The sequence below is a fragment of the Amblyraja radiata genome, chromosome 10, assembly GCF_010909765.2.
Source record: "Amblyraja radiata isolate CabotCenter1 chromosome 10, sAmbRad1.1.pri, whole genome shotgun sequence".
Taxonomy (NCBI): domain Eukaryota; kingdom Metazoa; phylum Chordata; class Chondrichthyes; order Rajiformes; family Rajidae; genus Amblyraja; species Amblyraja radiata.
The window spans coordinates 63,888,107-63,960,195 of NC_045965.1; positions in this window are offsets into that span (position 1 = coordinate 63,888,107).

A 72,089-nucleotide genomic window follows, 5' to 3' on the forward strand; every position below is an offset into this window, starting at 1 on the left:
TCCACCGCCCTCTGAGTCACAGAATTCCACAGACTCACAACTCTCTATGAGAAAAAGTGTTTCCTCGACTCCGTTCTAAACGGCTTACCCCTTATTCTTAAACTGTGGCCCCTATGATGGACTTTCTGAAAATATCTCTCCCTCCTAATTCTCCTGCCTTCTCCCCATAACATCTGTCACCCATACTAATCAAGAATCTATCTGTCTCTGCCATCCACTGACTTGGCCTCTACAGCCTTATGTGGCTATGAAGGACTCACCACCCTCTGATGAAAGAAATTCCTCCTCATCTCCTTCCTAAAATAACGTCCTTTAGTTCTGAGGCTGTGACCTCTAGTCCTACACTCTCCCACTAGTGGAAACATCCTCTCCACATCCACTCTATCCAGGCCTTTCACTATTCTGTACGTTTCAATGAGGTTCCTTCTAAACTCCAGCGAGTACAGGCCCAGTGCCGACAAACACTCATCATATATGTAAACCCACTCATTCCTGGGATTAAATCCCATAAACCTCCTCTGGACCCTCTCCAGAGCCAGCACATCCCTCCTCAGATAGGGCGCCCAAAATTGCTCACAATACTCCAACTGCGGCCTGACCAGCGCCCTGTGGAGCCTCAGCATTTTACGTCCCCTGGCTTTTTGTACACAAGCCCTCTCGAAATAAATGCCAGTACATCCTGAGTTGTGGACAACCTCGATTTAAGCGCGAGACTGAACGGACTCCAGGGCCTTCTCGACCCCCAACCGTTCTCTTACGTTTCTCAAGCAAACATCAGACAGGACATCCAGGGGGACTTTGCGGGACAGAACGAGAACACAGCCCGGTGTAAACTATCAAATATATTATTACAGCTGCAGAATATTCCTTTGCTGCTCACGATAGCTGCTCGCACCATTAAGGGGCAGATTTCCTGAGAGGACAGGTCAATGTTTCCAACTGGTGGAAAAACTGCCTAATAATTCAGAGATGCATAAAAATGAGAGAAAATGCCTTTGCCATGAGGTGGGGGAAATCTCCTGACAGCCGAGAGCTTGTTTTGTTTTCATACACAGCATTAGAGCCGCGATCCTTTCTGTGGTAGTGGGGGAATGTGCGATTGACTGTAGCCTTCTTTGAACTTTTGGGAATTTATAACGTGAGTGAGTAAACGTCCCCCAACTGTTGCTTCAGGCTAAATAAATATTCCAGTTTGCAAGATCATCAGATAAACACAGAGAGGGAGAAAGGCCTTTCGGGTCAATAACGTCACCGATCCCAAACCCCACTTCAAAATCTCTCTTGGAATGTGAATGGGAGTTTACCCTTTGGATTTTTACTGCGAGTATAACACAGCTACAACCACCACCCACTGAGTCACAGAGTCACGGAGTGGTACAGCGTGGAAACACGCCCTTCGGCCCAACTTGCCCACGTTGTCCCAGCAACACTAGTCCCACCTGCCTGTATTTAGACAATAGACAATAGACAATAGACAATAGGTGCAGGAGTAGGCCATTCGGTCCTTCGAGCCAGCACCGCCATTCAACGTGATCATGGCTGATCATCCCCAATCAGTACCCCGTTCCTGCCCTCTCCCCATATCCCCTGACTCCACTATTTTTAAGAGCCCTATCTAGCTCTCTCTTGAAAGCATCCAGAGATTTGGTCCATATTCCTCCAAACCTGTCCTATCCATGCACCTGTCTAACCTGTTTCCTAAACCTGATCAGTCTGAAGAAGTCTCAACCCGAAACGTCACCTATTCCTTCGCTCCATAGATGCTGCCTGGCCCGTTGAGTTTCTCCAGCATTTTTGTCTACCTTCGATTTTTCCAGCATCTGCAGTTCTTTCTTAGAGTAACTGTTTCCTCAACGTAGATTTACTCCCTGCCTCAACTACCTCCTCCGGCAGCTTGTTCCTCGCACCCACCACCCTCCGTGTGAAAACATTTGACCCCTCAGATTCCCATTAAATCTTTTCCCCTCCACCTTAACCCTATGTCCTCTGGTCCTCGATTCACCTACTCTGGGCAAGAGACTCTGTGCATCTACCAGATCTATTCCTCTCATGATTTTATACACGCCGACAAGATCACCCCTCATCCTCCTGCGCTCAAAGGAAGAGAGTCCCAGCCTGCTCAATCTCTCCCTATAGCTCAGACCCTCTCATTATCCTGGTAAATCTTCTCCGAAAGGGCGTACGCAAAGAAAACCCAGGAAACAAAATGCTGGAAGAACTCATCGGGTCAGGCAGCATCTCAGGACAACATGGATGGGTGACATTTCGGGCTATGACCCTTCTTTAGACTGATGAGTCCAAAGAAGCACCCCGACCTTAAACATCATCTGTCCATTTCCTCCACAGAATAAAGTCCCTTAAAGTCCAATTACAGACAGCCCAGGGTCTCCAATGAGGTAGATAGTAGCTCAGGACTGTTCTCTGGTTGTTCGTAGGATGGTTCAGTTGCCTGGGAAGAAACTGTCCCTGAATCTGGAGGTGTGCGTTTTTACACTTCTGTACCTCTTGCCTGATGGGAGAGGGGAGAAGAGGGAGTGGCCGGGGTGAGACTGGTCCATCATTATGCTGCTGGCCTTGCCTGAGGTGTAAATGGAGTCAATAGGAGGTAGGTTGGTTTGTGTGATGGTCTGGGCTTAGTCCACAACACTCTGCTATATCTGTGTGCGTGTACGTATCTGTGTTTGTGCGTGTCTATGTCTGTGCGAGTATGGTTGTGTGTGTGTGTGTGTGTGTGTGTGTGTGTGTGTGTGTGTGTGTGTGTGTGTGTGTGTGTGCATGCATGTATGTGTATGCTTGTGAGCACATGCCTGACTGCTGTGCCTGTGTACATGTGTATGTGTGTAGGTGTGTACATGTATATGTGTGTCAATATGTGTGTGTCGATGTGTGTGTCTGTGCGCGTGTGTCTATCTGCATGTGTGTGTGTGTGTCTGTGTATGTGCGTGTGTCTGTGTGTGTGTGCATGTTTCTGTGTGTGTGTTTATGTGCATCCGTGTGTGTGTGTGTGTGTGTGTGTGTGTGTGTGTGTGTGTGTGTGTGTGTGTGTGTGTGTGTGTGTGTGTGTGTGTGTGTCTGTGTGCATCTGTGTGTGTGTGTGTGTGTGTGTGTGTGTGTGTGTGTGTGTGTGTGTGTGTGTGTGTGTGTGTATGTCTGTGTGTCTGTGTGCATCCGTGTGTGTGTGTGTGTGTGTGTGTGTGTGTGTGTGTGTGTGTGTGTGTGTGTGTGTGTGTGTGTGTGTGTGTGAGTGTGTGTGTGTGTGTGTGTGTGTGTGGAGGGGGTACGTGATGAGTGTTAGTGCTTGACATAAACTAATGTGACGAAGTCTAGAGAGGCCAGCTGCTCTTTCTCCGATCATTATATCTGCATTGGTATATTTGTTAAGGCGTAGCTATACAGATACATCATGTGACCCAATTTTAACCTCAGACTACCCAAGTCACTTGTGTATTGGGCATAAAACCTAGACAGGAGTAAAACACTTGGCCTATTTTGACTGCTCCACCAGTTGTTAAGATTATGTGTGATCCATCATCTCAGTGCTACTTTTCTACACTAATCCCATATCCCTTCAATCTTAAATAGTTAAAAATCTATCCATCGGTTGTGAACATAGTCAGTGATGAAGCCAGCGTTGATCTCTTCGGTCAAGAATTCCAAAGGTTCGCCACCCATAGAGTGAAGACATTTTTTTCCACCTCAGATCTGAATAAATAAACCCTTATTTTGAGACTGTGAGACATTTTTGAGCACTATATCTGAGGAAGGATGTGCTGGCTCTGGAGAGGATCCAGAGGAGGTTTATTAGAATGTCCCAGGAATTAGTGGGGTTAACCTATGATGAGCGTTTGTCGGCACTGGGCCTGTACTCGCTGGAGTTTAGAAGGATGAGGGGGAGGGGACCTCATTGAAACTTAAAGCCCTGTCCCACGGTACGAGTTCATTCCAAGAGCTCTCCCGAGTTTAAAATAAATCAAACTCGTGGTAAGCACGGAGAATGAACGTAGCGGGTACGTCAAGTTCGGGGACGTCCCTTAGCGGCTCGTAACGCTAACGGCAGGTACTCGGGAAGACTCGCTAACGGCAGGTAAGCACGGGAAGACTCGTGAAGATTTTTCAACATGTTGAAAAATGTCCATGAGAGCCCCGAATACTGACGAGTGGCCATTACCGTAAATCTCCGAGTTCGAATCAGGGCAAACTCGGGAGAACTCTTGGAATGAACTCGTACCGTGGGACAGGGCTATTACCGTACAATGAAAGGCTTGGATAGAGTGGGTGTGGAGAGGATGTTTCGACTAGCGAGAGAGTCTAGGACCAGAGGCCACAGCCTCAGAATTAAAGGACATACCTTTTGGAAGGAGATGAGGAGGAATTTCTTTAGTCAGAGGGCGGTGAATCTGTGGAATTCTTTGCCACAGATGGCTGTGGAGGCCAAGTCAGTGGATATTTTTAAGGCAGAGATAGATAGATTCATGATTAGTGCGGGTGTCAGGGGTTATGGGGAGAAGGCAGGAGAATGGGATTGAGTGGGAAAGATAGGTCAGCCATGGTTGAATGGTGGAGTAGACTTGATGGGCCGAATGGCCTAATTCTGCTCCTATCACTTATGAACCCCTAATACTGTGCACCTCATTCATGGAAAATAACAGTTCCTCATCTATCCTGTCATGTCTCTTAAGAATTGAATTTACAGTTCAATGAGATCGCCTCGTATTCCTTTAATCAAGAGAGAGCGTGGGGCCAAGTCTACTTCATCAGTCATTCTGTGGCAAACCTGACATCTATCTGTTCCACCATTGCTGCACTCCCTCTCTCCCAATCTAGTTTATCTCTCATAGAGTCTTAGAGTCATAGAGTGATACAGCTTGGAAAGGGGCCCTTCAGCCCGATGCCCACACCAGCCAACATGTCCTATCTACACTAGTTCCCACTTGCCAAGCGCTTGGCTTGTATGCTTGGCGTACAGTTTTGGTCTCCAAATCTGAGGAAGGGCATTTTTGCCATAGAGGGAGTACAGAGAAGGTTCACCAGACTGATTCCTGGGATGTCAGGACTTTCATATGAAGAAAGACTGGATAGACTCGGCTTGTACTCGCTAGAATTTAGGAGATTGAGGAGGGATCTTATAGAAACTTACAAAATTCTTAAGGGGTTGGACAGGCTAGATGCAGGAAGATTGTTCCCGATGTTGGGGAAGTCCAGGACAAGGGGTCACAGCTTAAGGATAAGGGGGAAATCCTTTAGGACCGAGATGAGAAAAACATTTTTCACACAGAGAGTGGTGAATCTGTGGAATTCTCTGCCACAGAAGGTAGTTGAGGTCACAGTTCATTGACTATATTTAAGAAGGAGTTAGATGTGGCCCTTGTGGGTAAAGGGATCAGGGGGTATGGAGAGAAGGCAGGTACAGGACACTGAGTTGGTTGATCAGCCATGTTCATATTGAATGGCAGTGCAGGCTCGAAGGGCCGAATGGCCTACTCCTGCACCTATTTTCTATGTTTCTATGTTTCTATGTTTCTATATCCCTCCAAATCTGTCCTATCCATGTACCTTTCTAAATGACTCTTAAACATTGCGATAGTCCCAGCCTCAACCACCTCCTCCGGCAGCTCGTTCCATACACCCACCACCCTTTGTATAAAAAGTCACCCCTCATGTTCCTTTGTTTAAGAAAGAACTGCAGATGCTGGAAAATCGAAGGTAGAGAAAAACGCTGAAGAAACTCAGCGGGTGAGGCAGCATCTACGGAGCGACGGAAATAGGCGACGTTTCGGGTCGAGACACTTCTTCAGACTGATGTGATGGGTGTATGGAACGAGCTGCCGGAGGAGGTAGTTGAGGTTGGGACTATCCCAACGTTTAAGAAACATTTAGGCAGGTACATGGATAGGACAGGTTTGGGCAGAAACAACATTTCATTTGAGCCTCTATGAGGTTCAAGTGACAAATAAATTGTATTGTGTATTGTGTGTGTATTGTGGAGGAGCATGGGCCGAACGCAGGCTGTTGTGACTAGTGTAGCTGGGACATGTTGGCCGGTGTGGGCAAGTTGGGCCGAAGGGCCTGTTTCCACACTGTATCACTCTATGACTCTAGTCTCCAACACCTCTCCTTTGCAATTGTCAGGAGATTAGTTTAGTTTAGTATGGAGATACAGCGCAGAAAACAGGCCCTTCGGCCCACTGAGCCCAGGCCGACCACATTAGCAGTGCTCTGCACACACTAGGGACAATTTACACTGATGCCAAGCCAACCTGCACGTCTTTGTAGTTACTTTCGACCTTACAAAACAGAAAAACATCTCTGTTATTTCCAACAAAAGATTTGTGATGTAGGAGCAGAGAGGGGGTGGTGGAAGTGTTCCTTTCAACCTGACAACTATTAACACTGGCTTCAAACATGCATTGTTGAATAAAAGCCATGACCAACCTTTCAATAGAATCACTGAATCAGTGAAACCTTGAGAATCTGCCTCTTCTAAATCAATTTCGTTAAAGAGCAGATATTACACCTCTTGCAACACACTAAACCGTCCCCAGAAATGGAATATCGGCGAGACCATGCGTAGACTGGGCGATCGTTTCGTTGAACTCCTCCGCTCTGTCTGCCTGGGCCTGCCTGATCTCCCACATTAACTCACCCTCCCGTTCCCGCACTGACCTTTCTGCCCTGGGCCTCCTCCACTCTCAGAGTGAGGGTAAACGCAAATTGGAGGAACAGCACCTCATATTTCGCGTGGGCAGCTTAAAACTCCAGCGGTATGAATATTGATCCCTCTAACTTCAAGTAAACTCTTAAGGGACTATCCCACTTGGGCTTCATTTGCGCGTCATTTACGCGACATCATTTACGCGTCATGACGCACGACGCGCGCATCGTGCCGCGCATGTGATGCACGCATGGTGCGCATTACGTGCATGCTGACGTAGGCAGTGATGCGCGATCACGCGCGGCGCCCCAGGATTTTCTGATGTACAAAATCTTTGCGCGCCATTTACGTGACGCGCAAATGACGCCCACGTGGGACAGGCCCTTTACATTCCCTCTCCCTCCGTCCCTCGCCCACCCTTGTCATCATACTCGCTTCATTCATCCTGTTGAGTTTCACTGTCTGCATAAATTGTTATCCCTTAGCCCACAGCCAACAATGGACCATTGTGGGCTCCATATTTCATTGATCATCATTACCTTTTGCATATCTCTCATTCACTTGTTCTTCTTCTCTCTATACCACTCTCCTTATCTCCCGTTTTCCTTTCCCCTGGCTCTCAGTCCGAAGAAGGGTCTCGGCACAAAACGTCACCCATTCCTTTTCACCAGAGATGCTGCCTGACCCGCTGAGTTGCTCCAGCTTTTTGTGTCTGTCTTCGGTTTAAACCAGTATCCGCAGTTCCTTCCTACACAAAAACCCACAAAACTGCAGGAAGATTGTTCCCGATGTTGGGGAAGTCCAGAACAAGGGGTCACAGTTTAAGGATAAGGGGGAAATCTTTTAGGGCCGAGATGAGAAAAAAAAAATTCACACAGAGAGTGGTGAATCTGTGGAATTCTCTGCCACAGGAGGTAGTTGAGGCCAGTTCATTGGCTATATTTAAGAGGGAGTTAGATGTGGCCCTTGTGGCTAAAGGGATCTGGGGGTATGGAGAGAAGGCAGGTACAGGATACTGAGTTGGATGATCAGCCATGATCTTATTGAATGGCGGTGCAGGCTCAAAGGGCCGAATGGCCTACTCCTGCACCTAATTTCTATGTTTCTATGTTTCTATGGAAGGCGGCCTCTCTCTTGGGGGTCTCGCGCCCTCCGTTGACGGAACGATATTGACCCCCCATAGCCGGCGGCATCTGGGCCCTCCGTGTCGTGGCGATCAAGCTCCTGCATCGGGGGGATGTCAGCTCCCCCGCGCCGGACGATCGGACCCCGGTTTGTGACTGATCGAATCTTCCGCGACGTTGGAGCTCCCAACATCCACGTCCTGTCCCGAGACTGTGAGCTCTCGATGGCACAGTCTGCAGGCCGCGGTTAGAGCAATGCCAGGCAAGGGATGGATTCCAATGTAAGTCCACGCACCACGGTGGGGCCCAAGGTCTGTCCGAGGAGGCCTCAGGCTCCATCGATGATCGCATCTCCGGAAAGGTAAGAAACTGAAAACAAATGATTCCCCCCGACCACTCTTCTGCCCCCACATAAAACAAACGGGAGAACATTTACACAGACTTTTAACACACACAAATTTTTTTTAAAAAGACGAAAAAACAAACAGACTGTTGGAGGGGCTGCCAATCGTACGGCGCTCCTGGTGTATTTCCACGCACCTATCTAAAAATCTCTGAAACGCCACTATCATATCTCCCTCCACCACCACCCTTGGCAGTGCGATCCAGGCACTCACCCCCCTCTGTGTGGAAAACCTTGCCCCGCACATCTCCTCTAAACGTTGCCCCTTTCACTTAAAGCGATGCCCCCTGGTGTTTGCTATTTTTACCCTGGGAAAAAGATTCTGTGAGAATATGGGTGTGGAATGTGAAGGACAGCAGAGGCCAATAAGGGTTACAAACTTGGAAATAATTCAGAGATAGGAATAGATGTGACCAAATTGGGATATAACTAAAATGTATGTATGTATGTAAGTATGTATGTATGTTCCCGAAATACAGCCAAAACGGTACACGTCGGATCAACCATTTTAAGGGCACATTACTCACCATACGCTTGCAGTGTGCAGTATCAAGTTTTGTTATATTTTACAAAATAATTCACTTTATCAACTTTAATTAACTTTATACCGTGAACGGGACAAGTTTCAACGCGGCAGTCATGCCTGTGCAGTCCGCGCCTGTGCAGTTGGGGGAGGGTTGCCGAGCCCTGCGCCATTTTCAGATTGCCATTTTGATCTGGTGCCACAACGGGGACCCAACGGGACCATGGGTCGTCTAGTTTCTTTTTAAATTGAGGCTGGGTGGATTAACATATAACCATATAACCATATAACAATTACAGCACGGAAACAGGCCATCTCGGCCCTACAAGTCCGTGTCGAACAACTTTTTTCCCTTAGTCCCACCTGCCTGCACTCATACCATAACCCTCCATTCCCTTCTCATCCATATGCCTATCCAATTTATTTTTAAATGTTACCAACGAACCTGCCTCCACCACTTCCACTGGAAGCTCATTCCACACCGCTACCACTCTCTGAGTAAAGAAGTTCCCCCTCATGTTACCCCTAAACTTCTGTCCCTTAATTCTGAAGTCATGTCCCCTTGTTTGAATCTTCCCTATTCTCAAAAGGAAAAGCTTGATCACATCAACTCTGTCTATCCCTCTCATCATTTTAAAGACCTCTATCAAGTCCCCCCTTAACCTTCTGCGCTCCAGAGAATAAAGACCTAACTTATTCAACCTATCTCTGTAACTTAGTTGTTGAAACCCAGGCAACATGAGGAAGAAATTAAATTTCAAGTGAAACGAAATGACCCTCACAAGGGAAAATCCTGGCACTAGTATAGTTAGGCTTTTGATTGTAGATAGAGCGCGGAAACAAGCCCTTCGGCCCACCGCGTCCACGCCGACCAGCAATCACTCCATACAGTAGCCCTATCGAGGGTTGCCAACTTTCTCACTCCCAAATAAGGGACAAAAGGTTAAAAAACGGGACAAATTCCCGACGGCAATTCGTTGACCGACTCGGACGTGGCTGGGTGAATGATGAGTTGGCCCGGGTGCTGGACTGTACACAGCGCCCAGCCGGCGGGCCAGCTGAGGAGTTTTGGATGGGGTGCCACCCCATCCAACTCATGAGCCGATGGTCGGCCATGAGAAGGTGGTGGTGTCGGCGGTAAGCGAAGGTTCGAAGGTCGGACAGCTGGCCGGGCTGCCGACCGACGGGGCCATGGGCGAGGCGCTGCTGCTGCACTCCATGGGCTGCACTACATCGGGACGGGTGAGGCGGGGACAGACGCAGCGCTCCGACCCGACAGTCCCGTTGACCCGAATGGTAGCGGTCAAATACGGGACAAGGGCGGTCCCGTATGGGACAAACCAATTTAGCCCAATATACAGGATACCCCGGCTAATACGGGACTGGTGGCAACCCTAGCCCTATCAGACACTCGGCACAGTTTACAATTTACAATTAACCTACAAACCTGCACCTTTTTGGAGTGTGGGAGGAAACCGGAGCACCCGGAGAAAACCCACGCAGGTCACGGGGAGAACGTACAAACTCCGTACCGACAGCACCCGTAGTCAGGATCGAACCCGGGTCTCTGGCGCTGTGAGGCCACAACTCTACCGCTGAGACACCCATTTTCAAAGTGAACTTTGAAATAGATTGTTAAATATCACAACGATAATACAACACAGTGGTCTATCTTTGCTTGCAGCCTGCCAGAGTAAATACTGCAATGATCAGTATACATGAGCATAATTAAAGAAATTTGAGGCAGAAGTTAAACTATGATTAAGTGTGCATTTCACACAAGCATAAAACCTGGACATTTTTTAAAAACCATTCCATAGGTATATGTACAATTGTTGATGCATCTTTAAAACAAACAATACACTGAGCGTGACATAAATATTTATAAGCGGCTGGCACTGAAGAGTAATCTAAACCTGTGATTGATAGTTTGAGGCGCCCAGTTTGAAAGCTTTGAAGATATCAGGTGCTGTCATATCTGAGCGCTAGATGATATGAATAAGATAGGTCTCTCTGTGTGAGAAAGGGCGGCACGGTGGCACAGCGGTAGAGCTGCTGCGTCACAGCGCCAGGGACCCGGGTTCGATCCCGTGACCTGCGTGGGTTTTCTCTGGGAGCTCCGGCTTCCTCCCACGCTCCTCGCCAATAATCTTACCGATCTGTTTACAAGAAGGAATTTCACTGCCACTTGGTACATGTGATGATAAAGCATACTAAAACATAGAACAACACAGAATAGGACCTTTGGCCTAATTTGTCCAAGCCAATCTGATGCGCCATCTAAGATCATCACATTCGCTCAGGTTTGTTCCTAAATTAGTTTAGTTTAGAGATGTAGCGTGGAAACAGGCCCTTCAACCCATTGATTCTGTCCCGACCAGCATCCACCTGTACACTGGCACTATCCTACACAGCAGGGACATTTTTATTTACGGAACCCAAATAACCTACAAACCTGCATGTCTTTGGAATGTGGGAGGAAACCGGAGCACCCGGAAAAAACCCACGCAGTTCACGGGGAGAACGTATAACGTACAAACTCCATATGGACAGCGCCCGTGGTCAGGATTGAACCCGGGTCTCTGGTGCTGTAAGGCATCAACTCTACCGCTGCGCAACCATGCCGACCAAAATGTTTCCTCTCTATCCACCTGTCCAAATGTCTTGTTACTGTTGTTATAGTACCTGCCGCAACTACCTCATCTGGTAGAAGTAGTGTCTCGACCCTAAACGTCACGAATTCCTTCCTTCCAGAAATGCTGCCCGTCCCGCTGAGTTACTCCAGCTTTTTGTGTCTGTCCATCTTCGGTTTTGAACCAGCGTCTGCAGTTCCTTCCTACACATGCCTCCTCCTGTAATCGTTCCAGATACCCACCAGGTTGGCGGTCGGTGAAGGCGGTCGAGATAATAGACAATAGACAATAGACAATAGGTGCAGGAGTAGGCCATTCGGCCCCCTCGAGCCAGCACCGCCATTCAATGTGATCATGGCTGATCATCCACAATCAGTACCCCGTTCCTGCCTTCTCCCCATATCCCCTGACTCCGCTATCTTTAAGAGCCCTATCAAGGTCGGCGGTCGTTGATGGTGCCCGCGGTCAGGCATGGGCCACGTGGGCACCGGAGGTAAGATGTGCCACCGAGAGCAAAGGACGCGGCGTGGGGGGAACCACCATGAAGGAGGAAGGGGGGGGGGGAACAAAGGAGGGCCTGGTGCGGGGGTACGTATTTTTTTCAGCGCCCTTTATGTGGTGACTCTTTGCATACCCTGAATATGCAAAACCAAAGAATATAAGGTCATAAGGTCATGTGATAGGAGCCATTCGGCCCATCTAGACTACTCCATCATTCAATCATGGCTGATCTATCTCTCCCTCTCAACCCCATTCTCCTGCCTTCTCCCCATGACCCCTGACACCCGTACTAATCAAGAATCTATCTATCTATTTCCGCCTTAAAGATATCCATTGACCTGGCCTCCGCAGCCTTCTGTGGCAATAAATTACACAGATTCACGATTGTGTATCCACCAATATCACTGTGACTTGTCACATGTGATGATGAAGTATCATTCATTGATACATTCAAGAGAAGAGTCGAGTCAAGAGAGTTTTATTGTCATGTGTCCCAGATAGGACAATGACATTCTTACTTGCTGCAGCACAACAGAATATGTAAACATAGTACAAAACGGGAGACGAAGAAAATGTCAGTGTGTGTATATATACACATGCACACATACTCAATAAATAAACAAATATAGTGCAATAATAATAATAGTCTGTTGTAGTTTATAGCTTATTTGTTGTCGACTTTAATAGCCTGATGGCTGTGGGGAAGAAGCTGTTCCTGAACCTGGATGTTACAGTTTTCAGGCTCCTGTACCTTCTTCCCGATGGCAGGGGTGAAATGAGTGTGTGGCCAGGATGGTGTGGGTCTTTGATGATGTTGGCTGAGGCAGTGACTATGATAGATCCCTTCGATGGTGGGGAGGTCAGAGCCGGTGATGGACTGGGCAGTGGTCACAACTTTTTGTGCAGTCTTTTCCGCTCCTGGACGTTCAAGTTAGGCCGAACCTAGCCACGATGCAGCCGGTCAGCACGCTCTCTACTGTGCACCTGTAGAGGTTCGATAGAGTCCTCTTTGACATACCGAATCTCCGTAATCTTCTCAGGAAGTAGAGTCGCCATTGGGCCTTCTTTATAATTGCATCGCTGAAAAGGTTTCCTATCAAATCTATCCCGTTTCACCTTAAACCTCTGTGCAGCCTTGAGGGCTATGTTTCTCGTCAACTTTGATGATCAAGCACCTTCGCAGGAGGGTAGACCCATGTCCGCATAGATTTTCGATGCCACTAGTAAGCTTAATTCCCAAGTAATTCCATTTAAAGCAACAGTAATAATTAGTATTAATGCGCCGCATTAAAATTGTAGTTTATAATTCTCAGGGACATATTTTATTGAGCTTCATTATCATGTGATAAATGCGGCTAATTAGAAAGAAATTTAAATCAGGGCACCAAGCAATGAATTACTTTGATGCGCTCCATATTGACTAGCCCACTAAATCCCACTAAACGAATGAATTAACGACAATTTAATCTGCTTTGGTGATATCGCTTCCAACAATATTCCAGATCCTAACCTGAATGTTCATTATGTTAAAAGAAAGAAGAAGAAAAAAGCTAGATCATAGAACGTAGAACAGTGCAGCAAGGAAACAGGTCATTCGGGCAATAATGTCTGTGCAAGGTATGATACCGATTATGTGTAGGAAGGAACTGCAGATGCTGGTTTACAACTGAAGTCGGTTTGTCAAGGAGGACTCCCTCTAGCTTCTACAGGTGCACAGTAGAGAGCATGCTGACCAGTTGCATCATGGCTTGGTTCAGCAACTTGAGCGCCCTGGACTACAAAAAGTAGTAAACACTGCCCAGTCCATCATCGGCTCTGACCTTCCTTCCATCGAGGGGATTTATCGCAGTCGCTGCCTCAAAAAGGCTGGCAGTATCATCAAAGACCCACACCATCCTGGCCACACACTCATCTCCCTGCTACCTTCAGTTAGAAGGTACAGGAGCCTGAAGACTGCAACGACCAGGTTCAGGAATAGCTACTTCCCCACAGCCATCAGGCTATTAAACCTGGCTCGGACAAAACTCTGATTATTAATAACCCATTATTTGCACTTGATCAGTTTATTTATTCATGTGTGTATATATTTATATAATGGTATATGGACACACTGATCTGTTTTGTAGTAAATGTCTGCTATGTTCTGTTGTGCTGAAGCAAAGCAAGAATTTCATTGTCCTATCAGGGACACATGACAATAAACTCACTTGAACTTGAAGGTAGACACAAAATGCTGGAGTAACTCAGCGGGTCGTAAAAACATGGACAATAGGTGCAGGAGTAGGCCATTCGGCCCTTCGAGTCAGCACCGCCATTCAATATGATCATAGCTGATCATCCAAAATCAGTACCCCGTTCCTGCTTTCTCCCCATATCCCTTGATTCCCTTAGCCCAAAGAGCTAAGTCGAACTCTCTTGAAAACATCCAGTGAAATGCCCTCCACTGCCTTCTATGACAGAGAATTCCACAGATTCACAACACTCTGGGTGAAAGTGTTTTACCTCATCTCAGTCCCAAATGGCCTACCCCTTATTCTTAAACTGTTACCGCTGGCTGTGGACTCCCCAAATATCGGGAACATTTTTCCTGCATCTACCCTATCCAAAAATAATTTAATATGTTTCTATTAGATTCCCTCTCATCCTTCTTAATACCAGCGAATGCAAGCTCAGTCGACCCATTCTTCCATCATACGTCAGTCCCGCCATCCCGGGAATTAACCTGGTGAACCTACGCTGCACTCCCTCAATAGCAAGAATGTCCTTCCTCAAATAAGGAGACCAAAATTGCACACAATACTCCAGGTGCGGTCTCACCAGGGCCCTGTACAACTGCAGTAGGACATCCTTGCTCCTAAACTCAACTCCTTAACCGACAAACCTGTACGTCTTTGGAGTGCGGGAGGAAACCCACGCGGTCAAAGGGAGAATGTATAAAACTCCATACAGTTTTGTCTAATTGTAGTCCTGTAGGTCTGTGTCCAAGATGGCTGCCGTGAAGGGAGAGTGGACGCTGGCGTGCTTTGGCTGCCGCTGCTCTCTCTTCACACTGTGTTTTTGATTTTCTGTTTTTGGATTGAATTCTGTTTTTAATTTGTGTCTCTGTGATGTCTTTTTTACCTGTTCTATTCCGATTATATGTTTTTATTCCGATTACTATGTAAGGTGTCCTTGAGATGTCTGAAAGGCGCCCATTAAATAAAATTTATTATTATTATTATACAGACAGCACCCGCAGTCAGGATCAAACCCGAATCTCGGGCGCGGTAAGGCAGCAACTCTGCCACTGTGGCACCATGCCGCCCTATCTGTCACCTTCTGAATTCACTGGAGATCTTAGAGCCATTTTCGAGGTATTCATGTTACAGAAGGAAGTGCAGATGCTGGTCTGCACCGAAGATAGACCACAAATGCTGGAGTAACTCAGCGGGACGGGCAGCATCCCTGGATAGAAGAGATCCGACGTTTCTGGTCGAGACCCTTCTTCAGACTGAGAGTCAGGGGAGGGGGAGACACAGAGATAAGGAAGGGTAATGTGTGAAAACAAGACATCTAAAGAGATGAGATCAAAGAAAATGTAGAGTAGACCATTGTTAGCTGGGAGAAGGTGACAACGAAGCAAACAGAGATAAAATGTAACCAGGTGGACAGTCAGACTGGTGGGAGAACTGGGAAGGGGAAGGGATGGAGAGAGAGGAAAAGCAAGGGTTACTTGAAGTTAGAGAAGTCAATGTTCATACCGCTGGGGTGTAAGCTGCCCAAGCCAAATATGAGGTGCTGTTCCTCCAATTAGCGCTGGGCCTCACTCTGACAGTGGAGGAGGCCCAGGGCAGAAAGGTCAGTGTGGGAATGGGAGGGGGAGTTAAAGTGTTTGGCAATCAGGAGATCAGCTTGAAGTCTCTAACAAGTAACCCCTGCATTCTCTCTCTCTCTATCCCTCCCCCACCCAAGTCGTGCTCAGCTTGTTGGAGTCTCATTGTCTGTTTTCCTCCTCACCAAGCCCACAGCTAACAGTGACCTGTTTCCTGTATCTAGAACCAGGGGCCACAGTTTAAGAATAAGGGGTAAGCCGTTTAGAACGGAGACGAGGAAACACTTTGTCTCACAGAGAGTTGTGAGTCTGTGGAATTCTCTGCCTCAGAGGGCGGTGGAGGCAGGTTATCTGGATGCTTTCAAGAGAGAGCTAGATAGGGCTCTTAAAAATAGCGGTCAGGAGATATGGGGAGAAGGCAGGAACGGGGTACTGATTGGGGATGATCAGCCATGATCACATTGAATGGCGGTGCTGGCTCGAAGGGCCAAATGGCCTACTCCTGCACCTATTGTCTATTGTCTATTGTCTATTGTCTATTTTAAGGATAAGGGGGAAATCTTTTAGGACCGAGATGAGAAAAACATTTTTCACACAGAGAGTGGTGAATCTCTGGAATTCTCTGCCACAGAAGGTAGTTGAGGCCACAGTTCATTGGCTATATTTAAGAGGGAGTTAGATGTGGCCCTTGTGGCTAAAGGGGGTATGGAGAGAAGGCAGGTACAGGATACTGAGGTAGATGATCAGCCATGATCATATTGAATGGCGGTGCAGGCTCGAAGGGCCGAATGGCCTACTCCTGCACCTAATTTCTATGTTTCTAGGCCATTTGTCTATTGTCTATTGTAGTAGGTCTATGTTCTATTGTATCATCACCGTCAATATCTCTCGTTCCCCTCCCCCCCCCCCCTCCCCCCCCCCCCTCCAGCTTTTTGCGTCCATCTTCAGATCGGCCACTGCCCCAGTGCGTTCAGCGTCCGTATCATTGCTCTCTTGGATCTGCTCCAGCGATGATGCTTCGAGGGATAAATATTGACTTGGGCATGAGATAAAGAAACATGAAAGGACATAAACTATCAAAGCCACCAAAAGAACATGAAAAAAAACCAAGTGAAATTCAAAGGGAGATTGAAGAAATTGCGGATAACACAAGGTCCAGTATGATTATTTTGTTTGCTCCATTTTTTTTGCTAATTAAAGGTTTGGTAGTAATACAGTTATGATCCTTGATTAGAAAACTAATGGCCTGCACTAATGATTGGAGATTGTGTGCTGGAAATCCTAGTATTTGGCAGCCAGAGAATTTAAAGGCAGTTATCGAAAATAAATCAGCAATAAACTAATACTAAGTCAGGGTGAGTTTACACTAAATGTGTCGGAAGGAACTGCAGATGCTGGTTTACACCGAAGATAGACACAAAATGTTGGCGTAACTGAGCGGGTCAGGCAGCATCTCTGGAGAGTGAGAAGGAATGCGTGACGTTTCGGGTCGAGACATAGAAACACGGAAACATTGAAAATAGGAGCAGGAGTACGCCATTCGGCCCTTCGAGCCCGCACCGCCATTCAATACGATCATGGCTGATCATCCAAAATCAGTATCCCGTTCCTGCTGTCTCCCCATATCCCTTTGTTTTGTTAGCCCTGAGAGCTATACCTACATGAGTCATCTCAGCTCCAATTCGAGTGGAGTGGCCTTCCTGTTGGCCCCGTCTTTCCAGCCAGAGATCCTCAAAGTGCAGAGCATTGTACCAGGCCGTTTGCTGTATCTGGCCGTGCACTTGGATGGCGTGCCATTGCACTTCATTAATGTGTACGCCCCCAAGATCGGCGTAATGCAGACGCGCTTAACAAGGGAAGTGACCACGTTGTTGAATACTATCGACCATGGGGAGTGTGTTTTCCTTGGGGGAGATTTTAATTGTGCCCTCGAGGCAAGAGATCGCACTGGCGTTCAGCGTGACCCGGGTGCAGTAAAGACTTTAAGGGAGATGGTGGACTCTTTTGAGCTGGTAGATGCTTGGTGGAATTTCTACCCCGACTCTAACGCCTTCTCGTACAGGTTTGAGGGTGGTGGTTCCCGTATTGATCATTTATACTTGTCCAAGGCCTATGTCTCCTGTGTTTCGGCGGCCTCCATGCAGCCGGCACCATGCTCGGACCATTGCCTGGTGCGAGTGGATTTTATCCCGATGCGCACACGGGCTGGGTCCGCGTACTGGCATTTTAATAGCCAGCTGTTGGAGGATTGCCGATTCCAGGATTCATTCAGGCAGTTCTGGGCGAGGTGGAGAGAGAGGCAGGGGCGTTTCCTTTCCCTAAGGCAGTGGTGGGACGTGGGGAAGGCCTACGTCCGTCTGTTTTGCCAGGACTACACGAGGGGGTCGACTAAGAGGCGAGACTCCGAGATCGGACGGCTTGAGAGAGAGTTGCTCGACTCGGAGGCACGTCTGGATCAGACTGGTGGGGCTTCGTGTGAGTGGGAGGAGTGCCAGGAGAAGAAGGGAGCACTGAGGGACTTGCAGCTTAGGAGGTCCCGGGGTGCGTATGTGAGGTCGCGAGTCCAGATGTTACACGATCTGGACCGCGCCTCCCCCTTTTTCTTTTCTCTGGAGAAGGGGCGAGGAGCCCGCAGGCAGCTTGTTGAGTTGCTTGCGGATGATGGCTCCTCTGTCACAGATCCAGAGAGCATTGGTGCCTCGGTTGGGTCTTTCTACAAGACTCTGTTCTCGGCAGGCACATCGAGTGGGGAGGCGCAAGAGGTCCTGTGGGAGGGCTTACTTGCTGTGTGCAATGGTGTGGCTGAACACCTGGATGATCCCCTAACTCTGGAGGAGATGACTGGTGCCCTGCACCAGCTCAAGGGGGGCAAGTCTCCAGGGCTGGATGGGCTGACTGTGGAGTACCTTAGAGCCTTCTGGGATGTCCTGGGGGGTGACTATATGAAGGTCCTGGGGGAGAGCCTGGCGACTGGGGAGATGCCCTTCTCGTGGCGCAGGGCAGTTGTTGTCCTGCTGCCCAAGAAGGGCGATCTCCGCCTTTTGAAGAACTGGAGCCCGGTCTCTCTCCTCAGCACGGACTATAACGTTTTTGCCCGGGCATTGGCGAATCGCCTGGATCCCGTGCTGTCCCAGGTGATCCTCCCTGACCAGTCGTACACAGTCCCGGGCCGGTCCATCCAGGACAATGTTCATCTGGTCCGGGACCTGATCCATCTGACCCAGGGGGCTGGTCAGTCAGTCGCCTTTCTCTCCCTCGACCAGGAGAAGGCGTTCGACAGGGTGGAGCACGACTACCTTCTGGGGATTTTGCAGGCGTTCGGATTTGGACCACACTTTGTGGCCTGGGTCCGACTTTTATACACTGCTGCAGAATGCCTTGTTAAGGTCAACGGCTCTTTGTTGGCCCCCATTCCCTTGAGAGGGGGGTTCGTCAGGGATGTCCCATGTCCGGCCAGCTGTACTCCATCTGTGTTGAGCCTTTCCTGTGCCTTCTCTGAAGGCGGTTGACAGGCCTGGCTTTACCGGTGCCGGGGATGGAGGTGGTCCTCTCGGCCTACGCCGATGATGTCATTCTGATGTTCACCGACCCTGTTGACCTGCGGAGGATGCGTGAGTGCCAGCAGGTTTTCTCGGCTGCTTCCTCCGCCAAGATCAACTGGGGGAAGTGTTCTGGTCTCTTGGTGGATGGGTGGCAGGTGGACTCCCTGCCGGAGGAGATGGCAGGTTTTGCGTGGAATACCACGCACCTCCTCTATCTGGGGGTCTACCTGAGTCCCGATGAGGGGGGGTGGCCGGCGAACTGGCAGGAGCTGGAGGCGAAGGTGATCGCCCGGCTGGGACGTTGGTCCGGCCTACTTGGTGTGCTCTCTTACCGGGGCAGGGCTGTAGTTATAAACCAGCTGGTGGCCTCTCTGCTGTGGTACCGGATTGCCACTATGGTCCCGTCCTCTTATTTTATAACCATGTTACAGAGGAGATTGGTCAACTTCTTCTGGGGTGAGAGGAACCACTGGGTCTCTGCTGGGGTTCTGAGTCTCCCGTTGGAGGAGGGTGGTCAGGCGCTGGTCTGTATTCGTACCCAGGTGGCAGCTCTCCGACTCAGGACCCTGCGGAGGTACGTCTACTCGGACTACCCTCCTAAATGGCACGTGCTGGCGACGTATTTTTTACGCCAGGGGCGCTACCTTCAGGAGGGCTCACGGCTCCCAGTAGCGGGCATGAGTCGACGCGCTAGGCGGGAGTTGCCTGGCTTTTACCGTGACCTCTTGAAGGCCAGGAATTTGGTCACCTTCAGCCAGGGCCCTGCTCCTCAGGGGGAGGGGGGTGTCGTGGCTGTGATGGTGGGTGTTGAGGAGAGGCGTGTGCATGGAACGATTCCGGACGAGCTTGCCCCCGTTCAGTCGGAATTGTTCATAGGGCCCAAGGCCTGGGTCCCTCCCCGAGAGCCGGCCCCATGCAACATGAGCCGCCTTTCCGAGATGCCCAGCGTACCGTTCTGTGACGCGGAGAGGCGCGTACTGAACAGGCTGCTCTTGCACACTCTCCACCACCTCGCCCTCGTCTTTCGTCCAGACACACCCTGGCGGTCCGTGTTACCACCAGACGAGGGGAGCGGTCCCCAGTGGAGGTCTATCTACAAGGGAGTCCTCCCCCTTTACATCGGGGACCTGGGGTGGAGAGTGTTGCACAAAGCCGTGGCCTGTAATAGGTATTTGAGCCGGTTCACGGACTCTTCCCCTGCTTGTCATTTCTGCGGTGAGGTAGAGACCGTGTTCCATGTGTACATAGAGTGTGAGAGGTTGCAGCCACTGTTCGAGTATCTGAAAGGGCTGCTCCTCAAGTTTTGGCTACATTTTAGTCCAACGCTATTAATTTATGGGCACCCGGTACAGAGGGGGGGATGGATGGGAGGGAGGAGGGGGTCTCCCTGTCGGTCTGCTCCTGGGCCTGGCCAAGGTGGCCATTCGTGGGTCCAGGCAGCGGGCAGTCGATGGCCGCACAGCGGTTGCTTGCCTGTCCCTTTTCCGGGGTTATGTCCGAGCTCGCGTGTCCCTAGAAAAGGAACACGCGGTGTCCATGGGGACTGTGGAGGCCTTCTGTGCACGCTGGTCACCACAGGAGGTTGAATATATTATCGATAAGAATGTTAATATTTTAATTTGATAAATTTGTTTAAGTGTTAAGAGGGAACACGTGGTGTCCATGGGGACTTTGGAGGCTTTCCATGAATACTGGTCGCCGTTGAAGGTCGAGTGTTTTGTTGATAAACGGAACACTCGACCTTCAACGGCCATTCGTGGGTCCAGTTGACGTTGACGTTATTCATTTGACGATCATTTGTTTGTAAACTGTCAGCATAGGCAGTCTTTGATTGTGTTAATACTCTATGTTTATTTTTATTTTTTGAATAAAAGTAGTTTCATAATAAAAAAAAATAAATAAAAAATAAAAAAAAATTTAAAAAAAGAGAGCTATACCTAACTCTCTCTTGAATACATCCAGAGAATTGCCCTCCACTGCCTTCTGTGGCAGAGAATTCACAACTCTCTGGGTGAAAACCTCTAGAAAACATCTAATCACTTCTAGTAAAATTCCAAACATGTTCACTAACATTCCCTGCGAAAGGAAACTTTGATATCTCGACTCAGTCTGGCTGAAATCGTACGTTCATAAGTGATAGGAGCAGAATTAGGCCATTCGGCCCATGAAGGCTCCTCCATTCGATCATGGCTGATCTATCCCTCCCTCCTAACCCCATTCTCCTGCCTTCTCCCCATAACCCCTAACACCCGTACTTCAAGAATCAAGAATCTATCTATCTCTGCCTTCAATATATCCATTTACTTGGCCTCCACAGCCGTCTGTGACTTGAGTGATACGTTATTCCAGACCCACAGTGGTAGACTTCTATATGCCCTCTGAAACTGAGCGACAGTGTTGGCACAGCGGTAGATTTGCAGCCCCACAGCACCAGAGACCCAGGTTCGATCCTGACCTCGGGTGCTTGTCTATAGGGAGTTTGTACGTTCTCCCTGTGACCTGCGTGGGTTTTCTCCGGGTGCTCCGGTTTCCTCCCACACTCCAAAGACGTGCAATTTTGTAGGTTTCTGCTAATTGTCCCTATTGTAGAGGATAGAACTAGTGTGCGGGGCGGCGCGGTCTCGGTGGGCCGAAGGGCCTGTTTCCATGCTGTATCTCTAAACGAGACACTCAAGTCCTGAAACAATGAGGAGACCACTCAGTTCGAGGACCTTCTAGGTCGGCTGAAGGAGGCGCCCCCTGGGGGACGGAGGCTGAAGGACCAGAGAGGAGAGAAGAGGGACAATTGGTCGGGGAAAACGTATGAGGGGAAGAGGTGGTCGGAATGAGAACGAGCCGGAGAGAGGCAGTGGGCCATCGTGAACAGAGAGGGACCTGGCGTGTGGGGTTGTGGAGGCAGCAAGAACATAGAGGGGCCTGGCGTGTTGGAGCCGCCGAGAACACAGAGGGGCATTGGAACTTCAATGAGTACTTTCTAACTTCAGGTAGTTTTCAGTTTAGTTTATTGTCACGTGTACCGAGGTACAGTGAAAAGCCTTTGTTGCGTGCTAACCAGTCAGCGGAAAACCAATACATGATTACAATCGAGCCGTCCACAGTGTACAGACACATGATAAAGGGAATAACGTTTAGTGCAAGGTAAAGCCAGCAAAGTCCGATCAAGGATAGTCCGAGGGTCACCAACGAGGTGGATAGTAGTTCAGAAGTGCTCTCTGGTTGTTGGTAGGATGGTTCAGTTGCCTGATAACAGCTGGGAAGAAACTGTCCCTGAATCTGGAGGTGTGCGTTTACACACTTCTGTACCTTTTGCCCGATGGGAGAGGGGAGAAGAGGGAGTGGCCGGGGGTGCGACTGGTCCTTGATTGTGCTGCTGGCCTTGCCGAGGCAGCGTGAGGTGTAGATGGAGCCAACAGAAGGGAGGTGGGTCTGTGTGATGGTCTGGGCTGTGTCCACAATAGATATTTGTGAACTTTGCGTACTGTAGGCAAGAGCAAAGAATTTTGCTGTACCGAGATAAACGTTGATCAACAAAGTAAAATTGAATAAATGAGCCATTAATTGTAACTAATAATGTTTTTTTTTTTGTTTTTTTTATTTTATTAGAAGTTAATACAGTACAAAACAGTACAGTGGAACCTAATTTTAGGTGCCGACTATGTCATACCGTAATCCATTCTATGTACAACCTCTACTTTTATGTTTTGAGAAGGAAGTAAGCAAGACAAGAAAAAGAAAACAATAGAAAGGGGAAAAAGAGGAAAAATAGATGGTAGAGAATAGAAAAACGTGAAGTGTGTATATATATAAAAAAAAGAAAAAGTGGAAAGTAGAAATAGGCGAGAAGGCCCCTTAAAAGAGAAATGTTCAAATCTTTATTCGGAGATGTAGATCTATCCACGTCATGAACTGAAATCAGCAATCCTTATGGTACCGCTGCATCACATGGTTCCAAAAAAGTCGATGAAAGGAGACCAACTCCTTAAGAATTGGTCATATTTATCGATTAGTCGGAGTCTCATTTCTTCAAGGCGTGCTATGTCCATCATATTCCTAATCCACATTTTAACAGTTGGTATGGTTGTATTTTTCCAAAATTTAAGTATCAATTTCTTTCCAATTATTAACCCATAATTTAAAAAAAAGTTTTGGTCTTTATTTAAATTGATATCGTCATAGAACCTAAAACGGAATGGATTATATTTGGACTATTATTCCAAATATAATCCATTCCGTTTTAGGTTCTATTGTGGACTTGAAAAGCTTTGTAAATATATCAAATATATCGCTCCAAAATGTATTCAACTTTGTACATCCTACAAATGAATGTGTTATATTAGCGTTTTGAAACAAACATTTATCACATCTGGGAGAAACGTTTGGATAAAATTTATTCCACCTCGCTTTTGAATAATATAGTCTATTTAATAATTTGAATTGAATTAAATTATGTCTTGCATTAATAGAACAATTATGTCTGTTCATCAGATACTTTTCCCATCTATCCTTCGAGATCTTTATCATTAGCTCATGTTCCCAATCTTCTCTTAGTGCTTCTGTTGAGGGTAGTTCTCTATTTAATATATTATTATAAAAGTATGATATTAGTTTTTGTGAATCAGCCTTAATATTCATTGCTTCTTCTAAAGGGTCTAAAAATATAGTTTGAAATCTATGTGTATATTTCTTCATAAAGTCACATATCTGTATATATTTAAAATATTGATTATCCTTCAGTATAAATTTTAATTTTAAATGTTGAAATGATATCAGTTTGCCCAATTCATACATATCCCCTACTTTCCTAATTCCCAGTCTATCCCATTGTTGATATGTGTTGTCGATGAGAGATGGTTTGAATGCGGGGTTGTTCAATAGTGGGGTTAGTACTGATAGATTATTTAATTTTAAGGATACTTTTATTTGTTTCCAAATTCTTATTGTATTGTGAATAATTGGGTTCTTCTTATATATTGTACTATTCAATTTTATCGGTGAGAGCAAGATCGTTCCTATATCGTGCGGATAGCACTCCTCTTTCTCCATTCTTATCCACTCCAACTGCTGAGTGGAAATATCCAACCAGTACGTAATGTTCTTAATATGCACTGCCCAGTAGTAATACATAAAGTTAGGTAATGATAAACCCCCAACTTCTTTAGGTTTACACAAATGCTTTCGTTGAATTCTGTGTGCTCTGTAATCCCATATAAAATTAGTGATAGTAGAATCTAGTTTTTTGAAAAAGTATTTTGGAATAGAGGTCTTTAAAATGATGAGAGGGATAGACAGAGTTGACGTGGATAAGCTTTTCCCACTGAGAGTAGGGAGGATTCAAACAAGGGGACATGACTTGAGAATTAAGGGACTGAAGTTTAGGGGTAACATGAGGGGGAACTTCTTTACTCAGAGAGTGGTGGCTGTGTGGAATGAGCTTCCAGTGGAGGCAGGTTCGTTTTTATCATTTAAAAATAAATTGGATAGTTATATGGACGGGAAATGAATGGAGGGTTATGGTCTGAGCGCAGGTAGATGGGACTAGGGGAGAATACGTGTTCGGCACGGACTAGAAGGGTCGAGATGGCCTGTTTCCGTGCTGTAATTGTTATATGGTTATATGGTTATATGGTTAATATATATTGGGATCGCTTGAAACAAATATATTAATTGTGGTAAGAAAGTTATTTTTATAGCGTTAATTCTACCTATCAATGACAGCGGGAGCGTTTTCCAAAATTTAATCATATCATTCAGTTTATTTAATAGTGGCATAATGTTGATGATCTCTTGTGATCAAAAATAAGGTCTGGATTAATTGCCCATTTTTTTTCAATTATTTCACCTCACTATTTTGCCATCAACATTATGTAACTAATAATGTTGATGGAAAAATAGTGAGGTGAAATAATTGAAAAAAAAAAGGGCAATTAATCCAGACATTTTTTTTGATCACATGAGATCGCAAAGCTCCAATCAAATGTTTTGAGACGAAGTCAATGTCTTGAAGTGAAACTGTGGCAACAATTTGCACACAGCAGGGACCCACAAACAGTGTTGCGGAAAATGATTATATAATCTGCTTTTTAAGTTTGTTTGGAGATGTATACTGCTCAGTTACAGCGCTGTCTGCAGTATGTGTGTGAGTCACACCAGATATATATTCGAAGTGGTAATGGTTTATTTACAAGGCAGCCAGCGCACCAACTGTTTACTCTTACTCAACTCAAAAGCTCCGCTTTGCAAAGCTGACTATTTTGCGAAGCAACTGTTGAGAAGCCGAGACTTCACAAACAAGGTAGACACTTAAAATGCTGGAGTAACTCAGCGGGACAGGCAGGATCTCTGGATGGAAGGAACGGGTGACGTTTCGGGTCATAGAAAAAATAGGTGCAGGAGTAGGCCATTCGCCCCATCGACCATTCAATATGATCATGGCTGATCCTCCTAAATCAGTACCCCGTTCCTGCTTTCTCCCCATATCCCTTGATTCCATTAGCTTGAATCTAACTCCCTCTTAAAAACATCCAGTGAATTGGCCTCCACTGCTCTCTGTGGCAGGGAATTCCACAAATTCACAACTCTCTGGGTGAAAATGTTTTTTCTCACCTCAGTCTTAAATGGCCTCCCCTTTATTCTAAGGCTGTGGCCCCTGGTTCTGGACTCGCCCAACATTGGGAACATTTTTCCTGCATCTAGCTTGTCCAGTCCTTTTATAATGTTATGTGTCAGCTGGGAGAAGGTGAGAACAAAGCAAGCAGAGATAAAATGTAAGGTACACAAAAATGCTGGGGAAACTCAGCGGGTGCAGCAGCATCTATGGAGCGAAGGAAATAGGCGACGTTTCGGGCCGAAACCCTTCTTCAGACTGATGGGGGGTGGGGGGGAGAAAGAAGGAAAAGGGGAGGAGGAGGAGCCCGAGGGCGGGCGGATGGGAGGGTGGGAGGAGACAGCTAGAGGGTTAAGGAAGGGGAGGAGACAGCAAGGGCTATCAAAATTGGGAGAATTCAATGTTAATGCCATCCGGACGCAAGGTCCCCAGACGGAATATGAGGTGCTGTTCCTCCAATTTCCGCTGTTGCTCACTCTGGCAATGGAGGAGACCCAGGACAGAGAGGTCGGATTGGGAATGGGAGGGGGAGTTGAAGTGCTGAGCCACCGGGAGTTCAGGTAGGTTATTGCAGACTGAGCGGAGGTGTTCGGCGAAACGATCGCCCAACCTACGCTTGGTCTCCCCGATGTAAATCAGCTGACATCTAGAGCAGCGGATGCAGTAGATGAGGTTGGAGGAGATACAGGTGAACCTTTGTCGCACCTGGAACGACTGTCAGATTGTAACGAATGTAATCGGGGGACTGTCAGATTGGTCGGAGAACTGGGAAGGGGGAGGGGATGGAGAGAGAGGGAAAGCAAAGGTTACTTGAAGTTAGAGAACACAATTCATAACGCTGGGGTGTAAGCTGCCCCAGCAAATTCAGACTGATTGCAATAGGGGAGAGAAAGCTGTAAAAGAAGTGGGGTGTGGACAAGATGGCAGGGACTGCACAATGAGTGTACACATGAGGGATAGGAAGGGGCAGGTTGACTGGGGGTGGTGGGAGATGGTGGGGGAAATGGGGGCGCACCCAGATGTGGTGGAGTGCGCACGAAAGAGAGAGAGAGAGGGTGCAGGGTATTACTTGGAATTGGAGAACGCAACAGTAATGGGCCTGTCCCACTTTGCGATTTTTTTATGCGATTGCCGGCGACTGTCATAGTCGTAGCAGGTCACCGAAAAACCGGCGACAACCTACGTCATCTGGCAACAAACCTACGTCAGCACCTACATCAGGAGAAGTCAAGCTACGTTCATTGGTGTCAAACCCACTGTCGCCGAAAAATGCTCAACACGTTGAAAATTTATCGGCGACCAGAAAGACGCTTCGACCTTTTGCGCGACTGAGGAGACGACTCCCCCGGTAACCACCGGCGAACATGTGGCGACAAACTAGTCGCATGTAGTTGCCTAAAAAAATCACCTAAGTGGGACAGGCCTATAAGGCGTGTAAGATGTACATTGGTGAAGCCACATTTAGAGTAGTGTGTTCAGCTCTGGGCACCATGTTATAGGAAAGATGCTGCCAAGCTGGAAATGGGTACAGAGAAGATTTGCGAGGATGTTGCCAAGACTAGAGGGTCTGAGCCAAAGGGAGAGGTTGAGTCGGCCATGACTCCATTCCGTGGAGCACTGGAGGATGCGGGGATGATCATTGAGAGGTGTGTAAAATCATGAGAGGAATCGATCGGGTAGATGCACAGAGTCTCTTGCCCACAGTGGGGGAATCGAGGACCAGAGGACATAGGTTTAAGGTGTAGGGAAAAGATTTACTAGGAATCTGAGGGGTAACTTTTTAACTTTTTCACGCAAAGGGTGGTGGGTGTACGGAACAAGCTGCCGGAGGAGGTAGTTGAGGCTGGGACGATCCCAGCATTTAAGAAAAGGTTAGACAGCTACATGGATAGGACAGGTTTGGAGGGATATGGATCAAAACGCAGGCAGGTGGGACTAGTGTGTGAATGTGTGTGAATGTGTGTGAGTGATTGGTGGTGGTCGGAGGGGCCGTAGGCGCAGATTGGCAGCCACGCTTCCGTCAGTCTGCCCCAGGGCAGCTGTGGCTACAGAAGTAGCTTACCACCACCGAGTGTGACTGAGGAATGAATGAATAATGCGATGTAAAGCGCCTTGAGTATTAGAAAGGCGCTATATAAATCCCATCCATTATTATTATTATTAGTGTAGCTGGGCCATGCTGATCGGTGCAAGTTGGGCCGAAGGGCCTGTTTCCACACTGTATCACTCTATAATAAGTATCGCAGGCTGAGCCTTTTCCGAAACTTTTAAAGTATTGATCTCGATAACTTTGTTTCACCAGAGACGTTTTGATATTTATATCAGTTACGATGTGCATCTATTGTAAATATGTAATTCCTTGGATCCATTTGTTCACACCCAGAATATTGAAGTAAGCTGTGCATTTGTAAGAACAGGAATTGCACTCAGTCCCCTGCTGTTATCCTTGCTCTGAAGAAGCGTAAAAAGACTCGATATGCTTCCAGTTCAGAGAGATTCTCGCGGGAGATTGTCCCAGGAGGGCTCCTTACATCAGGTCTACTCCTCAGTGTCTGCTTGTGCTGAACAAAGACCCTTTTACACACAGCTTTCTGCTCTCCATGTTCTCATTCAGTTTCACAACAGGCAGTAAAATGAGACTGTAGGAAGGAACCGCAGATGCGGTTTTATACCGAAGATAGTGCTGGAGGAACTCTATAGACAATAGACAATAGACAATAGGTTCAGGAGTAGGCCATTCGGCCCTTCGAGCCAGTCATGGCTGATCATCTACAATCAGTACCTCGTTCCTGCCTTTTCCCCATATCCCCTGACTCCGCTATCTTTAAGAGCCCCATCTAGCTCTCTCTTTAAAGTACCCAACTCTCAACAAAGCAAGTGGCTTGGATCATATCTCTGCTGAACATCTTAAGTATGCGAGTATGAGGAGAGCTGCTCTCCTAGCTATTTGTTTTACTGGCTTTATGATTCATGGCTTGTTACCAGACTCAATGTTGTCTGTCCTGTTAGTGCCGGTCATTAAGGACAAAGCTGGTAAAGTAGGCAGCCTAAATAATTACAGGCCCATAGCTTTAGCCAGCATATTGTCAAAGGTTTTAGAAAGAGTTCTGCTGGATAGAATAAATGAGTTTGTTAATTCCACAGATAACCAGTTTGGCTTTAAAGCTAAACATGGCACTGATTTATGCATATATGCCCTAAAGGAGATTGTAAATCTGAGGGAATTGAAGGCAACATCTCCAAGTTTGCGGATGACACTAAGCTGGGGGGCAGTGTTAGCTGTGAGGAGGATGCTAGGAGATTGCAAGGTGACTTGGATAGGCTGGGTGAGTGGGCAAATGTTTGGCAGATGCAGTATAATGTGGATAAATGTGAGGTTATCCATTTTGGTGGCAAAAACAGGAAAGCAGACTATTATCTAAATGGTGGCCGACTAGGAAAAGGGAAGATGCAGCGAGACCTGGGTGTCATGGTACACCAGTCATTGAAAGTGGGATGCAGGTGCAGCAGGCAGTGAAGAAAGCGAATGGTATGTTAGCTTTCATAGCAAAAGGATTTGAGTATAGGAGCAGGGAGGTTCTAATGCAGTTGTACAGGGTCTTGGTGAGACCACACCTGGAGTATTGCGTACAATTTTGGTCTCCAAATCTGAGGAAGGACATTATTGCCATAGAGGGAGTGCAGAGAAGGTTCACCAGACTGATTCCTGGGATGTCAGGACTGTCTTATGAAGAAAGACTGGATAGACTCGGTTTATACTCTCTAGAATTTAGGAGATTGAGAGGGGATCTTATAGAAACTTACAAAATTCTTAAGGGGTTGGACAGGCTAGATGCAGGAAGATTGCTCCCGATGTTGGGGAAGTCCAGGACAAGGGGTCACAGCTTAAGGATAAGGGGGAAATCCTTTAAAACCGAGATGAGAAGAACTTTTTCACACAGAGAGTGGTGAATCTCTGGAACTCTCTGCCACAGAGGGTAGTCGAGGCCAGTTCATTGGCTATATTTAAGAGGGAGTTAGATGTGGCCCTTGTGGCTAAGGGGATCAGAGGGTATGGAGAGAAGGCAGGTACAGGATACTGAGTTGGATGATCAGCCATGATCATATTGAATGGCGGTGCAGGCTCAAAGGGCCGAATGGCCTACTCCTGCACCTAATTTCTATGTTTCTATGTTTCTATGTAAACAAATATAGAGGCAAAAACTCTTCGATCCTTATGTGCTTTATTGATGCTTCCAAAGCATTTGACCGTGTTAATCACAGAAAGCTGTTTGGTAAAATGAGTAGGGTGCCTGAATACATTGTTAGAATTCTGGCCTACTGGTATGCCCACCAGACTATGCAAATAAAATGGGGCAATAGGGTCTCAGCCCCATTTGAGGTTAGCAATGGTGTTAGACAAGGGGGAATTTTGTCCCCAGTCCTTTTTAATCTATATATTGATGATCTGTCTAAACAATTGAAAGCCTGTAACACTGGGTGCGTGATTGGTAATATTTTAGTGAACCATATTATGTATGCAGATGATCTTGTGGTAACTTTAGTCCATCTAGTGCTGGTCTCCAGCAGCTCCTTACTATATGTTCCATGTATGGTGTGGAACATGACATTAAATATAATGCTAGTAAGAGTGCTGTTATGGTCTGTAGAACCAAAGAGGATAAATGCCTAAAATATCCTGATTTTAAATTGTCTGACAACAATCTTAGTGTCTGTAATAAGATAAAATGTCTAGGGCATATTATTACAGAACAAATGACAGATGATGAGGATATTTATAGGCAACGACGCATGCTGTATGTACAGGCGAGTATTCTCTTGCGTAAACTTGGTGCGTGTGCAGATGTGGTGAAGATGTCGCTATTTAGAGCATACTGCACACCACTCTACACTGCGCACCTGTGGTCGAACTATTTAAAGACAAGTATGCAGAGACTAAAGGTGGCATATAACGATGCCATGAGAACACTGCTAAGGCAACCTAGATGGTGTAGTGCCAGTAATATGTTTGTGGCTGCAGGAGTCAGTACTTTAGAAGCTATCCTAAGACACCACATGTATAAATTCATTTGCAGGATAAATGACTCTAAAAATGTGCTTATTGTGGCCTTGACAAACATAAGGGTTAGCACTACACGCTACGAATCCCAGCTGTGGAGACACTGGTATCGTTGTCTCGTTGTAGGACATTGATCATCTTTTAATCTGGATTTTTAACTTAAGTATCGTGTTTAAAAAATATATAAATTATGATGTTTTTATAAGTGATATACAAAGATTTTATATGTATTTATGATATTTGATATGCAATGCTTTTTTAATGTAATGTTGCCCCTTGTCTGGACCTTGAGTCCGTAATTAAGTTTATTATATCCAGAGAATTGGCTCAATCTAACTCTCGAAAACATCCAGTGAATTGGTCTCCACTGCCTTCTGAGGCAGAGAATTCCACAGATTCACAACTCTCTGGGTGAAAAAGCGTTTCCTCATCATCTTTCTAAATGGCCTACCCTTTATTCTTAAACTGTGGCCCCTGGTTCTAGGCTCTAGCATGTCCAATCTGTTATTAATCTTATATGTATACTTGCTGGAGTTTAGAAGGATGAAGGGTAGGGGGGGGGGGACTTCATTGAATAGTGAAAGGCCTGGATGGAGTGGACGTGGAGAATCTAGGACCAGAGGGCACAGTCTCAGAATTAAAGGACGTTCCTTTTGGAAGAAGATGAGGAGGAATTTATTTCATCAGAGGGTGGTGAATCTGTGGAATTCTTTGCCACAGAAGGCTGTGGAGGCCGTCAGTTGATATTTTTAAGGCGGAGATAGAAAGATTCTTGATTCGTACGGGTGTCAGGGGTTATGGGGAGAATGCAGGAGAATGGGGTTGAGAGGGAAGGATAGATCAGCCATGATTGAATGATGGATTAGTCTAGATGGGCCGAATGGCCTAATTCTGCTCCTATCACATGACCTTTAAGTCAACTGACGATGAAGATGCTCTCCAAAAGGATCTCGATACTATGGTCGAGTGGTCACAACAATGGGGCATGCAGTTCAACCCTTCCAAATGTGAAACCATGCGTGTCACCAGAAAGAGGAATCTAGGCGTCACATCCTACAACATACTTGGTGCAACCCTTGAAGAATCCAAACAAACCAAGTATCTGGGCATCAAATTGCAGAATGATCTGCGTTGGAATGGTCAGACTCATCATGCAACAGTGAAAGCAACTTTCTGAGACGCAACTTTCATCATTGTTCAGCTTCTGTCAAGGAGAAGCTGTATTTTACCCTCATTAGACCTCATTTGGACCACGCAGTTGCAGCTTGGGACCCATACACAAATAAAAACATTTCATCCATCGAACGTGTCCAAAGACAGGCCGCTCGATTTGTTACTAACACCTATGAGAGAGAAGCGAGCGTCACCAAACTTCTGAATTCTCTGGGGTGGAACCCTCTCCAAGACAGACGTGAAGCTCACCGTTTGACCTGTTTTTACAAAATGTTAAATGGTCAGCTCGACATAGATCACAAGACCTACACCAAACCCAAACCAATTAGGAGCAGACGAGGGCATTCGATCCAATTTGTGATCCCAGCTACAAAGACAGATGTGTACAGCAATTCGTTCTTCCCCCGCACAATTAAAGCATGGAATAATCTCCACCCAACTATAGTTACCCAACCAGATGCAACTAAATTTAAAGTAGCACTTTCTTCCCAATAACCCTTTCTGGCTTAATCCCTCCCTTCACCACCTCCAGTTTAAATTAGTTGGAATATTTTGGAGGACCAAGTAACCAAGAACCAAGACCTTATGACCTTATATTCTTTGGTTTTGCATGCCCAGGGTATGCAAAGAATCACCACATAAAGGGCGCTGAAAAAATTACAAATACCCCCACGCCAGGCCCACCTTAGTTCTCCTCCCCCCCCACCCTTCCTCCTTCACGGTGGTTCCCCCCACGCCGCGTCCTCCTTTGCTCTCGGTGGCACATCATATCTCCAGCACCCACGTGGCCCATGCTTGACCGCGGGCACCATCAACAACCACCGATTTAGATAGGGCTCTTATAGAAGGCAGGAGAATGGGGTTAAGAGGGAGAGATAGATCAGCCATGATTGAATGGCGGAATAGACTTGATAGGCTGAATAGTCTAATTCTGCTCCTATCACTTATGACCTTATGAACTTGTTGGTCAGTGTGGGCACGTTGTGCCGAAGGACCTTTTTCCATGCTGTATGACCCTGTGACTCAATGATTCAACGGGCCAGGCAGCATCTCTGGAGAGAAGGAACGGGTGACGTTTCGGGTCGAGACCCTTCGTCAGACTGAAGAAGGGTCTCGACCCGAAACGTCACCCACTTCTTCTCTCCAGAGATGCTGCCTGTCCCGCTGAGTTACTCCAGCGTTTTATGTCAATCCTCTGGCAGAACTGACATGGAAGCCATGTCATTCTTTTCAGCCACACTCCTGACGGACAGACGTTAATGCAATGAAAGTACTTCTAATATTTAATTCAACTTTTTTTAAAAATAGGGTAAGAATGAATGATCCGTAATAACCATTCAGAATCAAGTGAAAATCTAATTATGCTGCTTCAATTCGAGCCCAAAAAATGTTTTTGTAAAAAAAAAAATCCTTCTTTTGATTAAATAATCCCTTTATCAGGATATAGCAGTTTCCTCTGTAGTAATTAGAAAATGATAACCTTGATGCAAAAGAATATTAATTAGGATATTCACTGACTGAGCTCTCTGCACAGAATATACAATACACTGCATCTGATTGTTCACAGAGTTAGAAACATAGAAACATAGAAAAATAGGTGCAGGAGTAGGCCATTCGGCCCTTCAAGCCAGCACCGCCATTCAATATGATCACGGCTGATCATCTAAATTCAGTACCACGTTCCTGCTTTTTCCCCCATATCCCTGGTTTCCTTTAGCCTTAAGACATGGATCTAACTCTCTCTTGAAAACTAAGTTTGGAGGAGTTTTAGAAGGAACTGCAGATGCTGGAAAATTGAAGGTAGACAAAAGTGTTGGAGAAATCAGCGGGTGCAGCAGCATCTATGGAGCGAAGGAAATAGGCAACGTTTCGGGCCGAAGAAGGGTCTGAAGAAGGGTTTCGGCCCGAAACATTGTCTATTTCCCTCGCTCCATAGATGCTGCTGCTCCCGCTGAGTTTATCCAGTACTTTTGTCTACCTTAGGGGAGTTTCACCTCAATTTTGACTGAATTTGAGGGCGTTAGTTATGGAGAAAGGTTGGGTTTGTTTTCCCTGGGGGGCTGAAGGGTTACCTGATGGAAGAATAATTGTCAGCAGTTGTGGGCCCCACCGCATCTGAGGAAGGATGTTGCTGGCTCTGGAAAGAGTCCAGAACATGTTTACGAGAATAATGCCGGGAATGAACGGGTTAACATATGATGAGTGTTTGACGGCACTGGGCCTGTACTCGCTGGAGTTTAGAAGGATGACGGGGGGACCTCATTGAAACTTACCGAATAGTGAAAGGCTTGGATAGAGTGGATGTGGAGAGGATGTTTCCACTAGTGGGAGAGTCTAGGATTAGAGGTCCATAGCCTCAGCATTAAAGGATGTTCCTTTAGGATGGAGATGAGAAGGAATTTCTCTAACTTCAAGTACCCCTTGCAAGGTAAGAACCTGAAAAAAAGTTTCCCCCGATCCCCTCCCCCTCCCCCCCACATAAGACAAACCGGAGAACATTGAAACAAACTTTTAACAAACACTAAAAATAAAAAAAAGATGAAAAAACTAACAGACTGCCGGCGGAGACGCCATCGTACGACGCCCCCTGGTGTAATCAGTCTGTCAACCTTCTCGACATCGCCCTCAATGGTAAACAAGTCCCTGGAGTGAAATCAGACCTGCACTTTATCGGAAGTGTATGTAACAGGCTGGATCGAGTTTAGTTCATTTGTTTATTGTCACGTGTACCGAGGTCCATAAGTTCATAAGATCATAAGTGATAGGAGCAGAATTAGGCCATTCGGCCCATCGAGTCTACTCTGCGTGTGTGTGTGTGGGGGGGGACTTGTTTTAGTCGCTTCTTTCGCAGGGGATGCAACCTTTTTCTTTGTCATACCTCCGTCTCCGTCTGCACTGAGGCCTAATCGCGGAGCTGGCGGCCTCCAACTGGGTCCGACCTCGAGGCTCCGGAGGCAGAGCCAGGACTCACCATCGCGAATCTGGCCGACTTCGGGGCTGTGGTGGCGCTGCGACGGTAGCGGTGGCCCGGCTTCGGAGACTCGGAGGCTTCGGCCGCGGGCCCAGTGGACGACATCGTCGGGAGCTCGCAGGTCCCAGGTTGGTGACCTGTTCTCCGGAGCTCCAGCAACAACAGCTTCGTCCGCTGGACTGGAGGGTGGCGGCTTCGTCTGCCCCCGGGCCGCGGAGTCCGCGGAGCTCAGACTCGGTCGCGGAACTTACCATCACTTGGCAGGGGGCCCAACATCGAAAGCCTGGATCACCTCAACGCAGAGGGAGAACAAGGAAGCAAGAGACAAGGACTTTAAGACTTTTGCCTTCCATCACAGTGAGGAGGTGCCTAGTAGACTCACTGTTGTGGATGTTAAACTGTGTTCATTGTGTGTTCTATTATTTTCATGACTGCAAGGCATGCAATTTCGTTCAAACCAAAGGTTTGAATGACAATAAAGGAAACTTTATACTTTATACTTTCTTTATTCTCCCCATAACCCCTGACACCCACAAGTGAAACGTTTTTTGTTGCGTGCGATCCAGTCTGCAGAAAGACTAGACATGATTACAATCGACAGGTGCATGATAAAGGGACTAGCGCCCAGTGCAAAATAAAGTCCTGTAAAGTCCAATTGAAGATAGTCTGAGGGTCTCCGATGAGGTAGATTGTAGCTCAGGGCCGCTGTCTAGCTGGTGGTTGGTTCAGTGGCCTGATAACAGCTGGGAAGAAACTGATCCTGAATCTGGAGGTGTGCGTTTTCACACCTCTGTACCTCTTGCCCGATGAGAGAGGGGAGAGGGGGGTGCGACTGGTCCTTGATTATGCTGCTGGCCTTGCCGAGGCAGCGTGAGGCGCAGATGGAGTCGATGGAAGGGAGGTTCTGTGTACTGTACAAGAGGCATTGGGATGTAATAGGTGGCGTGGTGAGGGAATTCTTCCTTCCTCTCGAACCAACACATAAACGTCAGCCCACGACTCCATCTGGTCAGTGTCACTATTGGTGGGAACTGCTGGTCTATAAATCGTCTGCCTTGCATCCTCTCTCTCTCTCTCTCTCTCTCAGATGTGACTGTATTTCAAAAACATCTTCATCCGCTGCTCTCGGGGCTGGGTCATTCTGAGGTCAGTGCAGAGCCAACATTAAAGCAGGTATATCATGGGATAAGAAACAACCTCCCTGGAGTGAGCCTGCACTGCCATTTGACAGGGTTATTGCTGGCCTCTGCCTCATCTCCTTTCATTAGATCTGGTTACCGTCACTAGTGGAGGTTTAGGTTTTAACATTGAAATATTTGAGTCACAAAGTCATAGCACAGACAGAAGCGGGTCTATCGGCCCTAAGCTGACCAAGATGCCCCATCTAATAATTCTAACCATAATAATTAGATTAGATTAAACTTTATTAATCCCCTTATTCAGGGGAAATTCTGTTGTCCTTGCAGCACACTAATAAAAAATACAACATAGCATTCAAAAAGAAGTTCAACACAAAAACATCCCCCCACAGTGATTCCCACTGTGGGGGAAGGCACAAAGTCCAGTCCCCATCCTCTTGTCCACCCAAAGTCGGGCCTATTGAGGCCTCCACAGTCGCCGCCACGGCGCCCGATATTCTCGCCGGGTGATGGTGCTCCGGCGTCGGGAGAACCCCCAGCGGCTTGGGGTGCCAGGAACGGCCGCCTTCCCACCGGAGACCGCGGCTTCCAAGCCAACAGACCGACCGACCGCGCCGGACGGAGCTCCGCACACTGGCCATCTCAGCAAGAGATCCCAGGCTCCGGGATGTAACATTCAGCGTCGCAGCTGGCCGCTCCACAGAACCGCGGCTCCACAATGTTCTCATCGGCGGTCCCAGCATACTGGAGTTCCAGCGCGGCGACCCAGGAAAGGCATCGCCCGCTCCGCAATAGCGCTCCAGCGCTGCGCCGCCGCCAAAGCCGATGTTCTGGCCAGGTCCCCTCAGGGAAACGTCGCTCCAGGACCCGCTGGTAGGCCGCAAGGACAGGTCGAAGTCGCTGCTCGGAGGAAGGCAACCCCTCCGACCAGGTAGGGACTCGAAAAGCAGTTTCCCCCTTCCCCCCCACCACACATAAAAAGATTAGGCCCCCTGACTGCACACTCAACATACTAAAAATAATAAAAAAGAAGGGAAAAAAAAACGGACAGCTGCAGGACAGGCAGCCGTTCAGGACAGCGCCTCCTCCGAGTAATCAGAATCAGAATCAGAATCATACTTCATTAGCCAAGTATGTTTCGCAACATACAAGGAATTTCATTTGCCATACAGTCATACTAATAAAAAGCGACAGAACGCACAAAATACATTTTAACATAAACATCCACCACAGTGACTCCTCCACATTCCTCACTGTGATGGAAGCCGAAAAAAAGTTCAATCGCTTCCCTACTTGCTCTCCCGCGGTCGGGGGCCTCGAGCCTTCGGTTGACGGGGCGATCTTGACTCCCGTTAGGATCCAGTGGCATGGAGTCCAAGACGACCGGGGACCCTTTCCTGCTGCAGCCATCATCCGCCTTCTCAGCCGTTGTGATGCTGCGGCCATCATCCTCCGCCTGTTCCACCTCTTGGTTGGATTGTTCTTTGTCAGAGTCCTCCCCTCGACTTTACCGCCATGGGTGGCCCTATATATAGTTCCCATTGATATCTATGTTACTAAAAGTCTCATCTTGACCACTTCCTGTTGTTCTGTATATTGATTTTAGAAAAAACGCTGCAACTTACGGCTGTGATTTTTGGCCATCTTACTCAGAGTCCCCCTCCGCTGGTCAGGATTAGAGGATTTTTCCATCGATGAAAAATAAAAGACTTATTAATGTTTAAAAAATGTTGAGATTATCTCTCCTGAAGGCCACGCCCCTTCTGGAGGGACTATAAAACCCAGAAGTGAGGAGGTGTCTCAGTTCTCGGTAAGATGTGGGGGTGGAGAGGGAGGGGAGTGAGAGGTTGCGAGAGGTTGCGAGAGGATGCAATTCTCAGTCTGAGCTGTGAATAACACTGAACACATGTCTACTAAACTGTGAGTGGTTTTGCTGACCGGTCAGTGCCCTAATGTGGTTTGAAAATGTAGTTTGAAAATGCAAAAGTGTTTTTTGGTTTGAAAATGCAAAAGTGTTTTTTGGTTTGAGAATGCAAAAGTTGCTTTGCCTAATTGAAAAGTTGGTTTGAGAATGCAAAAGTTGCCTTGCCTAATTGAAAAGTTGATTTGAGAATGCCAAAGTTGCCTTGCCTAATTGAAAAGTTGATTTGAGAATGCCTTGCCCAATTGAAAAGTTGGCTTGAGAATGCTAAAGTTGCCTTGCCTAATTGAAAAGTTGGGTTTGAGAATGCAAAAGTTGCCTTGCCTAATTGAAAAGTTAGTTTGAGAATGCTAAAGTTGCCTTGCCTAATTGAAAAGCTGGTTTGAGAATTCTCTCTCCATCACGCCATGAAGACCACGCCCCTTCTGGTGGGAGGGACTATAAAACCTGGAAGTGTGGGTGTGGCTCAATCGCTGCAAGAAGGAGGAGGGAGAGGTCTCGACTCTCTGTCTTTAGTGGCCTTGCACCCTGCTTGAAATGGTATGAAACTGCACTCGAATTTGGTGGCCTTGCACCCTGCATGAAATGGTAGGAAACCGCATTAGAATTTGGAGGCCTTGCACCCTGCTTGAAGTGGTATGAAACTGCACTCGAATTTGGTGGCCTTGCACCCTGCATGAAATGGTAGGAAACCGCATTTGAATTTGGTGGCCTTGCACCCTGCTTGAAGTGGCATTTCAATGAATAGCTGTGAGTCAACTGCCAGCCCACCATACTTGAGTGAGTGAGCTGCCAGCACATCAGGCTTGAGTAACTGAGCCACCAGCCCAAGAATCCATTCGGCCCACAATGTCCATACTAGCCCTCTAGAAAACAGTCCCTTCAGCCCACAACCCTCATAGTAGCGCTCCAGAAAGCCCCCCGCCCCCCACTGGCCACCGATATTGGAAGTGGTGGAGAGGTGGAATATTGCGTTGGGGGACCAGCCCTCCCGTGTGAAGCTGGGACCCGGGTCCCACTTAGTCTAGTGTATATATATATATATATATAAAGAAGATAGGCACAAAATGCTGGAGCAATTCAGTGGGACATATCTGGAGAGCAGGAATGGGTGACGTTTCGGGTCTGAAGATGTCTGAAGAAGGGTCTCGAAACGTCACACATTCCTTCTCTCCAGAGATGCTGCCTGTCCCGCTGAGTTACTCTGGCATTTTGCATCCATCTTCGATTTAAACCAGCATCTGCAGTTCTTTCCTACACATTTTTTATATATATAATCATTTATTTCTATATTTATTATATACTGTGTGTGTGTGTGTGTACATCGTGACGTGGGCAAGCATGAACGGGGCAGCAGAGACGGTGTGGAATGTGCTGTATAAAACCGACTTGCACCATCTGCTCTCTCTCGGCACTTGCCTACAACCTGACTGGTTGCAAAGCCGTAAATTCAGCCCTGGTGCCTTCAGACCAGAGCCGCCCTGACAGATTTACCCACCAACAATTAACACTGGTTGAGGACAAACTGAAGGCTTGCCTGAATTTGCAATGCTGAGATCAGACACGGGACTGTGGCACACTCTTATCAAGCGAATGATTTGCGTACTTAATATTTTTTAAGATCAAAAGCACTGCTGACAATCTATCATCTCCTCTAGCTGTATTTTTTTTTTCCCGCCTCATTCTACACAAATGCCAATGGCAAGATGCTTATTTTTCTTAATGGGTACATGTCCCCTGCTGAGCATTGCTTTTAGGTAGAAGGATGTGCTGGAGGATGTCCAAGAGTAAACCATCTTCCCTTCACAGGAGACTGCTCCTGTATTCGCTTCTGAGATTCGCTCAAGTGAAGATGCATTTCAACATTTTTGCCAATCAGGCTAATAGGTTGTCATGTGCAGGATGGAGCTGCCTTCAACGGAAGATAGACACAAAATGGCGGAGCAGCTCAGCGGGACAGGCTGCATCTCTGGAGGGAAAGAACGGGTGATGTTTTGGGTCGAGACCCTTCTTCAGACTTGAGAGTCAGGAGGGAAAGGGAAACGAGAGGTATAGACGGTGCTGTAGAGGAATATAGAACAAATGAATGAAAGATATACAAAAAAAGTAACGATTATAAAGAAAACAAGCCATTGATAGGTGTTTGTTAGGTGTTCCTAGCAAACATCCTCGACTTCCTCATTCACAGACCATAGTCTATTCGTATTGGTGGAAATGTGTCGGCCTCGATAACAATCAGCACGGGAGCACCTCAAGGCTGTGTGCTCAGCCCCCTGCTGTACTCACTCTATACTCATGACTGCGTAGCCGGTCATAGTGCGAACTCCATCATCAAGTTCGCTGACGACACCACTGTTGTGGGGACGTATCACTGATGGGGATGAGTCAAGAGTATAGAAGAGAGATCGAGCGACTGTCCATATGGTGCCAGCACAATAACCTGGCCCTCAACACCAGCAAAACCAAGGAACTGCTTGTGGACTTTGTAGGATGGGGACCCACAGCCCCATTTATATAAACGGGTCGATGGTTGAAAGGGTCAAGAGCTTCAAATTCCTGGGCGTGCACATCTCTGAAGATCTTTCCTGGTCCGAGAACTCTGATGCTATTATTAAGAAAGCACATCAGCGCCTCTACTTCCTGAGAAGATTACAGAGAGTCGGTATATCAAGGAGGACTCTCTCTAACTTCTACAGGTGCACAGTAGAGAGCATGCTGACCGGTTGCATCGTGGCTTGGTTCGGCAGCTTGAGTGCCCTGGAGAGGAAAAGACTACAAAAAGTAGTAAACACTGCCCAGTCCATCATCGGCTCTGACCTTCCTTCCATCGAGGGGATCTATCGCAGTCGCTGCCTCAAAAAGGCTGGCAGTATCATCAAGGACCCACACCATCCTGGCCACACACTCATCTCCCCGCTGCCTTCAGGTAGAAGGTACAGGAGTCTGAAGACTGCAACGACCAGGTTCAGGAATAGCTACTTCCCCACGGCCAAAGCTGGTGCGACTTGGGTGGGGGAGGGATGGAGAGAGAGGGAATGCAGGGGTTACTTGAAGTGAGAGAAATCAATATTCATACCACTGGGCTGTAAGCTGCCCAAGCGGAATATGAGATGCAGCACATGAACAGGCCCTCCACTACACCTGCTGTCTATGTGGAATTTTCACGTTCTCCCTGTGACCTCGTATGTTTTCCCCGGGTGCTCCAGTTCCCTCCCACACTCCAAGGTCATGGAGGTTTGTAGGTTAATTGGCTTTGTAAATTGTCCCTGGTGTGCAGGATAGAATCGCTAGTTGGCACGCTAGGGTGGGCCGAAGGGCCTATTTCCATACCGCAACTCTAACCTAAACACAGTCACGGTGGCGCAGCGGTAGAGTTGCTGCCTTACAGCGAATGCAGCACACCGAGACCCGGGTTCGATCCCGACGACGGGTGCTGTCTGTACAGAGTTTGTACGTTCTCCCCGTGACCTGCGTGGGTTTTCTCCGAGATCTTCGGTTTCCTCCCACGCTCCAAAGACGTGCAGGTTTGTAGGTTAATTGGCTTGGTGTATGTGTAAAAATTGTCCCTAGTGTGTGTGGGGGTAGTGTTAGTGTGCAGGGATCGCTGGTCGGAGCGGACCCGTTGGCCGAAGGACCCGTTTCCGCACTGTATCTCTAAACTAAACTAAACTAGAAATTAAACGGAGCTCCAGCCCTTCCTTATGCAACCATTGGCCGGGGCAAAATGATTCAGACTGCAGAGATAACGGGAGGAATAACTAGAGTTAAAATAAAATGTAGAAGAGAATTTCTCTCTGACAGAACTCGACAGAAATGTATTCAAGGCTTGCACATTGTGTAATCTCAAGGCTGTACTGGATTGTTGGTGGTACACTTGAGATTGTGCTAAAGGCTAATATATCTTCATTGTAATTGTAATCATTCCAGAAATGCGTAGTCATTCATGGGAAGGAAGGTAATTAAAAGAGCTATAATACAATTTAATTTTGTATTTTGATTAGCAAGACACAACAGTCTCTCACACAGTCGGGCCCACATCTCTTGTAGCGTACGTGGATTGTGAAGCCAGTGATTTGGAGGATTTATACATGGAGCTGTTGGAGGAGATGAAGGGTATTATACAGTGGGGGGTTTTAATTAGTTCGTTCGGGGATGGGATCGGAAAAGGTTGAGTGGCGAGATGAGAGACGAGGAAATGTCATGCGTTCCGCTATTCCTGATCTGATGTGAATGCAAAGGAACTAGGTTGGCTCCTAGAGAAAAGGAATTCACAGTAATTGAATCAGTTCAGTTTAGTTTATTGTCACGTGTGTCGAGGTATGGTGAAAACCTTTTATAGCCTGCTAGCCAGTCAGCGGAAAGGCAATACATGATTACAATCGGCCTATTTACAGCATATAGACTCATGACAAGGGAATAACGTTTATCAGGTCATAAGGACACAAGTGAAAGGAACAGAATTAGGCCATTCGGCCCATCAGGTCTACTCCGCCATTCAATCATGGCTGATCTATCTCTCTCCTTCCTAACCCCCTTCTCCTGCCTTCTCCCCATAACCCCTGACACCCATACTAATCAAGAATCTATCTATCCCTGCCTTAAAGATATCCACTGACTTGGCCTCCACAGCCCTCTGTGGCAAAGAATTCCACAGATTCACCACCCTCTGACTCATCTCTTTCCGAAAAGAACATCCTTTAATTCTGAGGCTATGTCTTCTGGTCCTAGACTCTCCCACTAGTAGAAATATCCTCCCCACATCCACTCTATCCAAGCCTTTCACTATTTTGTAAGTTTCAATGAGGTCCCCCGCATTCTTCTAAACTCCAGCGAGTACAGGCACGGTGCCGACAAATGCTCATCATAGGTTAACCTACTCACTGCTGGGATCATTCTTGTAAACCTCCAGAGCCAGCACATCCTCCCTCAGATACGCTTCCCAAAATTGCTCACAATAGTGAAAGGTCAAGCCAACAAAGTCTGATTAGATTAGATTAGATTAGATTAGATATAATTTATTGCCACACAGCCAGGCTGGTGGAAATTTGGGTTGTCTGCAGCGATACAATAATAAAGAACACACAACCACAATAAAACTGTAACACAAACATCCACCACAGCATTCATCACTGTGGTGGAAGGCACAAAATTTGGCCAGTCCTCCTCCATTTTCCCCCGTGGTCGGGACCAGAGTCCAGAGTCAGTCCAGGATCGGCTCTTCCTCACCGGAGACCGCGGCTTTAGGTTGGTGTAGGCCGCAGGCCAGCGGTCGAGATTTAAAGTCCCCGCCGCAGCCAGAAGCACCGCAGACCGCAGGGCCGGCGGTAGAAGCTCCCCTCCAGGGGCGATGTTAAGTCCACGCCGGACCCGCGGTAGAAGTTGGCCGCGGGCCGGCAGTGATGGCTTCTTCTTCCCCCAGGTCCCCAACATGAGATCCCGGGCTGTAGACGCCGCACCAGCTGGAGCTCTGCAGACCGCGGCTTCAGGCTGCGACTTCAGGCTGCCGGCTGCCCCGGGTCAGCGAAACGGAGCGCTCCCCTCCAGCGAGCCCCAGCGAGGGCTCACCCGCTCCACGCCGAGAGTCCACGCTGCGCCCGCCGCTGAAGCCCCGGGCGCGTCTCCGGGAAAGGCCGCGTCGATCCTTGATGTTAGGCCACGGGGGAGGCGACCTGGAAAAACTCGCCTCTCCATGGAGGAGGCGATTGAAGTGGTTTCCCCACACCCCCCCACACCACCCCCCCCCCCCCACACAAAACACACGAAGAAACATTAAATACACACTTTAAAACATACTAAAAACATAAAAAAAGATGAAAAACTGACGAGCTGCATGACATGGCTGCTGCCAGAGCAGCGCCCCCTACAGATCAAGGATAGTCCGAGGGTCACCAAACAGGTGGATAGCCTGCACCGACCAGCGATCACACGTACACTAGTTCTATCCCACACACTAGGAACAATTAACCGAAGCCAATTAAGCTATAACCCTGTACGTCTTTGGAGTTTGGGAGGAAACCGGAGCGCCCGGAGGAAACCCACGTGGTCGCGGGGGGAACGTGCAAACTACGTGCAGACAACGCCCATAGTCAGGTTCGAACCCGTGTCTCTGGCGCTGTGGGGCAGCAACTCTACCGCTGCGCCACCGTGGCCCCCCCATAATTCTCTTTGTGGTCTTGCTAACTCTTTGTGCTCCTGGGAATAAGTTCATATGTTCATAAGTGATAGGAGCAGAATTAGGCCATTCGGCCCATCAAGTCTACTCCGCCAAGGAATGGGTGACATTTCGGGATCTTCATCAGACTGAGTCAGGGGAGAGGGAGACACGCAGATATATGGAATGGGGAGGTGTGAAAACGAGACATCAAAGGGGATGAAAATAGCTCATTGTTAGCTGGGGGAAGGTGACAACGAAGCATACAATGATAAAATGTAATCAGGAGGACAGTCGGACTGGACGGAGAATTAAGGTGGGGGAGGGGATGGAGAGAGAGGGAAAGCAAGGGTTACTTGAAGTTAGAGAAGTCAATGTTCATGTCACTGGGGTGTAAGCTGCCCAAGCGAAATATGAGGTGCTGTTCCTCCAATTTGTGCTGGGCCTCACTCTCACAGTGGAGGAGGCCCAGGACACCTTATCCTGCCTCATCCCTGTGGCTCCCTCTACCCCGACTCTCAGTCTGAAGAAGAAGAAGGCACTCGACCTAAAACGCCACCCATTCCTTCTATCCAGAGATGCTGCCTGTCTTGCTGAATATAAGTCTTCCACTATATAAGCCTTCTAGACCCCTAAGATCTTCTGAAACCAATCTGCTAGTGATTCCCAGAGTAAATACAAAACATGGGAAAGCAGGATTTAGTTACTATGCAACAAATAGCTGGAATAAACTTCCTGAAGATTTAAGACTTGCCTCAACTTTGACCACTTTTAAAATAAGACTGAAAACTTTTATGTTTACTTTAGCTTTCAGCTAAATCTTAACTACATTGCACTTTTAACTTTTGCACTTTTTAGAATGCATTTTTAATTTTGCTTTTCTTTTCTTTTAGTTCTTCTATTTTATTTCATTTTATTATTTCATTTATTGTATGACATGTTTTTATGTGAAGCACTTTGAGTCTGCCTCGTGTGTGAAATGTGCTATATAAATAAAGTTGCCTTGCCTTGCCTTGCCTTGATGTACACCGGCATTTTGTGTCCATCTAATGGTAGAAACATTGATGGGGGGAGGGATGGGGAGGGGGGGGGGGGGGGGGGGGGGGGGGGGGAATGGTGAAATGGTGAAAGGACTCCTTGCAGAGTTTAATCATAGTCCTGTTTAAACATAGTTCTTGCTGGCTTGGCCAAAGATACATTTGATATGAGTTCTGAATATTGTTGGAGGAATGTTTCATCCTGTATTTTTCCTGCAAGTGACGGGCGGTAAATATCATAAGTGACCAATTTGATATCCTACAGTTTCTGAAGATTCGCCTTACAAACTGAGGAAAACTGCCCATTACATGGGAGGCGGCAGCAAAATCCGACTGAATAATTTCCTTCCTGTCATTTACGGTTTCCTGCTGGCTTGCGATTTTTTTGTTTCATAACAACTCTAGCAACCTTCTCGAGAAGAATATTATCATTTTGGAGATGGTTTCAAATTTTCTCAGAAACACTAATGGCACATATATACTTACGGACAAAGTGACTCGGAATACAACGACAACGCAAGGTTTACAAAGGCTTGGGCAGATTGGATGCGGAGAGGATGTTTCCACTATTGGGAGAGCCCAGGACCAGAGGTCACAGCCTCAGAATTAAAGGACGTTCTTTTAGGAAGGAGATGAGGGAGAAATTCTTTAATCAGAAGGTGGTGAATCTGTGTAATTCTTTGCCACAGAAGGCTGTGGAGGCCACGTCGATGGATATTTTTAAGGCAGAGAGAGATAGATTCTTGATTAGTACGGGTGTCGGGGGTTATGGGGAGAAGGCAGGAGACTGTGGTTGGGAGGGAGAGATAGATCAGCCATGATTGAATGGTGGAGTAGACTTGTTGGGCCAAATGGCCTAATTCTAATCCTATCATTTATGATCTTATTATCTCCAGAAATGCTTAGAGGTGGCAGAGACCCGGGTTCAATCCTGGCTATGGGTGCTGTCTGTATGGAGTTTATACATTCTTCCTGTGACCATGTGGGTTTTCTCCGGGTGATCCAGTTTCCTCCCACACTCCAAAGGCGTGCAGGTTTGTAGGTTAATTGGCTCTGTAGAAATATGTAAATTTCCCCTTCTTCGTGTCCGAGCCAGTGTTAAGGGCCTGTCCCACTCGGGCGTTACTTGCGCGCCATTTATGCGACATCATTTATGCGTCACGACGCTTGGTGTGCATTACGCGCGCTTGGCGCGTGGTGAGACGTGGTGGCGTAGGCAGTGACGCGTGGTCGCTTGCGGCTCCCCAGGATTTTGGGATTCTCAAAATCCTCAAGCGCCACCTGCGTGATGCGCAAATGACGCCCAAGTTGGACCTTTTGTGTGCGGGGATTGCTGGTCGGCACAGACTCAGTGGGTCAACGGGCCTGTTTCCGCACTGTATCTCTAAACCAAACTAAACTAAACTATATACAATTATGAGAGGCATGGCTAGGGTAGACAATCGGAACCTTTTCCCAGGATGGAAATATGAAATGCTAGAGGGCGTGGATTGAAGGTGAGAGGGACAAAGCTTAAAGATGATGCGTGGGGCACGTTCTTTTACACGGAGGGTGGTGGGTGCGTGGAATTAGCTGCCAGGGGTGGCAGCGCCATTTTACAGAAGGGCCGAATGGCCTACTGCTGCACCTATTGTCTTTTGTCTAAGCCAATTAGTCTGCAAACCTGCACGTCTTTGGAACGTGCGAGGGAACCGGAGGAAAAGCCCACGCGGTCACCGGGAAAACTCCGCAAAGACAGCACCGAGGTCAGCGTCGAACCCGGGTCTCCGGCGCCGTGAGGCAGCGATTCTACCGCTGCACCGCCGTGCCGCTCAAATGACTTGGCTGAAGGTGGAATGTTCCGTTGGCGTTGGTGGGATTCGAAGTCGTACCTTGCCTGGGATGTCACCGAGTAACAAGAATACAATGCTACCATACTTGGCTTAAATAAGCAAGTTACACACATGGTTAAAGGGATCTTGTAGGAGCTGGTTTAATGTCTACATTGCTGAGACTGCAGTGTGGTGTGTTAGAAGTGTAATGAACCAAGAACTACATTTAGAAATACTGGAAATTGAAAACTCAATCTCGCCAGTTTGTCAAGTTTCAGTCGTGAGATAATGGGACGTTTTAAATTCCTTTCCTGTGGTCCACAACGGACCATATTAATCAAGAGTAAGCACGGACTTACACTTCATTACGGTTTTTCCTCTATGGGTCCATTTCGGCTGATGAAAGAAATTATTGCAAGCAGCCCGAACAAAGATTCGTGGCAACTTTGCACAGGAATAGACACAAAAAGCTGGAGTAACTCAGCAGGATGGGCAGCATCTCTGGAGAGAAGGAGTGGGTGGCGTTTCGGGTGACCCTTCTCCGAGATCTTCAATTTCCTCCCACACTCCAACGACAAACAGGTTTGTAGGTTAATTGGCTTGGGATGAATGTAAAGGGGCTGTCCCACTTGGGCGACCTAATCCGCGAGTTCTGGCGAGTTTTCCCTTGACTCATAGTCGCAGCATGGTCGACACGAGGTCGTATGAGGTCTTCGTAACTCTCCTTCATGCTCGAGAGTGGTCTCCGCATACTCGAGGCCTCAGCTAGCAGATGCAGGCGGAGTCTCGACCCAATATGTCACATCTAAAGAGTTTTGAAAAATTATCACTAATGCATCCACTATTTCCCCGAGTACTTAAGGAAGTAGCCCCAGAAATAGTGGATGCATTAGTGATAATTTTTCAAAACTCTTTAGATTCTGAAGTAGTTCCTGAGGATTGGAGGGTAGCTAATGTAACCCCACTTTTTAAAAAGGGAGGGAGAGAGAAAACGGGGAATTACAGACCAGTTAGTCTAACGTCGGTAGTGGGGAAACTGCTAGAATCGGTTATTAAAGATGGGATAGCAGCACATTTGGAAAGTGGTGAAATCATTGGACAAAGTCAGCATGGATTTATGAAGGGTAAATCATGTCTGACGAATCTTATAGAATTTTTCGAGGATGTAACTAGTAGAGTGGATAAGGGCGAACCAGTGGATGTGTTATATCTGGACTTTCAGAAGGCTTTCGACAAGGTCCCACATAAGAGATTAGTATACAAACTTAAAGCACACGGTATTGGGGGTTCAGTATTGATGTGGATAGTGAACTGGCTGGCAGACAGGAAGCAAAGAGTAGGAGTAAAGGGTCATTTTCACAATGGCAGGCAGTGACTAGTGGGGTACCGCAAGGCTCAGTTCTGGGACCCCAGCTATTTACGATATATATTAATGATTTGGACGAGGGAATTGAATGCAACATCTCCAAGTTTGCGGATGACACGAAGCTGGGGGGCAGTGTTAGCTGTGTGGAGGGTGCTAGGAGGCTGCAAGGTGACTTGGATAGGCTGGGTGAGTGGGCAAATGCATGGCAGATGCAGTATAATGTGGATAAATGTGAGGTTATCCACTTTGGTGGCAAAAACAGGAAAGTAGATTATTATCTGAATGGTGGCCGATTAGGAAAGGGGGAGATGCAACGAGACCTGGGTGTCATGGTACACCAGTCATTGAAAGTAGGCATGCAGGTGCAGCGGGCAGTGAAGAAAGCGAATGGTATGTTAGCATTCATAGCAAAAGGATTTGAGTATAGGAGCAGGGAGGTTCTACTGCAGTTGTACAGGGTCTTGGTGAGACCACACCTGGAGTATTGCGTACAGTTTTGGTCTCCTAATCTGAGGAAATACATTCTTGCCATAGAGGGAGTACAGAGAAGGTTCACCAGACTGATTCCTGGGATGTCAGGACTTTCATATGAAGAAAGGCTGGATAGACTCGGTTAGTACTCGCTAGAATTTAGAAGATTGAGGGGGGATCTTATAGAAACTTACAAAATTCGTAAGGGGTTGGACAGGCTAGATGCAGGAAGATTGTTCCCGATGTTGGGGAAGTCCAGAACAAGGGGTCACAGTTTAAGGATAAAGGGGAAATCTTTTAGGACCGAGATGAGGAAAACTTTTTTCACACAGAGAGTGGTGAATCTGTGGAATTCTCTCCCGCAGAAGGTAGTTGAGGCCAGTTCATTGGCTATATTTAAGAGGGAGTTAGATGTGGCCCTTGTGGCTAAAGGGATCAGGGGGTATGGAGAGAAGGCAGGTACAGGATACTGAGTTGGATGATCAGCCATGATCATATTGAATGGCGGTGCAGGCTCGAAGGGCCGAATGGCCTACTCCTGCACCTATTTTCTATGTTTCTATGTCACCTATTCCTTCACTCCAGAGATGCTGCCTGTCCCGCTGAGTTACTCCAGCTTTTTTTGTGTCCATCTTCGGTTTAAACCAGCATCTGCAGTTCCTTCGCTCTGCTGCGACCTCTCCTCAAGGTATGGCAACTTTGCACAGGGACTTGTCTTCCACTGAGATCATTGGGGTCCATTGCAAGACGTAAATGGAATTAACATCCAAAAATATCTCAGATTTTCAGCTTCTGTTTCAGTTGACTTTATTGTCACGTGTACCGAGGTACAGTGAAAAGCTCCTGTACCTTCTTCCCGGTGGCAGGAGTGAAACGAAAGCATGGCCAGGGTGGTGTGGGTCTCTGATGATGTTGGCTGCCTTTTGACTCCTGCGGATCCCTTCGATGGTGGGGAGGTCAGAGCCCATGATGGACCCCCTCTTCTCATCGAGTCATAGAGTGATACAGTGTGGAAACAGGCCCTTCAGCCCAACTTGCCCTCACCGGCCAACATGTCCCAGCTATACTAGTCCCACCTGCCTGCCTTTGGTCCATATCCCTCCAAACCTGTCCTATCCATGTACCTGTCTGACTTTTTCTTAAACGTTGGGATAGTCCCAGCCTTAACTACCTCCTCCGGCAGCTTGTTCCATACACTCACCACCCTTTGTGTGAAAAGGTTACCCCTCAGATCCCTAATACATCTTTTCCCCTTCATCGTAAACCTATGTCCTCTGGTCCTCGATTCCTCTACTCTGGGCAAGAGACTCTGTGCATCTACCTGATCTATTCCTCTCATGATCTTGTACACCTCTAAAAGATCACCCCCTCTTCCTCCTGCTCTCCAAGGAAAAGAGTCCCAGCCTGTTCAACCTCTCCCTATAGCTCAGACCATCGAGTCCTGGCAGTATCATCATAAATCTTCACTGCACCCTTTCCAGCTTGACAACACACCTCGCCTCCGTCGTGGGCAGCGGCTCCCCCTCCCTCGGCTCTCCGGTGTTTGGGGCCTCCGCTCTTCTCCCCGTCGAGGCAGGTGCCCACCGGGTCCTCTGTCTCCGCGGTGAACCAGGCCTGCCGCCGCCTGTGACCCTCCGAGCCATGCGTTCTCATCGACGGTTCTCAAGGGCCCGTCCTTGTTCAAGCGAGCATAACAAAAACCAGCGTACAAAGGGGGAATAAGACTCAGTAAAGATGTTACCATATTGTATAGAGTCATTACAGAATGGAAACAGGCCCTTTGGCCCAACAGGCCCATGCTGCAGATAGACACAAAATGCTGGAATAACTCAGCATCTCTGGAGAGAAGGAACGGGTGACTTTTCAGGTCGAGACCCTTCTTCAGAACGCCATGCTGACCATTTTTCCCTTTCACATTAATCTCACTTGCTCGTATTGGGAACATATGGATCTCCCTGCAAACATCCTTATTCAGGATCTCGACTCGAGGTTTCAACTATTCTTGTCCCTCCCCAGGGATTGTTAGATATACTTATCCCTCTTATCCTATACATATCCCTCCACAGTTTATGTTAGAGAGACAGCTTCGGCCGACCAAGTCCGCGCCGACCAGCGACTCCCGCACACTAACAATATCCTACACACACTAGGGACAATTTACCATTATACCAATCCAATTAGCCTGTGTCTTTGGACTGTGGGAGGAAACCGGAGCACCCGGAGAAATCCCACACAAAATGTTGGAGTAACTCAGCGGGACAGGCAGCATCTCTGGAGAGAGGGAATGGGTGACGTTTCGGGTCGAGACCCTTCTTCAACCTGAGAGTCGGGGGAGAGGGAAACGAGAGATATAGGCGATGATGTAGGGATATAGAGAACACATGTATTCAAGAGAGAGTTAGATTTAGCTCTTAGGGCTAACGGAATCAAGGGATATGCGGAGAAAGCAGAAAAGGGTACTGATTGGGGATGATCAGCCATGATCACATTGAATGGCGGTGCTGGCTCAAAGGGCCGAATGGCCTACTCCTGCACCTATTTTCTATGTTTCTACGTTTCCAAATGAATGAAAGATATGTAAACAAGTAATGATGATAAAGGAAACAGGCTATTGTTAGCAGGGAGACAAAAATGCTGGTGTAACACAACGAGTGAGGCAGCTTCTATGGAGCGAAGGAATGGGTGACGTTTCGGGTCAAGACCCTTCTTCAGACTGAGAGCCATTGTTAGCTGTGCCCTTCCCACACAGGGACTGCAGACGCTGGTTTAAAGCAAAGGTAGACACAAAATGCTGGAGTAACTCAGTGGGTCAGTCAGGCCGCATCCCTGGAGAGAAGGAATGGGTGACGTTTCGGGTCGAGACCCTACTTCAGAAAGATGGTGACTGACCCGCTGAGTTACTCCAGCTTTTTGTGTCTATCGTCAATAGATGTCTTGTTGGTTAAAGACCCGTCGTTCATTCACACAAGGCGCGATGAGAGGGGATAAAGGATGCATGGATTTATTTGACTTCAACTGAAGCATAAGAGGAGTACGTATTGTGGGCGCAATGTTGTTCTTTATGCTATTAAAGGATGATAATGAGGACAAAAGAAAGGTTTAATGTCTGTGCTTCAGGCACTTCCAACTCCATCAGCCGACTTTGTCTTGCTTGTAAGTAATGGAAGGATTGGTTGCAAAAGTAGATTGGATGATTTAAACCGATTGACTACAAGACTGATGTAATAAAGCTATGTTCTGTAGGTCAGACCGGCAGGCAGTGTTGGAATCGAAGATAGACACAAAATGCTGGAGTAACTCAGCGGGAGAGGCAGCATCACTGGAGAGAAGGAATGGGTGACGTTTCGGGTCGAGACCCTTCTTCAGACTTAGAGTCCGGGTAAATAGAAATGAGAGATATCGACGGTGATGGTAGGGAGATGTAGAACAGATGAATGGGAGGTGTGCAACGTTGATTAGAAAATGCCATTCCTTCTCTCCAGAGATGATGCCTGTCCCGCTGATTTACTCCAGCTTCTTTGTGTCTATCTTTGGTTTAAACCGGCATCTGCAGTTCCTTCCTAAACAGTGTTGGAATCGTACATAGTATCGAGGGTTGCCAACTGTTCCGTATTAGCCGGGACATCCTGTATATTGGGCCAAATTGGTTTATCCAAGGACAGCCCTTGCCCCGTGTTTGACCGCTACTACTCGGGTCGAGGGGACTGTCGGGTCGGAGCGCCACGTCCGGCCCCGCCTCACCCCCGTCCCGACGTAGTGCAGCCCATGGAGTGCAGCAGCAGCAGCAGCGCCTCGCCCGTGGCCCCGTCGGTCGGCAGCCCGGCCAGCTGTCCGACCTTCGGACCTTTGCTTACAGCCGACACCACCACCACCACCCCTCCTTCTCATGGCCGATCATCGGTTCACAAGTTGGATGGGGCGCCGGACTTTGCGCGAGACGTCGCGTGGCTCGGGCCAAAACTCCTCAGCTGGCCCGCCGGCTGGGCTTTGCGTGCAGTCCAGCACCCGGGCAGACTCATCGTTCACCCAGACACGGCCAAGTCGGTCAACGTATTGCCGTCGGGCATTTGTCCCGTACTTTGACCTTTTGTCCCTTATTTGGGAGTGATAAAGTTGGCGACCCTAATAGTATCGTACCCCACAGATACAATTGCAACATTTAGGAAACTTTTAAACAGAACCTTACATCGTCAAGGGATGGAGAGGTGTGATGACACAAGAAATGACCAAAGTTAGCGTCAGTGAGAAGCAGCATTGTGGGGCGGTGTGGTGGCGCAGCGGTAGAGTTGCTGCCTCACAGCGCCAGAGACCCAGGTTTGATCCTGACTATGGGAGCTTGTCTGTACGGAGTTTGCACGTTCTCCCCGTGACCTGCGTGGGTTTTCTCCGAGATCTCCAGTTTCCTCCCACACTCCAAAGACGTGCAGGTTTGTAGGTTAATGGCTTGGTATAAAATGTAAAATTGTCCCTAGTGTGTGTAGGGTAGTGTTAATATGCGGGGATCACTGGTCGGTGTGGACTCGGTGTGCTGAAGGGCCTGTTTCCGTGCTGTATCCCTAAACCAAACTAAACTAGTGATTGATAAAAATACATCTCTTGATGCTCCTGAACACATCATCAATGATGTAACCTGGGGTCATTGGGTGTTTCGGGTCTTTCGACATCAGACACCCTCACCCAGGCGACCCAGCCATGGTTGATCAGACCACGACTTGTGTTCAGGTGGCATTTTCCCCTCCCCATGGGCCTTCTCTCCTGATCCACAGCCATCTCGAGGCCTTCTCCGCTGCCTCTGTGGTGTTCTTGATGGCTCTTCTCCTCGCCACTCCGTTGATGCCCAGTGCACTCAAGGCTTTGTAGAGCGATTGCCCTGCAAAACCCCTGCAGCCAACCTCGATGGGCATACACCTTGCCTTCCAGCCCTGCCTGTGGCAGTCTATGACCAGCTCATCATACTTGGCCATCTTCCTCTCGTGGGCCTCCTCCAGACGGTCCTCCCACGGCACTGTCAGTTCCAACAAGACGATGTTTTTGGTCGCCTCTGAGACCAGGAGGATGTCTGGCCTCAGGATGGTCGTGGCAATGTGCCGTGGGAACTTCAGCTGCTTCACCATGTCTACAGAAAGCTGCCAGTCCTGCGCAGTCGGCAGAATTCCTGACGGATTCCTGGCTACTGTGGCAAACTAAACTAAAGACAGACCCAAACTGCTGGAGTAACTCAGCGGGACAGGCAGCATCTCTGGAGAGAAGGAATGGGTGATGTTTCAGGTCGAGACTGTTCTGCAGACAGTCTGAAGAAGGGTCTCGACCTGAAACGTCACCCATTCCTTCTCTCCAGAGATGCTGCCTGTCCCGCTGAGTCACTCCAGCTTTTTGCGTCAGTCTTCGGTTCAAACCAGCACCTGCAGTTCCTTCCTAAACTGAAGAAAGAAGCCATTTTGCTACAGCATTTTGTGTCTGTCTTCAGTATAAAACCAGCATCTGCAATTGCAATATAACTTTAGGATTGCGTTTGACCCAGGCCGTTGGCAGGAGAATGTCGTGAACCTGAAGACTATGAACGAATTCATTGAAAGCAAGGCAAGAGATTGAGTGGGAGTGAAAGAAGAGAGCATGGGAGCAAATTTGTAAGAAAAATAAAAGCAGACTGTAAAAGCTTCTAGCGTTGTGTGAAGAGGATAAGATTAGTGAAGGCAAATGGCAGGTCTCCTGTAGTCAGAAATAGGAGAATTTATAATGGGCAACAAAGAAATAACACGGCAATTAAAGAAATACTTTGGTTCTGCCTTCACGGAACAAAACACAAATGGCTTGCCAGAAATGTTGAGGATTCAAGTGTCTAATGAAAAAGAGGAATTAATGGAAATTAGTGCTAGTGAAATAAATATAGTGCTGATGGAATTACTGAGACAGTAAGTTGGTAAAGCCCTCTGGTCTTATATTCTACATGCAGAGGTACTAAACAAAACAGTCGTGGAAATAATGGCTTCATTGGTTGTCATCTTTCAAAGCTGAATAGATTATGAAACCCTCCCTGTGGCTTGGAGGCAAATACTGGTAGTTTTAGTTTAGCTTTAGAGATACAGCGTGGAAACAGGCCCTTTGGCCCATCAGGTCCGCGCCAACCAGCGATCACCCAAAGACTCCAAAGGCGTACGGGTTTAGAGGTTAATTGGCTTTGTATAAATGTAAACATTGTCCCTGGTGTGTGTAGGATAGTGTTAAGCGCCTGTCCCACTTACGCGACCTTGGCTCACAAATTACGCCACCTCGTGGTCGCTTGAGGCGTACGGGCACCGTATGGCTGCGCGGGGCTGGTCCCACTTAGAAGCGCGGAGTTGTGCGGGGCTGGTCCCGACATCGCGCGTGGCTCCGATATTCTTGCAGTGGCCGAAACCTTTGCGCGCCAACGGCCTGTCGGCATGCAGGCGCATTGCGGTCGTACGCAGCATCTTGACGGCGTACGCCTAGCGTGTGGCGTGGCGTGATGACGTCACTGCCTGGCGTGGCGTTGCGTGATGATGTCACCGCCCGACGCCGTGCGAAGCCCAAATCCAGTCGGCCCAGCTGGTTTGTAAGCATGACGCAAATGACGTCACGCGCGAACTTAGCGCGTACTTACCGTGAACGTCGCGTGAACTCCACTTCCGTTTGGTCGCGCCAAACGCACGCAATCGCATGCAAGTGGGACAGGCCAGTGTGCGCGGGGTCGCTGTTCGGCGCGGACTCGGTGGGCCAAAGGGCCTGTTTCCGCACTGTATCTCTGAACTGAACTAAACCAAACCAAACTAAACTAAACTAAACTGCCTCAAACGCTAACACGATCCTACATATACTAGGATCAAGTTTACAATTTTTACCGAAGCCAAATTAACCTACAAACCTGCACGTCTGTGGGGCGTGGGGGGAAACCGGAGCACCCGGGGAAAACCCACGCGGTCACGGGGAGAACGTACAAACTCGGTACAGCCAGCACCCGTGGTTAGGATGCAACCTGGGTCTCAGGCGCTGTGAGGCAGCAACTCTACCACTGCGCTACTGTGCCAGAGAATAGATGTTCCTGTTTCTTTTTCAAAAGTGTTTGACATCCACTGCAGGTACCGCTGTGGAGAGCATCATTAAAGATACAATCACGCAGCATTCAGGCAGAGAGGAACGTCATGAAAGATAGCCAAAGGAATATCTTTTCAATCTTATTCACCGGCTGCCTTTGAGGCTACAACAATGGAACCTAACATGAGGACGACAGTCGTCTGCTTGGATGTGACAACATCTTTAATGCAGTTCTTATCGGCCGCGGCAAATGCCTGGAAGTGAAACCGTTCGGCTTCTAGATTACTACAAATAAAATGGAGGCCAGAGGGAATATTTTACACTGGAAATGAAATGGGTCTGGGAACGTTTCGACGATAAGGTGAGAAGGGCAATGGATAGAGGAGATGCTCTGGACATGTTTTTTTTACGGGAAGGATGGCAGGTACCTGGAACGAGCTGCCAGGAGTGGTGGTGTGGAGAGATAGACAATAGACAATAGGCGCAGGAGTTGGCCATTCGGCCCCTCGAGCCAGCACCGCCATTCAATAGTCACGGCAATCACGGTGGCGCAGCGGTAGAGTTGCTCCCGTACAGCAAAACGCAGCGCCAGAAATCCGGGTTTGATCCCGACTACGGGTGCTGTCTGTATGGCGTTTGTACATTCTCCCCGTGATCTGCGTGGGTTTTTTCTGAGTTCTTCGGTTTCATTGAAGCATAGAAACATAGAAAGTAGGCGCAGTGAGGAGGAGATGCACTGTGATGGATGTTTGTGTAAATGGTGTCGTGTCTTCGTTATTTTTCTTGTGTGTATGACTGCAGAAACCAAATTTCGTTTGAACCTCAAGAGGTTCAAATGATAACAAATAAATTGTATTGTATTGTATTGTAAAATTGTAGGAGGAGGCCATTCGGCCCTTCAAGCCAGCACTGCCATTCATTGTGATCATGGCTGATCGTCCCCTATCAATAACCCGTGCCTGCCTTCTCCGCATATTCTTTGACTCCACTAGCCCCTAGAGCTCTATCTAACTCTCTCTTAAATCCATCCAGTGATTTGGCCTCCCACACTACAAAGATGTACAGGTTTGTAAGTTAATTGGATTGATTAATTGGCTTGATTAAAATGTAAAAATTGTCCAAGTTGGCGATATGCAGAGTACTGCCCTGCTGACTATAAAATTCAGAAGGTTCAAAAAGGTTCAATATGATCATGGCTGATCATCCACAATCAGTTATCAGTACATCTGCCCATATCCCCTGACTCCGCTATCTTCAAGAGCCCTATCTAGCTCTCTCTTGAAAGCATCCAGAGAACCGGCCTCCACCGCCCTCTGAGGCAGAGAATTCCACAGACCCACAACTCTCTGTGTGAAACAATAGTGGACTATTGCAGGAGCTTTCAGAGAGGCAGATGGATATGCAGGTATTGGAGGGATAGGGATCATGTACAAGCGGAGACGATTGCTTCAAGATGGCATCATGTTCGGCAAGGGCATTGTGGGCTGAAGGGCCTGTTCCCTGTGCTGAATATTTCGATATTCCATCTACAATGTAAAATGTCACACGTTAAGGGCAGTGGCAGAGTTGCTGCCTCACAGCGCCAGAGACCCGGGCTCGTTCTCCCCGTGACCTGCGTTGATTTTCTCCGGGTGTTCCGGTTTCGTCCCACGCTCCAAAGACGTACTGGTTTGTAGGTTAATTGGCCCGGTATAAGTGTAAATTGTCCCTAGCGTGTTAGTGTTAGCATGTGGGGTGATCGCTGGTCGGCGTGATCTCAGTCGGGATGAAAGGCCTGCTTTTCTTTGCCACTGACTTGGTCTCCGCAGCCTTCTGTGGCTGTGAAAGCCAAGCCATTGAGTATTTTTATGGCAGAAATTGACAGATACTTGAGTGATAAGGGGATCAGGGGTTATGGGCAGAAGGCAGGCGAATGGGGTTGAGTGGGAAAGATAGATCAGCCATGATTGACTCGATGGACTGAATGGCCTAATTCTGCTCCTATGACATGAACCTATGAACTAAGTCCCAGCTTCTTTCTCAGTCATTGATGCAAAGAATTAAGGATCATAAGTGATAGGAGCACAATTAGGCCATTCGGCCTATCTCTCCCTCCTAACCCCATTCTCCTGCCTTCTCCCCACAACCCTGACACCCGTACTAATCAAGAATCTATCTATCTCTGCCTTAAAAATATCCACTGAATTGGCCTCCACAGCCTTCTGTGGCAAAGAATTCCACAGATTCACCGCCCTCTGACTAAAGATCTAAGGATCTTGGCAAAGGAACAAAAGGCCGCGTGAGGAATATTTTTTTCCTTTTACACATTGAGTTCCTGTGATCGACAATGTCAGTCCTGAGAGATTGACGGAATCCTATTCAGACGCAGTCTTTGAAAGGGAACGTTACATGGTTGTGCAGAGGAAAGAAAAATGAGGGAAATGAACAATTGTGTTGTTCCCTCACAAGGCTGGCGTGGGCTCGAACCACCAAACGACCTTTTGCCCACTCTGTATCATTCTCGAGTTCTGTTCCTTTCATTTAAGTAACAGAACAATCTTAAACCTTGTGAGTGCAAGTGCAACTCGCCCTGTTACAGGAAGGATGTGTAGGAAGGAACAGCAGATGCTGGTTTAAAGCTAAGATAGACACAAAAAGCTGGAGTAAAGTCAGCGGGACATGCAGGATCTCCAGAGAGAAACATAGAAACATAAGAAAATAGGTGCAGGCGTAGGCCATTCGGCCCTTCAAGCCAGCACCCCCATTCAATGTGATCATGGCTGATCATTCTCCCTTCATTTCCACTAACTCCACCCCAGATCCAACCACTCACCTGCACACTGGTGGCAATGTAGATTGCTGAATGACCTTGCTGTTGTGGGAGGATACTGTGGAGCCCGGAAGAAGCCTATTCCATCATGGGAGAACGTGCAAACTCCGCACCAGGGGTGGCCCGGCGTTAGAGTCGCTGCCCTGCAGCGCCAGAGACCCGGGTTCGATCCTGACCAGGGGTGCTGTCTGTGTGGAGTGTGTACGTTCTCCCCGTGACCTCAACTTTTCCTGAATATCACCAGGAAACAAGAGCCCAAATTCACCACTGATTCACCGAAAGAAATTCCTCCTCATCTCCTTCCTAAAAGAACGTCCTTTAATCCTGAGGCTGTGACCTCTGGTCCTAGACTCTCCCACGAGTGGAAACATCCTCTCCACAGCCACTCTATCCAGGCCTTTCACTATTCTGTGTGTTTCAATGAGGTCCCTCCCCTCATTCTTCTAAACTCCAGCGAGTACAGGCCCAGTGCCGTCAAACACTCATCATTAACCTACTCATTCCATAGCCAATTAATTCCTTAACCTACTCATTCCTAACTTTGAAGAAGGGTCTCGACCCGAAACGTCACCTATTCCTTCGCTCCATAGACGCTGCCTCACCCCGCTGAGTTTCTCCAGCATTTCTTTGTCTACCTTCGATTTTTCTAGCATCTGCAGTTCTTTCTGAAACACTCCTGACCTTTGTGTCTTTCTTTAAATAGAAATCATTCCGGGATTAAGAAGGGTACTGTCGGAATGGCACGACGGGATCCTTTGGCAAGTTTTGAGTGCGATTGGCTTCTGCTTACCGGAGTTTTGAAAGAATGAGTCATGGATCTGATTGAGATGTACAGGACTCAGTGAACGGATCGACAGGGGGAACATTTCTTGAGGCTGAAAACTCCCAACCAAGGGACGTGGTCTCAAGATAAGCACGAGCTAGTCTGCCAACTGCTGTGACTAAAATTAGAGCGGACAACAAAAAAAGGACTGAGCAGTGATTTGCGTGGACTATCTAAGCCGGATAAGGAATCTCTATTAAGGCTGTCGTGATCGCTCCGAGCAAGCGTGCAGTATGTTGAATAATGCTGCTTATCCTCGATGGTGTTGGGGGGGGGGGGGGGGGGGGAAGGAAGAGCGAGAGGCAGACTTCATTGGGACGTACAAAGGTCCTCTCCATTTAAAATCTTTTTATTCGTTTTTTTCTCAAAAACAAAAAACAAAACAACAACAAAAAAATAATGCTAAACATAAAAATGATATTGATACCATATACAACAAACCATATAACAATTACAGCACGGAAACAGGCCATCTCGGCCCCTCTAGTCTGTGCCGAAGACTTATATACATAGGGATCAGGATTACATTAATAACAGGTATAACCTAAATATGAATCCAGTGTCAAAATACACATTGAATATAGACCTCCCGGTCTCTGTGTAAATATAGTTAAGTGTTTAAAAGAGAACTTGTATATAAAAAAAAAACAAAAAGGTAAAAAGAAAAATAAGAAAAAAAGAGAAAAAAGGGAAAAACAAAACCCCCCTAAACTAGAAAAAAAAAAGCAAACCAGAATCTGGGATGCAAAGAATTTCAACAATTTAAGTCCCTGTTCGTCGTTAAGTCCGTTCCACCGTATAGAGGTAAAATAATTATTATAACGGTTGGAGAGGGGACAATTTATGTTGTGTGAAAATGTTGAATAAATCTTCCCCAAGTCCTATCAAATTTAACCAAGGGGCAAAGGGCCTGACTTTGCAGATAACTGGCAGGTAGCTTCCCCAGGTGAGATTCCCGTGAATCGGGGGGCCCAGCCTCACGCTGTCAGCTCAGCCTTTCAGGACCGAGAAAGTGGTGACATTTCTTGAGCTAATTTTTTTTTGGTGAGGTAGAGAGGGTGAAATCTCAACCCTAGAGTGTTGAGCGTACAATCATTAAATATATCCAGTCAGGAGGATTGAGGCTTGGGGGACACTGGTCTAGCCAGGCTCACTGGCAAATGGTTATATCCATTTTCAAGTTTTCTCTGTTTTCAAGAGGGAGTTAGATTTAGTTCTTCAGGCCAAGGGAATATGGGGGAAATGCAGGTACGAGGTAATGACTTTGGATGATCAGCCATGATTATATTTAATCTTTCGCCGGAGGGTGGTGAATCAGTGGAATTCATTGCCCTAGAAGGCTGTGGAGGCCAAGTCAATGGGTATTTTAAGGGGAAGTTAGATACATTCTTGATTAGTACCGGTGTCAGGGGTTATGGGGAGAAGGCAGGAGAATGGGGTTGGGAGGGAGAGATAGATCAGCCATGATTGAATGACGGAGTAGACTTGATGGGCCGACTGGCCTAATTCTGCTCCTTACCACTTATGAACATGAACTTATGAGTGCTGGTTCGAAGGGCCAAATGGCCTACTCCTGCACCTATTTTCTATGTTTCTGTGTTTCTATTTTCGTGAAGCACAATGGTGGGGCAGCGGTAGATTAATCAATTCATTTCACTGCATCTTCGGGTGTATGTGACGAATAAAATTGACTATTGAGAGTTGATGCCTCACAGCGCCAGAGACCTGGGTTCGACCCTGACCACGGGTGCTGTCTGTATGGAGTTTGCACATTGTCCCTGTGACCGAGTGGGTTTTCTCCGGGATCTCCAGTTTCCTCCCACAATCCAAAGATGTACAGGTTTGTAGGTTAATAAGCTTGGTATCATTGTAAATTATCACTAGTGTGTGCAGGATAGTGTTAGTGTGCAGGGATCGCTGGTCGATGAGGACTCAGTGGGCTTAAGGGCCTGTTTCCATGCTGTATTTCTAAGCTGAACTAAACCAAACCTGCTTCTGATGGTGCTAGAAGATTAATTAATTAATTAATTCATCACCGTTGAACACATTAGCGGCGCAGTGGCGCTGGTTTCCGACGGGAACGGTGACGGACGCACCACACGTCTCCGTCCTCCAGTTCCTGCGGACTTCCGCCGCTGGAAGTATAGGATGTTGGTGTGTGTGTGCGTGTGTGTTTTATCATCGTTCCTTACAATACTATTGTACGACAGTGATCGCAACTTCTACTGACGTGTGGATGGCCGTTGGCTCGCTAGGAGCTCATCCGCTCTTTGACCGGTCTTGTTTTTGGTCCTGCTGGGGGTCCACAGCCCCCTCCTCACCTGGCAAACCAGGTGGGGGAGACGGTTTAGTCGCCGACTCTCCGACCATGGAGCAGGTAGCGCGGGATTACATGGTACCCGTGGAGGGGGGGAACTCCCCCTGACCTGCTAGAAGAAGGATACTATTTGGTTTGAGTAGCTACCCAGGCATGCTGAAATTTACTACACCAAGATGTGCCCAATTCACCCTGTTTCTGCGTTTCTTTGTCCAAATCTTAGAACCCCAGAGGTTGTGGGAAGACCTGATAGGAGTTAATAAGATTATGCGATGCATTGATAGGGTAGACAGTCAGAACCTTTTTCACAGGGTAGATAGAACAGCTCGATTGTAATTGTGTATTACAAATGTAATATATCCACCCATCTCATACAATACAGTATGTTACATTTAGGATGTAATTATAGGCGGTAGGATATGTTACATTTAGGATGAAGAGCCATGATCATATTGAATGGCGGTGCTGGCTCGAAGGGCCGAATGGCCTACTCCTGCACCTATTTCTCTATGGATTGTCTTTCCGCCGGCTGGTTAGCCCGCGACAATGTACCTGACAACACTCGACAATAAACTAAACTGAACTGAGCTGGAGATATCGATTAGAATTCAAACACCCAACGGACAGAGCTTCAAGATTATTTATTATTAAATCGTTGAAAACATTAGCGACGCAGTGGTGCTGGTTTCCGACGGGGAAGGTGATTGGGGCAAAGTGTAAAGGAGATGTGCGGGGGCAGGTTTTATCTACACAGGGAACGATGAGTGCCTGGAACGCGCTGCCAAGGGGTGGTGGTGGAGGCAGATACGATAGTGGCGTTTAAGAGACCTTTGGATGGGCATATGGATATGCAGGGAATGTGCAGGCAGGTGAGGGTAGTTCATGGCATCGTGTTCAGTAGAGAAATTGTGGGCCGAATGGCCAGTTCCTGTGATGCACTGTTCTACATTCTATGTTCTATGTTGTTGTGGCAATGTTCAGAGATATCGAGTGAAGCAAATTAGTTCATAAGTTCATAAATTACAGGAGCAGAATTAGGCCATTCGGCCCATCAAGTCTACTCCGCCATTCACTCATGGCTGATCTATCTCTCCCTCTCAATCCCATTCTCCTGCCTTCTCCCCATCACCCCTGACACCCCGTGTTAATCAAGAACCTGTCTATCTCCGCCTCTGTCTATCAAATATCCACTGATTTGGCAAAAAATTCCACAGATTCACCACCCTCTGACTAAAGAAATTCCTCCTCAACTTCCCAAAGGAACCTCCTTTAATTCTGAGGCTGCGGCCTCTGGTCCTAGACTCTCCCACTAGTGGAAACATCCTCTCCGCATCCACTCTGTCCAGGCCTTTCAGTATTATTTCTGCTCCATTTCTTCTTCCTTTCTGTTCTTCACGGGCCCTGTCTGATTACATCTTCCCAAACCTTACGCAGTTTAGTTTAGTTTAGAGATTCAGTGCCGAAACAGGCCCTTCGGCCCACCGAGTCCGCACCGACCAGCGATGCCCTCGCACTAACTAAACTTACTCTATCCATTGACTTGGCCTCCACAGAAGTAGTAAACACTGCCCAGTCCATCATCGGCTCTGACCTCCCTACCAGCGAGGGGATCTACCGCAGTCGCTGCCTCAAAAAGGCTGGCAGCATCATCAAGGACCCACACCATCCTGGCCACACACTCATCTCTCCGCTACCTACAGGTAGAAGGTACAGGAGCCTGAAGACTGAAACTTCCAGGTTCAGGAATAGCTACTTCCCCACAATCATTAGGCTATTAAACTCAACTCAAACAAAACTCTGAACATTAATAACCCATTATTTGTTTATTTGCACTTTATCAGTTTATTTATTCATGTGTGTGTATATATTTATATTATGGTATATGGACACACTGATCTGTTCTGTATACATGCCTACTATGTTCTGTTGTGCTGAAGCAAAGCATAATTTCATTGACCTATCTGGGACACATGACAATAAACTCTCTTGAATCTAGAACCTCTGACTAAAGAAATTTCTCATTATTCCCTTCTTACAGGAACCTCCTATAATTCTGATGCTATGAGTTTTTTCCCCTCTCGACCCCATTCTCCTGCCTTCGCCCCACAACCCCTGACACCCACAACCAATGGGATGAATGAGCGGCTATGTTCAGAAATGGATATTGAACTGATATGGTGGGATAATCCTCTCATTTTGTAAGTTATGGTTGCCAGTGCACTTAGAATATTGAGCACATTTCTGGTTACCAAAGTATAAAATCCTTTTTGAGGATAGACTGAAGATTAAGACCATACTGATTGGATTATGGGGAGCATTAATGAAAATTGGCCACAGCCTCATTAGCACAAGAGGGTCAGGACATCGAGTGATTGCAACGTCACTTTCTTGAAGGTCATTGATAGACTTTTTTTTAGAATAGAATGCCTTTTCTTGTCATTCAAACAAATAAATTTTTGAACAAAATTTTGTTCCCTGCAGTCATAACAGCAACAAAAAAAACGAAACACACAATTAATGCAATTTACATAAACATCCATCACAGTGAATCTCCAAACACCTCCTCACTGTGATGGAAGGTTTTATCTCTTCACTGTTCTTCTCCCGCGGTCAGGCAGTCAAACTGCAGCGTCGAGTCGATCGAGGCTCTTGATGTTAAAGCCCCCGGTGGGCGATGGTAAGTCCCGCGGACGATTAAGCCGCGCCGGGCGATGAAAGGCCCTGCGACGCGCCGATTCAAACCCGCGATTCGGGGCGTGTGAAGTTGCCGTTGTGGGAGCTCCCGAAAATCAGTCGCCTACCAGGGACCTGCGAGCTCCCGATGTTAACGTCCACAGGGCCTACGGCCGAAGCCTCCAATGCTCCGAAGTCGGGTCACAGACGCAGCGCCACCACAGCCTCTGATGTCAGCCAGTTCCGTGATGGTAAGTCCGCAGGCTCTGCCACCGGAGCCATCAGATCGATTCCAGTTGGAGGCCGCCAGCTCCACAATGTTAGGCCCCAACGACAACGGGGACACGACAAGGAAAAGGTCGCTTCCCCGTTCAAGGAAGAGATTAAAAAAGTTTCCCCCCCCACCCCCCACATATACAGCACTAAAAACAAACTAAAAACATACCCCAAACAAGACAAAAAGAAAAGAGACAAACGGATTGCAGAGGAACCGCAGCTGCTTAGGCAGCGCCGCCACGTGTATAAGTCTGAAAGCGCGCACCACCAGTCTGAGGAACAGCTTCTTCCCCTCTGTTATCAGGCTTCTGAACGGTCCTTCCATAAGCTAGGGGTACTGTCCGATTCACCTCTACCCCATTGCGGACATTGGACTTTGTCTCTGGAACTGATGCGCTACAATGCTGAGAGAACTATATCCTGCACTCTGTATCTTTCCCCTTTGCTCTACCTATTGTACTGGAGTTTGACCTGATTGTATTTATGGATGGTTTAGATTGGTTTAGTTTAGATACTCAGGCCCTTCGGCCCACCGTGTCTGCGCCGACCAGCGATCCCCGCGCACTAACGCTATCCCACACACACACGAGGGACAATTTACATTTACACCAAGCCATTTAACCTACAAACCCGAGCTAGACACAACAAAATGCTGGAGCAAATCAACTCAAACGCGGCAGGATCTTGATCGATTGGCTAGGTGGGCCGAGGAATGGTTGATGGAATTTTGAGAAATTATGTCGTTTATGGATTTTTATATTTTAGAGTTATTGCAAAGTTTGAAATAATGGACTTGTGGTTGGCCTGCAGAGCCATTGCCAGGGCAGCACGGTGGCGCAGCGGTAGAGTTGCTGGGTTAGATCCTGGCTACCGGTGCTGTCTGTGCGGAGTTTGCACGTTCTCCCTGTGACCCGCGTTGGTTTTCTCCGGGTGCCCAGGTTTCTACCCACACTCCAAAGACGTGCCGGTTTGTAGGTTAAATTGGCTTTGGTAAAAATTGTAAATTGTCCCCTGTGTGTTGGATAGTGTTTGTGTGCGGGGATCGCTGGTTGGGGCGGACTCGGTGGGCCGAAGGGCCTGATTCCGGGCTGTATCTCTAAAGTGTGAACAATGGTGTAAGCTGATGAACGGGGGTCACCGTTTGGTAGGGGAGGGATTCGCTGGGAAATAACTCACAGGAAAGAGCAAGTGGGCAGATTCCACACCAGTGCAGAATCACTTGAAGCTGACGAACAATTTAATCCAAAATTAGTGTGTGGTAGGTGGGTGGCGGAGTGGGGGGGGGGGGGTGGGGTGAGTTCGCAAAGTCAAGAGTCAACAGTCAAGAGTGTTTTATTGTCATGTATGGGACGACAGATGGCACAATGGGCTAAGTGTTCGGCTGGCAACCGGAAGGTAGCTGGTTCGAATCCCGCTTGGAGTGCATACTGTCGTTGTGTCCTTGGGCAAGACACCACCCACCTTTGCCTGTGTGTGTCCTTGGGCAAGACACTTCACCCGCCTTTGCCTGTGTGTGTGGATGTAATTATGTGAAGCACTTTGGGGTCAATGCAAGTTGACTAAAAATGTGCTATATAAATAAAGAAATAAAAGAAATGTATCCCAGATTGAACAATGACATTCTTACTTGCTGCAGCACAACAGAATATGTGTCATAGTACACTGTAAACAATATAATAAACGAGAGAGAAACAAAGTTCAGTGTGTGTGTATATATGCATACTCACAAATACACACATATACGTGATCGTATATAGACACAAAGGCTGGAGTAACTCAGCGGGACAGGCAGCATCTCTGGAGAGAAGGAATGGGTGACGTTTCGGGTCAAGACCCTTCCCATTCCTTCTCTCCATAGATGCTGCCAGTCCCGCTGAGTTACTCCAGCCTTTTGCGTCTATCTTTGGTTTAACCAGCACCTACAGATCGTATGTGTATATATCTTATATTACTAAAAGTCTGACCTTGACCTCTTTTGGCCCACTGTGGTGCGATTTCCAAGAGAACACCGCCACCTACGGCTGTCATTTTTGGACACCTCGCTCAGAGACCCCCTCCGACTTCCTGGAACAGAGGTTTTTCCCATCGATGAAAAATCAGAGAGATATTAATGTTTTTTAAAAATTACCCATTCTCTCTGCTGCCCCTGCTAGCGGCAGGGGGAGGGACTACAAAACCCAGAGGTGTCGTGCCTCAGTCAGTCTCTGCCAGACCCAGGAAGCGAGAGGGTCATGGCTCTCTGAGATATGCGAATAACACTGAGTACCCTCGATGCGGCTGTAAAGTGGCTGCAGCCCAATTGTTTGCCTCACCTTTTAAAAAAAGTTTGTGTTCACAAAATGAATTTTGGTTGTCAGGTGGCTGCAGCCCAATTGTTTGCCTTTTAAAATCGGTGCAACAGTTGGCTGCCAGCCCAAGAATCCATTCGGTCCACAATATCTACACTAGCCCTCTGGAAACCAGTACCTTTGGCCCGCAACACCCATACTAGCGCAACAGACAGCCCCTACCCCCCCCCCCCCCCCCCACTGGTGAGCAATATTGGAATTGGTGGAGAGGTGGAATATTGGGTTGGTGACCAGCCTTCCCATGTGATGCTGGGACCCAACGGGACCCACTTAGTCTAGTATATATATATATAGATTTTTTTTTTTTTAATATGTATATGTATATATATGTGTGTGTGTGTGTGTGTGTGTGTATATATATGTGTGTGTGTGTATATATATATACATAAGTTCAGAACTTATTGGAGCTTAATAGCCTGATGGCTGCAGGGAAGAAGCTGTTCCTGAACCTGGACGCTACAGTTTTCAGGCTCCTGTACCTTCCTCCCGATGGCAGGGGTGGGATGAGAGCAATGGTGAAATGATGCAGGCTGCCTTTCTGAGGCAGCGACTCCTGCAAATCCCTTCGTTGGTGGGGAGGTCAGGGCCGGTGACGGAGCGGGCAGTGTTCACAACTTTGTTCAAAACTTCAAACGAGCCGCATTCGGGCAGTAAGCCAGTTGCCGATGAGAGAATGACGTCAGGGACTATTCAGGGAGCGCGGCCCCCCTTGAGACTTGTAAATCCAGCATTTCTGACATGACATTGTTTTTTCTATTGGTGGATAATCAGTTACTCTTGACAGCTGTTGAAAAGAGTTCAGGTTCATGAAATTTGCTTTGCATTTATCTTCGTGTATGGGGGGGGGGGGGGGGGGGGGGGGGGGGATGCTGAGAGCTGAAGTACATGATTGCTTATTTTCAGTGGGCGCCATGGTAACACACGATGTCTGACCTCTTTCCACTGGAGGGGTTGCTGATTGCCAATGACAGACTAATGGGATGCCCCATCACCTGCATTCCTGATCAGCTCCCTTCTAAACCTGTCATAGAGTGATACAGTGTGGAAACAGGCCCTTCGGCCCAACTTGCCCACACCGGTCAACAATGTCCCAGCTACACTACTCCCACCTGCCAGCATTTGGTCCATATCCCTCCAAACCTGTCCTATCCATGTACCATGTGTCCATGAAGAAGGGTCTCGACCCAAAACGTCACCCATTCCTTCTATCCAGAGATGCTGCCTGTCCCGCTGAGTTACTCCAGCATTTTGTGTCTATCTTCGATTTAAACCAGCATCTGCAGTTCCTTCATACGCTATCCATGTACCTGTATAACTGATTCGTAAATGTTGGGATAGTCCCAGCCTCAACTACCTCCTCTGGCAGCTCGTTCCATACACCCACCATCCTTTGTGTGAAAAAGTTACCCCTCCGATTCTTAAATCATTTCCCCCTCACCTTAAACCTATGTCCTCTGGTCCTCGATTCCCCTACTCTGGGCAAGAGACTCTGTGCATCTACCCGATCTATTCCTCTCATGAACTTATAAAGTACACCTCTATAAGATCATCCCTCATCCTCCTGCCCTCCAAGGAATAGAGACCCAGCCTACTCAACCTCTCCCGATAGCTCACACCCTCGGCTCATGGCAACATCCTCGTAGATCTTCTCCGAACCCTTTCAAGCTTGACAATATCTTTCCTGTAACATGGTGCCCAGAACTGAACACACTTTCAAGAATGATTTTCTAAGCATTTGGCTCACCCGTGTTATAAACTTGCATACAAGGTCTGTTATGTTAGCAGTGATTAGGTTGTGAAGGAGGGAACTATATGAGGGTGGCATGGTGGCGCAGCGGTAGAGTTGCTGCCTTACAGCGCCAGAGACCCGGATTCCATCCTGACTACGGCTGCTGTCTGAGATAGATCATGTTTCTATGTTTCTATGGAAGTCTTTTAGGACCGAGATGAGAAAAACATTTTTTACACAGAGAGTGGTGAATCTGTGGAATTCTCTGCCCCAGAAGGTAGTTGAGGCCAGTTCATTGGCTATATTTAAGAGGGAGTTAGATGTGGCCCTTGTGCTAAAGGGATCAGGGGTATGGAGAGAAGGCAGGTACAGGATACTGAGTTGGATGATCAGCCATGATCATATTGAATGGCGGTGCAGGCTCGAAGGGCCAAATGGCCTACTCCTGCACCTATTTTCTATGTTTCTATGTCTCTATCAGAATGATGGATCAGCCATGATTCTGTCCCTACACCCCTCCCGCACTGTGCTTCATCTGCCCACCATTCCCCTCCTCCAAATTAAAACTATTAAAAATAAAAAGGGAGTGCAGCGTAGGTTCACCAGGTTAATTCCCGGGATGGCGGGACTGTCATATGCTGAGAGAATGGAGCGGCTGGGCTTGTACACTCTGGAGATTAGAAGGATGAGAGGATATCCATTGAAACATATAAGATTGTTAAGGGCTTGGACACGCTAGAGACAGGAAACATGTTCCCGATGTTGGGGGAGTCCAGAACCAGGGGTCACAGTTTAAGAATAAGGAGTAAGCCATTTAGAACGGAGACGAGGAAATACTTTTTTTATCACAGAGAGTTGTGAGTCTGTGGAATTCTCTGCCTCTGTGGGCGGTGGAGGCCAATTCTCTGGATACTTTCAAGAGAGAGCTAGATAGGGCTCTTAAAGATAGCGTAGTCAGGGGATATGGGGAGAAGGCAGGAACGGGGTTACTGATTGTGGATGATCAGCCATGATCACATTTAATGGCGGTGCTGGCTCGAAAGGCCGAATGGCTTACTCCGGGCACCCCCTCCATGAAATACTGGAGGGTCAAAAGAGCAGACGGAACAACAACCGGCTCCTCTCCCTGCGCTGTGGAACAGAGCGGTTCAGGAGATCCTTCACCCCTGCAGCCATTAGATTTTATAATACGGACCGCTAGGCAGTATGGGGATGCTTTGCATTTTTAATAGTTAATTATTAGGTCTTTTTAAGTATTTATTGCTTTCAGGTATTGTCCATATTGTATTTTATGTATTTGTTGTCTGATTTCGTTCTGAATGTGTGGGTTGGGTTTGTTGGTTGTTGGCTCCTGGACATCTGAATTTCCCTGAGGGGATCAATAAAGTATTTATTTATTATTATTATTATTATTATGACTTATTTATTATTACTCCTGCACCTATTGTCTATTATCTATTGTCTAAAATTTAAAAATAACATAAAATAAAGTTGCATTTATATAGCCCCTTTATGCCCTTAAGATTATGAGCGCTTGTTGTCACGATGGCATAGCCTTACAGTGTTAGATACCCTAGTTTGTACCTTCTCCCCATTTCTCCGAGATGTCCGGTTTTCTCCCACACTTCAAAGACGTGCAGGTTTGTAGGTTAATTGGCTCGGTACGAACGCAAATTGGCCCCTGTGTGTGTGGGGTAGTGTTAGTGTGCGGGGATCGCTGGTTGGCACAGACTCGGTGGGCCGAAGGGCCTGTTTCCACGCTGTATCTCTATAGTAAACTAAACTAAGGCATTGAGGGGGGGGGGAATCCTATCTCAAGACATACTTCACGTCCTCCTTACAAAATATTCTGATTTTTGCAAGAATTGTGAAGCCATCACTTTTAGCGAGAGCATGCATCATTTATCACAGGCCGGCAGGAAGGAGAAAAACTTCATAAAAGAGAATATGAAAAGAACATATTGTGTTAGTGTGCGGGGATCGCTGCTTGGGGCGAGCACGATGGGCCGAAGGGCCTGCTTCCACGCTGTATCACAAAAGATAAAAAGAGCATAGCAATTGTTAGAAGAAAAGTAAATACAACATCCATTATATGCTCAACGTGCCCTGAAAATTGCTGAGTGCTAACAGACAGGTTTTTTTGTTCATTTTGCGGTTTTATACAGGATCGACATTGACAAGATTCCAGGAATAACTTCCTGGATATTTTGTTTCAAGTACAGCTATGGAATCTTTTCCGTTACGTTGAGAGACCAGATAAAAGCTCGGTTTCATTCAATAAGGCAACAAGACAATATCCACAGACTTTTTCACTCAATTCTTTGCAGTTGGAATTGACTCTAAAACCCTCTGGACAAATGCTTAAGTGTAATTCCTGCCCCCTCTGCTGATGCTTAACAATTTTGCGGAAACAGGCCCTTCGGCTCCTCCGGGGAGGCACGGTGGCGCAGCGGTAGAGTTGCTGCCTCGCAGCGCCAGAGACCCGGGTTCGATCACAACTACGGGCGATATCTGTACGGAGTTTGTACTTTCTCCCCGTGACCCACGTGGGTTTTCTCCGGGTGATCCGGTTTCCTTCCACACTCCAAAGACGTACAGGTTTGTTGGTTAATTGGACTCTGTAAAATTTTTAATTGTCCCTAGTGTGTGTAGGACAGTGTCAGGGTGCGGGGATCGCTGGTCGGCGTTGACTCGGTGGGTCGAAGGGCCTGTTTCAGCGCTGTATCTCTCAACTAAACCAAACCAAACTAAACAAATGGATGTTTTTAAGGTGGTGGTTGATAGATTCGTGATTAGTACGGGTGTCAGGGGTTGTGGGGGGAAAGGCAGGAGAATGGGGTTGACAGGGAAAGATGGATCAGCCATGATTGAATGGCGGAGTAGACTTGATTGACCGAATGGCCTAATTCTGCACCTAGAGTTTATGGACTTGTGAACCCTACACAACACTGCACCTAGCACTTATGTTCTTAATAGTTGCAACAGACTTTCCCGTTCCATTAAAACATTTATTTTTAGTTCAGCTTAAGTTTAATTTAGAGATATGACGCAGAAACAGGCCCTTCGGCCCGTCGTATCCGCGCCGAACAGCGACCCAACACTATCCTACACACTGGGGACAATTTCCAAATTAACCTAAAAAACTGCACGTCTTTGGAGAGTGGTTGGA